This window comes from Equus caballus, chromosome 7 (assembly GCF_041296265.1).
Source record: "Equus caballus isolate H_3958 breed thoroughbred chromosome 7, TB-T2T, whole genome shotgun sequence".
NCBI lineage: Eukaryota > Metazoa > Chordata > Mammalia > Perissodactyla > Equidae > Equus > Equus caballus.
In genome coordinates, this window is record NC_091690.1 from 93,057,555 (window position 1) to 93,129,643 (window position 72,089).

At 39.2% G+C, this 72,089-nt stretch overlaps 1 protein-coding gene and 1 long non-coding RNA gene across 3 annotated transcripts in view; both read left to right on the forward strand.

Annotated features, from left to right (window-relative positions):
* Nucleotides 1-7,029: 7,029 nt before the first annotated feature.
* Nucleotides 7,030-45,280, forward strand: LOC138925057 (uncharacterized). Of its 2 annotated transcripts, XR_011440736.1 has the most exons (5): nt 7,030-7,190; nt 36,245-36,763; nt 39,835-39,982; nt 40,212-40,253; nt 42,470-45,280. It is a non-coding gene; the product is annotated as an uncharacterized lncRNA (long non-coding RNA). The 2 variants fall into 2 exon arrangements; XR_011440735.1 differs by lacking the exons at nt 7,030-7,190; nt 36,245-36,763 and adding an exon at nt 39,547-39,658.
* Nucleotides 45,281-69,448: 24,168 nt separating this feature from the next.
* LOC100070085 (spermatogenesis-associated protein 31D1) overlaps nt 69,449-72,089 on the forward strand; it is a 6,294-nt gene continuing 3,653 nt past the window's right edge. The window contains exons 1-4 of the mRNA XM_023646185.2: nt 69,449-69,678; nt 70,425-70,470; nt 71,050-71,110; nt 71,389-72,089. The exon at nt 71,389-72,089 is cut by the window's right edge and continues 3,653 nt beyond it. The gene's annotated coding sequence lies outside the window, so the exon portion shown is untranslated. The remainder of the gene's footprint in view (nt 69,679-70,424; nt 70,471-71,049; nt 71,111-71,388) is intronic.

The window sequence follows — 72,089 nt, forward strand, 5'->3', positions numbered from 1 at the left end:
CGCTCATTTTGATTACACAGGATAGAGTCGTACCTGCTGGAGTGGCAATTTTAATTTTAATATGCTTTAGGAATTTGTCAGTATGAAAATTATGTAACACTTTTGAAACACTGAGGAAAATTTTGCCATAACTTTCTTCTTTCAAGGGTAGACTGAAATTTTTTTCATGATCTCTGCTAACAAACTTAAGTCTCAACCAATGGTATAATATTTAATTTAAAAAACATTTTTCGTTGGTACAACATTCATGCTGCATTTTCAAGAGTACTATATTTAGTCAACAACTTCTGTTGTGTTCAGCTTATTTTTTAGTTTGGGTGTTCAATTAGTACTCTGGAGAAGGAATGTAGACTTTGAATGAGAATGAACATATCTGTAACCATCATCATTAATTTAAAGAATATATTTTCTATTTTTTCTACTTTGTCTAAGTTACTTTAAGATCTTTTCTATCAATGTCTTATATAACTCAGCTATTATATTACTATTTAAATTTCCCTATTTTCACTGGAATGTAGGGAAGTGAGTTATCTGAATGAAAGAAATATTCTATATAAAAATAATATATCACATGTAAGGGACCAAGTTTTAACATCTAGCACTAAGAAGTGTGCCTCTCATTCCACAGGCCTTAGCTTCCAATCACTTAACTTAGTTAAATGAATGCATGAGACCAGGTGCAGGTGACCTCTAAGCCTCCCCAAGATTAAAAATAAGGTAAATGACCACAACAACCTTTGAAAGTCAGATAGAACAGCACAAGCGAGCATAGATAAAAGTTACGGTATTTTTCAAAATGAGATTAACATCTAACAAAAGCCAGAAAGAGATCCACTCAGCAGTCAATGAGGACCAGAACCGAAGTCCTGCAGACGTCAGTATCACCTGAGCCATATACACTTTAATGAGCAAGCTGTCTAAATTAATTTAAAACCATTTGTATGTAAAATTAATCAAGGGCTCATTCATGTCTGAGTTATATGTTCAAACATTCATACTATACAGAATAATTTGTGATAGACCCTTAGAAGTATAAAAAGTGATTTGGCCCCTCTGGAAAGCTGGGAGCGAGGAGTGAGCGCCCGGGTGACGCCCGCTAAAGGCGAGCCGTGCCCACCGCTCCCGAGCCCGGAGGGCGCCTTGTCACTCACGGGGGAACAGGGAGGGGGCGCCCAGCGAGGGGACCGCGCACATGGGTCACCGGGCTGCGCTCTGGTCCCCGGCTGCACACCGGCCCAAGGCTGATCCTTTATCCCGCTTCTCCCGAGGATGGGGAGAGGCGGGGCGGGGTGAGGAGAGAAATCTGGTCTGCCAGTAATTGAATGCATGTACTAGGCAGTGAATACATGTACTAGGCGAGAAATGAAACCACATTCACTGGGAAAGACGACCAGGGCCTTCGAGTTGCAGGCAGGTGTCCCTCACCTGATTACACAGCTCAGAGAACAAGGCTTTAGACAGGGCGTTTAAAAATATTTTTCTAATTAGAAACGCCTAGCGATCCCCTAACTCAGGTGGCTGGATAGCGGGAGCGAGCGATGTCCAGCAGTAGACCCTGGTCCCATAATGCCCTTGCGAGCTTCTTAACCGGTGAATGGCTTAGGGGTCCGGGGCTGTAGAGACTCTGCCACTTTAACGTTTTGAAGATTTCTTATACCCCCCTGGCTTCAACCTCTCCACCCCCACCAGCAGGTGACAGAGGGCTGGCGCTGGTGGCCCGAGTCCACTCACCTGCCGGGGTCCTTTCCTCAGGTGAGGTTCTTCAGGGAGACGTAAACTGAAGAGATATTCAGCAAAATGTTAACAGTAGTTAACACGGATTGGTGGTGTTGGGAGGGGAAGTTATTTGTCATTGTATTTTCTGAATATTCCAAAATTTCCACAAAAGAATAGAAAACAGTGATCTGTAACTCAACTGCGGGGTCCTTTCCTTCAGGTGAAACCCATACAAGAGGAATAACTGAAGAATTAATCAGAATAATCACAGTACTTTCTTATGAAAAGAAAGCGTGTTTGTTAACCTATTATTTCCTGCTTTTAATGGGATTGAAATAGTAAGCATCCATGCAGCACAGAAATAATACATTTAGAACTCCGCATCACTACAGTAACTGAGCATGAATATATGCAAACTGGAAAGCATCCCTTGGTTAATAGTAGAAGTAACACATATATAGGCAGACATAATCAACTCTTATTTAAACCGTATGTCACTTGGTAACAAAAAACATATTTTGCCAGAACAGGACCCTGACTTTAAGGTTACAAAATAAGATTTCATTTTGCCCTTGCTAGAGTTTTCTAACAATAGCTTTTCAGTGCAGTCTGAAATTTAATCATGCTTTTTGTGCAATGACATGCGACTATTTTCTATTAAGAACATGTGTATAGTAAGGCATACCGTTCTCGTTTGTAGATACCGTTATGTTTGTATGACAAGTTCATATTTATTATCTCATGTGCTCATTACCGGAGTCAAGTGCACCCGCATTTCCATTATTCTTCTCTTTTATGACGAGGCGGGCTCACAGAGAGGTCATGTAACTTGTTCACGGTGTCTCAATCTCAGATAAAACGGAGCTTGTGTTCAAAGTCCATCTGTATCACTTCAAAATCTGTTGTGATAAAGATTCCTCTGAAACTAGGAGAAGGAAAAACTTTTGCCTCTACTCAAATTTTATTACTTTCTTCTAGACATATCAACATGAAGCAACGATCCTCATCAACTTAGGACAAAAAGATCAAAATAAACTTTGTTTAGACACACCCACGCACAGTTCTGTGTGTGTCTCTGTATTTTACATCCAAAAATAGTCCCAAATTTAATTGACCTGCTGTTCATTTTCTGTAGAAAAAAAAGTTATCTATTTTAGATGGAATAGATGTGTATCAGCAAACGATATCTTGGGAAATAAACCTGTATAAGATTTTGGAAACACTTTGGGGATGCAAGAATGATCTCTTGAATTCTGTAATGGTTCACCGTTATGTCAAATGTCTTCTCTTGCTGGGGAATTACAGGACCATAGCACTTCATTGCCCAAGACATTCCTTCTCCTCTGTCATAGGGAAATTTCAAAGCCAGAGATTGATTTTATGGCTTCAGAGAGTTGATATATGAAGTTTAAAGATCCAGCAGTGCAGAGAGCAAGCAAACTTAGCATAGAGCATTTCATAGTGATTTGTTACAGTTACTGTTGACACTCTTGCAGATACTGAATATCTAAGAGGAATCTTGGATATAAATAAATAATTTCAGTGGACTTTCACAGTCCAGCTTTGATTTTCTTCCTAGATTTCCTTCCTTCTCTTGTCTTTTAAACTTTAGTGTTTCCTGAGGTTCAGTCTTAAATGCACTTTCCCTTTTTTTTTTCAACCAAGATGAGCTTATTATCATTTTCATGATTTAGACCTCTACCAATATTAGACAATTCTCAAATATCTATTTCTTTCCTAGGAAGTTTTTGAGTACTTCAAAGGCAAACTTGATTACACTGACTCGTTTTCCTCATTTGTCCCATCCTCTTTCTTCAATTCCTGGAATCCTCATCTCCTAAATTACTCAATTTATAAACCTGAGAGTCACCCATTGTTCCTACTTCTTCCTCTCCTCTCATATCATCAAGATCTGCAGACTTTATCTCCTATATATTTATTTAATCCAAGCTCTCATCCCCGTCTTTATCCTCTCCAGAACCCCAGTTTCAGCACTCATGACCACTTGTCTCTCAGCTGAGCTCCCTCCTCCCAGGTGGGTTTTCTCTTAAATACATACCCCCTAGAGTAGTTTGTGTGAACTGCAAATCTCCCCGTTGGTTTAAAGAATGTTGGCAGTGGCCCCTACTCTTCTTTACAACACAAGCCTCTTCTCTTTCTGTTCTCATCTATGTTGCACTTGAACATATATGTACTCCTCCATTTAAAATATATATTCGAAATAAACTAAAGTGATTGTAAAGACACAGAAGTATAACTTGAGTTACTTTAATTCTGTCCCTCTATCTGACTCGTGGAGCTTTTATTACCCAGGCATGTTATACCTATGTGTTGTTCTTGAGGCTTGTTCGAACAGATACCAAGGTGTGTTTTCTATCTGCCCTGCGAGGGCTAAGCAGAGGGTGACGTGGGAGAACAGAGCCTTCAAACAGCCTTGAAGCCAAAGAAGGTGATTCAGAAGAGGCAACACCTGATTATATTCTTCAGCAAGACAAACAGATTTCCACACAATACTTCATTAGCTACATAACACTTTTCGTATATAGCCTTACTTAATCTTCACCAAAACTTTTTGGAGTAGGCATATTTATCTCAATTTTACTAAGGAAAAAACTAGGCTCAAGAATGTTCGTAAATTGCCTAAGGTCATACAGCCAGTAGGTAGCTGAGAGAGAGCTTGAAATCAGATCAACATTTTAAAAAGATGGATGAGAAAATTGCAAGTCAGTAACTAGCTCAAGGTCAATAGTGGTTGGGAAGATTTGATTTGATCTTCTGATTTCTAGTCCAATCCTTTCTAATTCTAACCCTGCCTATCACATTACCTCCAGCAACAAATGTCACCTTACTCTGTACAATTGATTTAAGTTACAGCACTGCCTAACCCATGTAAACATTTGGAGAGCAACACTAATCTTCTGACAACTTTTAAATAGATTAATGTTTATCAAGCACAGTAAGTGCCAAGCTTAGGAGCTGTAATACCTTCTATAAACAACAAGCTGCCTATTTTTCACTTTATTTTAAAATCTTGGTGCTGTTTGAATGCAGCTCATCTTAGAAAAATTCACGGTGTTGGCCTAGCACTATGGAGAATATTGATACACGCTATTTCACGTCTTCATCACTAGGGACATTCACACACTTCCCCCAGGCTTTTCTTTTGTTCTGTAACCTCCTGAAATAAAACCATGCATGTGTCATTGATTGTGACTTACTCCATAGGGTCAGACCAAAAAACTAAGAAGTCACAATCATGTCAACAGAGCCACATGTCTCATCAAATCAGATCACTTATACTTGCCTGGCATGCTACTGACTTCAAAGCTGAAACGTTAAGTAAAACCAAATCGATAGTCACCTGCCAAATACTTGCTGAATGACTACTTTTATGTGTAACAAATGTGAATTAAAGCTATGCCCACACACACACACACACACACTTTTGGGTACATATATGTATGTATATTACTTTAAAACATATAAAAACTAAGTATCTACTACATGTGCATAAGAGATATATATATGTGGATCAAGACAATATATATAATCCACATTATATATAATATCAAGATACATCTATATATTAAGATATATAGATGTATATATATAGCTTATATTATTGATGACAAGTAGTAGATACTTAGCGTTTCTCATCTGCCTCTCGGTGTTTATTATCCTCCATCTGGAAATAAAACATGATTTCGGGGGATTTCCCTTCCCAGTTCTTGTGATTTAAATGAGATAGGACCCACTGCCAAGTTTCTTGGGTAGTTGTGTGCCACAAATTGGACCAATCAGTGACTCTCTTGACAAAAAACTGGTATGAATTCTGAAAGAAATCACTCATCGGAACCCATACCACAGAAGATCGCATCAAATATGCCGTTTGAAGATTTTTCAGATAACAGTGGAAATTCCACTCCACTCTATTTTTGAGGCTTTTGTGGAATTTGAAAGGAATGGTAGCTGCCAGTCATTTCAATTTCCCTTCATCGGTAACAACTAAGTGTGACTTTGTTCCAGGTCAGACCTTAATTCCATTCACCTTACACAGATCCCAAAGTTTCATTCCCATAGTTTATGCTGCCCTGAAGTTTAGCTGCTACTCATTGGATCTGCAGTTTAAACCATAAATATTGAGATTCCTAGGAATTAGATGCAGCTACTAATTTTTTTCCTGCAATTAGTTAGGTTTGCAATTAGCCTGTGAATGACTTTTACTTATTGTTAGAGACAGTTCTGAATGAAAATTTTAGAACATTTTTATGTCTTGATAGATGTGCATGCTGAAAAAAAATGTGTTCATATAATTAGGTAGGTGAAGATGAAAGGGATGTATTTACAGCAATGATATTTAATGCTTCAAATCCTTTTGAAGTCACATGCTAAGAATCCCAAAGTGATCTATCATCAGAATTCTTCAAGTTGTCTATCAGTTGATGACTCAGTTAGATTTCCCTTCCAATTTTGCTAAAAGGTCATCACGTTTTCCTGGTCAAAGCTCTCCAATGGCTTCCCATGTTCTTACAGTGCCTGAAAGAGTCATATAAGACCTGGCTGTCTGTGGTCTCCTTGACCTCACCTCCTGTAAATCTGCCCTCACTCACTAAGCTTTAGTCATAATAAATTGTGTATGGATTGCTCCTCAAACATATCAGGCCCTGCTGCCACTGTAACTACTTGTCCACTGCCTGCCCCTCTCTCTGGAATGCTTGATCCTAATGTTCAAATGCCACCTTTTCCATGAGCACCCTTTCAATAACTCATGACTATCCTGTCTATTTGTTGCAACCCAGCCTCGCAACCTTCACACTCTCTGCTCTCTTATGCTGCTCTTCATTTAAATATCTTTATTATTTACTTGTCATTTTGCTGTTTGTTTTTGTCTATTTCTTACTAGAATGTGAGCTCCGTGAAACACTTTGCATGACTTTGGGTACATCACCTTTCTTCTCTGCCAATTCAGCCCATTTAGGAAAATGAATTCATCCAGCACAGCTGATGGGAACTTGTGTGTTAAGAGAATTAAACTTTTATCACAAGAAATAAAGAAATAAAGTTTTCCTTATTTATTTTTCTCTCCATCTGCTTGGCTAAGATCCAAGACGACGAAGAACTGAACAAGCTGCTACAGAACTTTCTATGTCTGGGGAGAATTTATCTAACACGTTACATTAACAGTTTTGGTCACATATTTGAGTTCAAAGTTTGATTTACTTGTTGCAAAAGTTCTAGCTTCTTTTCTGATAGGAGTGCATTTGATAAGTGCTGTTTCCTGTGGCTAAATTGTACCCAGGGATTTCAAGCTTTGATCACTTTCAAATGGCATGTACATGCACGCACATGAGCGTCTCTAAACAGAGAGACTGAGCTGGAGACTACAAGAGAAGCTTTATTCCAATTTCTGCTCTGCCGGAACTCTCGTCTAAGATCACTGACTCGCCTGGCAGTGGTGTTCAGGATTTTTAAAGGTACAGGAACGAAGGTGGCATTTTACCAGGCACTTCCTAGTCATAGAGGAAACAGAAACTTATGAATAATACATCTGTCCATTTTGTCAGTGTTCTTGTGTCTGACATGAAGTTAGTGTGGCCTGGAGAGAGTGAATTTGCCTTTTGCCTTTTTCTGGTATGATCACAGAGTGGCGTTTTCTGGTGTTGATCTGTGAGATTGTTTTTGTTCTACAGGAATACACCATGGTCTAGTTTGAGTGTCAGGTCAGCTCCTAGAGAAAGCAAAGACTGCTTTTTTTTCTCTTTTTCACTCTTGCAATCCAGACAATATAGTTTCAGTCAGTACATAATCAGAAACACAGAGATGTGGATATAGATATAGCTCACTTGTTTTTAACAATCTAAGAGAATCAGCCTTTCTTATATTTTCTCTTTTTTTTTTTTTTTTTGTGAGGAAGATTAGCCCTGAGCTAACTACTGCCAACCTCCTCTTTCTGCTGAGGAAGACTGGCCCTGAGCTAACATCCATGCCCATCTTCCTCTACTGTATGCATGGGATGCCTACCACAGCATGGTGTGCCAAGCGGTGCCATGTCAGCACCCGGGATCCAAACCGGCGAACCCCGGGCCGCCAAGAAGCAGAACGTGTGCAACTTAACCACTGTACCACTGGGCTGCCCCCGTATATTTTCTCTTTATTTCTTAAGAAAAACATCCTTAAAACATTTATAACATTAGCACTGAGATAATAATTTATTTAGCAAATTGGCTTCAAATAAAACATTAACATGTCAATTAGATTAGATCAAGACTTCTTGTTGAGTTCTCAGAAAACTGACCCGGAACAGAGTTTACCTGCTACCACTTTGTTGGAGAGTATAATTTCAAGAGTCCAGAAATGAGGGAAAAGAAAACTGAGGCAGGAAATGAGGGAGAGACAATGTAAGGAAGCCTGGAGACCACTTGGATCAAGCCCTCTGATGGCTCAGTCCCACAGATTGTCTTCAGATAAACCATACTACACACTTACCTCATGTCATCACTGTTCAGTGGATGTTCAGTTGCTGTTCCCCATAAGAGCTCTTGAAGAGTATATCACTATTGGGATGACTTTTATTGTTCCCATTTAAAAACTTCTTCACTCATAACCCAATAAACAACTACTCTAAGAATTAACATTTTGACATTATGGTGATAGGCAGTACCAAACTCACAAATGTACTTATATAGCAGTTTCTAGTCTGATAATATCAATAGAAAATAAATTTAAATTGTGTACCATGTTGAGTAAGATCAAACACTTCACATATGTATGCCGATTGAATTAGATGAAGAGGTTGCCTCTTCTTGATCTGTGCATTCTGTCATGCACATGAACTATTTTCACGTGTTTCAAAGTCTCCTGTATCTAGTCTTTATTTCGCCCTAAAAGTAGTGTTCCTGTATAGCTTCATTTCTTAAGTGCAAGTTGAGTGCAAACCATGAGCTCCAATAAGGTTAAAATTTGGTGAAATAAGCAGTACAGAGAAAAAAAATGTGCCATCCAAAGAATAAATTCCTCATACCTATCTTCCCTTAACAACCACCTACCACCAAGACTTCTCTTCCTCCTTAACAAGTGAAACAAGGCTTCATTCCATTGCACTACACGTAAAACTTTATTTTTTCCCATTTGTTGCCATTATTTATATAAATATTGGCTTTTATTTTTCAATTGCTATATTTTTGTGTGAAAAAATATGGCAACTTGGGTTGGGTTGTAATGCATCATAATTTTGTCAGTTATAATTGATGGATAATGTTTCTGTTTAAGAGATGTTTTACTACTGTCATTGTTTTCATGATCAAATTATCAAATTATAGTTCTAAGCAAGGGATATGTGTGCCGTATTTCAGGATGGTCTACTCAAGTGAATACAAGAATGCATCTACTGGATTTTGTTTCTCATCGGTAAAATGTTCACCTCAATGAGCATTGGCTGCCCTGGTTTTCTAAGCTGTTCATCTACGGAGCTGTACCCACAGATTTTCATGTTTTTCAGCAGCTGGGAAGCAAAGGACCAAGACATAAGGTGAAAGGTGTGAGCCGTGGTGGGCTAGTAAACAGGTTTTCCAAATCAGAGAAGAAAGGAAGGAAGGAAGGAAGAAAGAAAGAAGGAACAAAAGAGACAGAAAGAGACAGAGAAAGAAAGGAAAAAAAGAATGGAAAGAAAGAAAGAAGGCAAGAAAGAAAAAGAAGAAAACCCTGAAGTGCAGCTTTGGTAGCATTTGCCTTGATTGCATTATAAAAATTCTCCCACTAAAGCCAATTTCATTGATTTGACAACTGGCTGTCAGTGTTCCTGAATATTTAACTACGAGCTCCAGGAGCCCATAGGAGCTGGTTCAACAAGCCACTGGGTGTGAGGCACAGGCATGAGGTGAAGCACTGTTAGCCTGTTCAAACTTTATTTGGTGTTCTGTTGCAATCCTAATTGGATGTCCTGAAATTCGCTTCTGACTCCGACCACCCAGAGTCGTGTTGATGTCACAACGTTAGGACGCAGTCCTCCACAAGGCTGCCCTCACTTCAGACACCAGCTGCAAGTGGGGGCCCCAGGCCACCTGCTCTACTGACACACTGGCCACAAATTCAGAGTTTCCCACAAAACCCCTTAGGATGACAATTTCCTAGAGTGACTCACAGAACTCAGGAAAGTACTGTACTTTGTATTTATACTGCTCTAAAGGATACAAGTCAGGGGGAGCACACTATTGAAGACAAATGAAGAGATGCATAGGATGAGGATTGAGAGGGAACACAGGTCTTTTTTTTGCATCATATCACTCTGATCTAAACCTTTGTGATTATAGTACACCCACATGTATACTCCAGGATGCTCTCTCTATATTGAGGTCATCTGATTAGCAACCTTAATTCTATCTCCAACTTTAATTCTCCTTTGATGTGTAACGTAACATACTCACAGGTTCTGGGAATTATGAGGTGGACCTCTTTAGGAGGTCGGTATTCTGTCTGCCAAACTACTCTAATGTCTGTGGTAGCCTGGTTTGCAATCATTGTGTTTTTCCTGAAAAACTAGATTTACGGTCAGTTACACTCCACCATCAGTGCAAATGTAATAAGGGCAAAATCATCTCATTGATTCCCTGTCACTCCCACCTCACTACCAAGTTTGAACTTTTGGCTAACTTCTCTGCCTGGGAAGTGTCGTTGTGGTGGCAGCTCTATCTGCAGCCTTCTTCTAGGGGGAGCTGCCTGATGAGAAGCCCTGCAGAAGAAGCAGGGCAGGTGCTTTTCTCGCTGGCGATGGCCTCTTCTACTACGGCTGCCTGGGACAGCAGGGAACAGAGGACAGAAAGATGATCAATTTGAGTGACTGTTGTTCAAGAACCCCTAATTGCCTCCAAATAGCTGTTGTCCACATTCTGACAACCAAAAAGCCCCTATGTTTTAGCTGTGAATGTCAATGTAAATCCTAGACCTTTACATCTAGATGTGGCCATCGACTAGCTTTGGACAATGAGATAGAAGGACCAGTGTTGTGTGGAATTTCTATTGGTTTTGATTTAAAGGGATCCTCTTTGACTTCTCTCATTCCTCCTTACTGCTCTGTGGAATAAAAATGTAATGAATAGAGTCCCATCAACCATCTGCGGCCATGATGAGACCTTGGGAAAGCCAAAAAAAATTGATAGTGGTTCCTTGATACAGTGCAATTGACATAGCAGATCTGGAAGCCTACTACCAATGGTATACTAGTAAATGCTTACCCACCAATCCTTGAGCAAAAATGCCCTGATTTGTAGAGTTTTCTGATTTCGGTGGAGTAAATACTCTCACCATGGCTGATTTCAAGTTACCAGTATGACATATGTCATCAGTGAATGTGGAATTGGAAAGAGATGTGCATAACTGGCTCTTGCAAGCCAGTTCCAATAAAGGTTAATGTAAGGGAAATAAACTTCTATCTTGTGTAAGCCATTATTTTGGGGCTCTTTTCTATTCATAGCCAAAACACATCTCAGTGATATTTCTGGCTAGTAATGTATGAGGCTACAGCAGAGATGCTGAAGACCAAACAGGGCCATTCGGTTTCCTTCCTTATGGACTTCAAACTGAAGGCATGGAGAAAGGATCGTTGGTTTGCAGCTGGATTATAAGCAAAATGATGCACTAAGACATGCACTGGCAGAGTGGCTGTGTCATGTTAATATAGGACCTGTAATGAATGTCAGTGAACTCCTGCTGCTATGGGTACCAGAAGACATTCTTCTTAATAGTTTGTATGTACTCTTTGATATTTTCTTTTGTTGAGTCTTTTTGATCATATTTTTTGTTTATCTTTGAAATAATTATAAAAGGAGACAAAATTGCTTTCAATGAAATCTTTGCATTGTCAAACGCAATATACGGGCCCACTTAGGGATGATAGACATTCACTGCTATTTTTCCTTCTAATTAGGGATCACACTTTCCTCTTTCTTTGTGTTTTTCATAAGTTTTGTTGAAAACTAGTCATTTTAGATAATATAGCAGGTCTGGATTTTTTTTTTGCTCGTTTGTCTTTTACATGAGGTTGTCCTTGTTGCTTTGTTTCTATGTTTCCTTTCTTTGTTTGTAAGTAACCCACCCGGTCTATTCCTAATCTATCGAATTATTTCCCCTGCATCATGCGGTCACTGAGGTTTCTGGGGATTTGGGTTTTTTTTTAAGAGGTTGCCCCAGTGTCCGCCTAACCTCTTGTAAGCCAAGGACTGGTCAGAGATTGAGCTCAAACACCTTGACCCAGTAAAGATTCCATGCTACCCATGTGTCCATATGTGGGTTGAGTCCGTCCTAGAATTTACTTTCTACCAGGCTCCCTCGAGTCTCTCTTATGTGTATCTGCAGCACCCCAGTCAGCCAGGGTTTGGTACAGAACTTAGACTCGCTTCCCAGTTACCCATGGATGTGTGGTGAATTTATCAAGGCCCTGCCCCCACCTTATCGTCTCTCAAATCCAAGATCACTCTTTCAAACCTCTAAGTATGGGTCAATTTCAGAAAAGAAAAGCTGAGGAGGAATATCTTATAGTTAAAATAACTAAGTTAACAAATGCACAGAGGAAGGTCAGCCTGTGGTATGTGAGGCCTGGGTAGCGAACCCCTGGCAGGAAAACTTACCTGGAACAATGTTTTATAAAATTAAATCATTCCAGAAAACAGAAGACAACTTGCATTTCTGCCATGATTCACCAAGCCTAGCCACAAAATTCTACTGCCAAGAATTGTTTTTCTTCTAGAATCTCTTCTCTTATTGTAATAAATCACTTACTGCTTTCAACCAAGGTGCTTTTTTGTTCTCCTTGCAGAGAGTTCTTCAAATGAGAGAGAGACTTACTCAATAACAGTTTATCATGACATCGTCTCAAACATTTTACCTTAAATATGTCCTCGTTTCTTCCTGATAGGCCTTAAAAATACAAGTGCTTTCGATTATAATTAAATCCTGCTGCTGGTAAAAGTCTTAGATGACCTTGTGGTCCTATTTAAATAATTGCTAGAATCTTCCCTGCTGTAGCAGTTGGCTCTCTTTTTTAAAGGTTGGGGTTTTTTTTAGTATTATTTGTGAAGAATTGATCTTCCTGGTTTTATGTATATATGATGAAAAGAAAAATGTCAATAATTTATCATGTGAATAGAGCTATGGGATGGATGAGGAGCTCGGCCGCACTTGAGCATCTCCCAGCCCACTTCATTTTAGAGAAAGCTTTCCCAGACTCCAGCAGAAGGAGCATCTGCAGGCTGTAGCTGCGCTCATACTGATTTCTAGTCATTCTTATTCCCTATCAAATAGGTTCAATCACATTAACCATCTACTTATATAGCATTAATAATTTACATAATGACATTAGAATCTATTATTAATCTTAGGTAGTGCCGGCATGGTACGAAGTCATGTGGACCTGGAATGCAGTTTTTAGTTTATGGTTTCCAGTTGCTGGCTGAGTTATTGTTAGCTTTTTAAAAGGTCTCTAGTGACAAAGTGAAGCTGGAACGATTTCCATCTACTCTAACAAGACTTTGCATCTAAAAAGGGCTGTTAACTTCACAAAGTATTATTACACGCACTGCTTCATTTCATCTAAAAGCAGTCTTGTCAGGAAGGCATAGCAATTTCCTTAGATGAGTGGAGAACCTGAGACAGTTTTGGTGATGTCCCAAGGTCACACCGCTTGTGTCAGAATTGGATTGATCCCTAAAACTCAGAAAGAGGAAGGGGGATTGAATCAGCATTTATTGACTAGAATTGATCAGGCCCCGCACTATACACTAAAGACAACATTTATCTCACTCAAGAGAAAACCCCAGTGAGTGGGGAATCTCTTTCAAGGTGGTTTGACAAATGAAAATTGGAAGCTCTGGGGGATAAAGCAATTTACCCAAGTTCACATTCCTAACATCTGAGCTGGGATTAAAACTTAATTTCTGATTACCAGTTCCACACATGGCTATATTCCCCCGCCCCTCACTGAGAACCAATATTAACATTTTCATGACAAATATTAAGCATTTACTGTGCAGCACACATTGTATGAAGAACTTTTAAATTGGCTGGTGTTCCTCTCTGAAAGAAGTTTTACCCTACTGCAAGTAATAAGACTGCTTTTCCTCCCCCATTCCAATCTGATCCTTTCCCCAGGATTATTTTTAACTGAGCTAAAAATAAAGGAAGCCTCGTTTTCTCTGATCATGAATGAGAGTCTGGAACTGAAGGAAGGAAGTCTCTTACTCACAAAGAAAGATAACACCCGTAACAGCAACAAAAGCATTGTTTGTCATTGAATAGCAGAGAGGTGTCTCAGTGGCTTCCCGGCTTGGTGGCTCTGAATAGTCCAATCACGTCTCCATCATTCTAGCCTTGCGGATTTTACAGTTTTGAAGTGGTATCCCTCAGCACTAGAGTCAGAACACAACGTAGCATCACTCTGTTGAGACTGTGCAGAATGAAATATTCATTCTGCAGAAATGGAGATGAAATGATTATCTTAGTTTTTGCTTACTAACATAATAATAATGTTTCTAATTAGGGAAGTCACAGGAAAGTAGAGGAGGCCACATTTGTGTTAAGACTTCCCTGCTATGTATGCCAAATCAATTCACTTGCAATTTGCTAACGACGGGGTGAATTAACCAGTTGGGTGTTAAGTCCCTCGGGCCCCTGTCCCTTCAATTGGAGCCACAAACACCATTGGTAATTGATCATGGCAGAACAATTTCAGGCAGAGAAATATCCCCATAAAGGCAATACTTGGCTGCTCAATATTTTGACACCCAGCTTTTAAAGTCAAACCAGCTATGCGAATTTCACCAGCATTAACGTTACTTTTGCATACTCTTTTACTGGAAAAGCATTGGATAATATTCTCTGGCATCACTGTATTATTAATTCACTATCTAACTACAGATTAAGTCTATGCAATTTCCAAAGAAATGGGCTTGTTTGCTTTTTATATCTTACTGGATTCACACACTCTTGGGAAAATAATTTCAGCCTCAAGATAAAATAAAAGTCATGTTACATGAAATAGTAATTAATTTATAAAATTTCTGCAAATCTAATGTCATCCTCTAGAATTAGTCTTATGAAATGTAGGTATTCATATCTCAAATTAAATCACTTGAATAAGTGCCTTCTCACTTTTTTTTGGCTGGTCTTGCAGGAGAGGATAATCTTCTTGATGGAACTGCCAGGAACAGGAAGGATTTTTCTGTCTGATGTTGGCTTATAAAAGCATTCTGACTTACCAAACTTGAGAAAGCTTCAAAGGAGAACTGTAAGAACTTCTGTCTAGGGATCAAAAGAGCATAGATTCTGATGCAAATGACGTCTCTGTTGATGGTGTTTTGAAGAAAAATCATACATGCAAATATACAGTCATAAGACTTTGCTTCAAAAAGCAACTTGTTTAGAGCTTTGGTGGGGACAAAGTGAGCTGTGAACATTAGGCATCGATTTTCCATTCTTTTGGGTTGAGCGCTTCAGCTTCAACATAGAATATCTTCAAAACACAATTTAGTTTTGGGGCCAGCCTAGTGGCACAGTAGGTGGGTTCACGTGCTCTGCTTCTGTGGCCCAGGGTTCACAGATTTGGATCCCAGGCACAGACCTATGCACTGCTCATCAAGCCGTGCTGTGGTGGCATCCCATATACAAAATAGGGGAAGATTGGCCCAGATGTTAGCTCAGGGACAATTTTCCTTAAGCAAAAAGAGGAAGATTGGCAATGGATGTTATCTCAGGGTGAATCATCCTCATAAAAGAAAAACAAAAACCAAAAAAAAAAAAAATACAATTTCGTTTTAATAATTCATTGTAATACTAATGAGTGAGCAACTGAGGCTGGATTCACTGTAGTCCAAGCCTACCATCTGTGCTTAAAAAATGCTTTGAAATAGTTTGCTCAGATGAGTTCTTCAAAATGTATTTTAAAATTTCTTTTATCTTCCTATTGGCCATAGTATTTTTATGTGGGCTAAATTAGAAAAATATATTTGGAATTAATTTCAGATTAAAAAGTGCAAACATAAAAATAGTTCAAATAAAAAAGGTTTAAAATATTTTCCTTTTGTTTCCTTTTAAACAAATGCTATCAAATGTGCCAGAACTAAACTGCGTCAAAGAGTAGGGTGTATTGAAGCTTTCATAACTATCGAAAAGTCTTCGCTGGCCCTCTCATATTGAAACCTGTGTAAATGAAAAATATAGTCTTTAATGAAGGAATGGTTTAAGGACAGAAATCTATCGATTAATGGCTTTAAAAGTGTTAATTATTATTATTGTTGTTAAAATTATTAATAACAAATCGTCCAGTTAGAACTGATCCCTCCCACCGCCTTGCCTCTATTGCAAAGTGGCCTTTGAGTATTTAGGTGAAAGTGTAGCTTTCAGACCAGAGTCTTAGCTTCTTGAGGGAATGGGGATTTTCTTAGCACTTTTCAAATCTCCCAGAGCTTCACCCATGCCCAATGAATTATTACACCTCAAGGATATAAAAATGGATTGATTTTTCAGGTGTTAAGGAAATTAGTTAATTTGTGATATGGGTCATCTTCAAGGTCACTTTGCCTTATTTCCTACCTTTTACAGAAAATATTTTTCTAATATATGTATTTGTTTATTGGGCAAAATAAAAGCACAATCAGTATCGATCTATTTTATTTGATGCATCATATTGTATACCAGGGCATATGTCTATATCTATATCTACATCTAGATGTAATTAAACCTAATCACAACCTTATGAGGTACATCCTACTATCTTCTTTTGGTATGCTGAGTAAATTGTCAAATTTTTCATAGTTAATGAGAGAGAGTGTGCTGGAATTTAAATCTTTTCCTTATGATTAAGAGACTACACACTTAACCTGCATGCCTAAAAGAAAGGCTCTATGAAATATAGTTATGCTTATTTCATCTTAGTTTGCTCTTTTACAGATTTGTAAATTTGTAGATTAAAATTTATAATTTGGAAATTATAAATTTGTCAATCGGAATTTACAGCACTTTTAATTCAATGAAACATATTAGCACATTAAATTGTGAGTCAGCATGCATTTGCCATCTTACTCCAAGCATTTGTGGACATAGTAAATTCTCTCCATATCAATCTGAGACATTTTAGACAACAGGTCAAAATCCTTCCATGTTCCCTAAAATGTCTGAAAGCTCTTTTTTCTCTAGAACACCTTGCTCTCACTAAGTTCATTCTCAAAGACACGTATAACCAAAGCTGCTGTAATGTTGAAATTAGAAGTCTAATTACACAAAATGAAAGTGAGCATGCTTTTAACCATACTTTACTCAATGCAAGGTGTAACTTCTTGCTCCAGGAATTGACCTGTTTCATCTGCAACAAAAAAAAATTTTTTAAGCAAATAATGAGAGCATATCGTATGTAAAAGATGTGGCCAAAGAACTAGCTATTTGCTAAAATTAAATCACACATTTCTTTTAAAATAATATGCATTTAAAATTGTTTAACAAAAGAAGAGTGCATATATAGAAGTCAATCACTTCCCTGTTCCCCTACTTTTGGCATAAAGTTACGAATTTACTTAAAATAGTCAAAATTGCCAATTACAATAATGGTTGAGTTATATTCCTATCCTCTGAGACAACTGTTTAATTCTGAAAACCTTTTTTTTCATTTCAGTTTTTTTGTTTTTAAGAGTCTGGAAATGGAGTGATTAAAGTCAGCCAACAGTGCTGACAGCTAATAGGACACTTGAAAAAATCTAGGAACCAAAATAATTGGACTAATATAAAAAGGATATTCTAATTTTTTTCTAAAGCAGCCATCCATATGATCTTAATTTCTTCTCTAGAATTATCCATGTCAAGCAAACATAAAAAGTGTAATTCATACCAGCAAGGTATATTTTCTTGAAATTATGATGCACACAGCACCTAGGAAGAAATTTTCCTTTTGAAACTAATTACACACATTATGTTCTATTTTATTATTGTTGTGTTCTATTTTACAGCTTTACTTCTAAGTGCTCAGATTTAAAGATCTGCCATAAAAAATAAGATTATTTTACAGCAATTATTTGAATTATACCAAATCTGAAGATGTAACATTTTTCATATGATTTTACAAAATAGTGTCTGGATACTTTTAAAAAGCGTGTTTTTAAAAGCAGTTCTTTTCAGTTGCTGAAGCACTTGGGATTTATTGTCTCCTTTAATCTTCACAGCAATTTTGAAAGGAACGTGATATTCCCGTATTAGAGAAACTGAAATAGAAGTTGAAGAATGAACTACTTTGCCCGTGATGTTACTGAGAATCAGTCTTGAAATTCAGCCTCCAGTTTCTGGTTCTAAATTTGGTGCTTACACAGTTTTTTATTTGTAATAAAAATATTTAGAGTATCAAAATTGTCTGCTCATCTCTGACTAAGCACGGAAAGATAGTAAAATGCAGTTGTTAATAGCCTTCACTTTAATTAATTCATTTCTTTCTCTCAACAGAAGTTTTTAGTAGCACCAACTATATGTTCATATGGTGTATGGTAAGGAGTTGATGGCCCACCCATTCTCTTCTCCTAGGAGTTCTAAGAAATGTGGTAGAGGGTAGGACTGACCACACGCCCAGCTCCCAGTATTGGGCCCTGCTTGGCCTAAACCATCAGCAAATAAACCTAGGTCTGTGTCAATCAGTGCATGGTATTCCACAACGATAAGGGCTGGTTCGTCTGCAGGCACCTAAACAGATGAAAACTGGAATTTCTGTTTCAAGGTTAGAGAAGAGAAGCTTGCCCTCTGCTGATGTGGACAATAAGCTGTGGAACCAAGCGCAGAGCAAGCCCTAGAATACGATGACACTAATAAGACAGAGCAGAGAGAAAGAAACTGGGCCTTTACTGACATAATTGGATCAAAATGAAAATGACACTCACCCAGCCGCTGTAATTGCCACTTACATGAGCCAGCGAATTTCCTTTATTGTTTAAGCCAATTTGCACTTGGTTTTCTGGTTACTTACAGCTAAAAACATTCTAACTGATATTCGGTACATAGTATATAATTTTGTCATCAGTTTAAAAAAATGTTATTCTTGTTTATAAGGGCAAGTTAAAGCACCATTAAATTTGCAATCACAGAGTTTTCATGCAATAAAGATGGGATGTTTGTTGTTGTTTAACTGACTTTATTTAACTGTGTATCTCATTAGTGATTTTTCTTTAACTCTGTCCTTCAAGATGAGATAACCAGCTCCTTTTCTCAAGTTAGTTTGTGACAAATTCTCAAATGCCCCTTCTGTTGTGATTAAAGGATAGATACAGGCAGAAGCTCACTTTCTTTCTAATCTCTCACCCACCTCAACTGACACCATGCTTGTCTCAAGATGGTTGGCAGTCTGCAAGCTACTGTGGAAACTCAAGATCGTTGTTTGGAATCACAACCAAGCAACTGGTGGAGGCTGTTCAAATGCATCCTTGCTCCTATTTAGAAGAAAGACCATGAATGGTCCTTGCTGAGCTGGACCAAATGATCAGGTAAAGAGACAGTTGAGGTCATAACCCACCTTCCAAACAAGTTGAAGAGAGCTCAGGCAAAGGCACAGGATGACCATGTGCTGCCAGCCAGGTGGGGCTGATCCCCTGAAACTGGTAACAACAACACGGGACCTTCATATCTCAGAATTTCGGATACCGAGGAGGCAGATTGTAAAAATTGGACTGCAGCAGGCTTTCAAGAATCAGGTCCATGGAGGAAGATGCCGAATTCATGCCGTGATGCACATGTAAATTGAATTAAGGAAATGCAATCTGAATTTAGGTCAGGAAGGTAAACTGAACAAGTCAGGTTAAGAAAGTGGTATGGCAAATGCGTACACAGACCCAGGGGGCTAACCATGATCTCTGGAATGGAATCATTTTGTAAAATCTTCACCCTCACACCTGCCATCATGTTTCAGCTAGCCTAACTTCTATATAGGCATTCCATACCCTTCCACCAGCCCCTCCACCTGCTTTGTCTAAGGCGTCAGTCTAAAGCAAACTATCCACATCACGTCTTTTGTTTAAGGAGCTAGTTAGTTGGATGTTTGGTTGGATCTTGTTGCAGTGGCAGAGTACTGAAAAGAGAGAAAGGCTTCCTGCTTCCTACTCCAGGCATTCTGAGATATCCCTGGAGAGGTGAATGTTTGCTTTCCTAAGAATCAGTGACTAAAGCCTTTGCTTCATTTGGAAAAGCAAATGTCTCTGGGAAACGTAAATTTCAGGCAGTTCATTCGTTTACACTTTAGAGAGCAGAGTGCTCAGAGAGAAATTTCCCCTGGAGGGCAGGGAAGTAGTATGACACACCGCTTATACCTCGACGGTACCATGGGTGAAACACGTATTCTACTTTTATGGATGTGGAAAGTTCAGGAAGAGTTCAGGTCATATCGTGAACAATGATTTGTAACGAATTGGATGAATAATGATATTCACAACCTGTCTAGTGAGAGATAATAGCACACTTACCTAAAGGATGTGTATGTGAAACATGTTTAAAAGTAACTAATTGAAAATCAAATGAAACACACACTTGCTTTCAGGGATAATCTATTTCCAGAGAGTTAACATATTATCCAGTACCCGTAGGGATTGGTACAAGACTTCTCCTTCCTGCACAAGGAGCCTAGCAGTCATGTGTAATGTGCAAAAATTGGGAACTGCCTTAACACGTTTGCACATTTGTTGACATAGGGGAGTCATTTAATTAAAAATATGTTATTACTAAGAAGATTTTGTAACCAGCTGAAGTCGATTTGAAAATTCAAATATAATGCTGGTTCCTATAATTAATAAGCCCACATCTCCTCTATTGCCTGTTTGAATTTTAACATTTTGTGATTTAAAAAATAATCAGCTGAGTATTTTTTCTACTTTGCGCATTTTATTTCTTTATAATATAGCAGAGATGCTTTTAGTTTGTTACCTATAAGCACATCTCCACATAAGTAGATTATGAGAAATACAGGTAAAATTTTAAAGCTAGTTAAGCTATAGTCAATCACTATATTTTCTGTTTTTTATTGATTTTTTAATTTGTAGAAGGAAGTTAATTTGACTATTTCAACTTACAGATGTGTATATATCATTTTGGTATGATTTTAAAGAATTATTATAAGGGCTGGCTTGGCGGTGCAGCAGTTAAGTTCGCATGTTTCACTTCGGTGGCCAGGGTTCGCCAGTTCGGATCCCGGGTACGGACATGGCACGGATTGTCAAGCCATGCTGTGGCAGGCGTCCCACATATAAAGTAGACAAAGATGGGCACAGATGTTCGCTCAGGGCCAGCCTTCCTCAGCAAAAAGAGGAAGATTGGCAGCAGATGTTAGCTCAGGGCTCATCTTCCTCAAAAAAAAGTTATTATCACACTTAAATTCCTCAACGAGTTTTTACTGTGTTAGTCTTCTCAGGCTGCTGTAATAAAATACCATAGATTGGGGTGCTTAAGCAACAGAAATTAATTTTCTCACAGTTCTAGAGACTGGAAAGTCCAAGATCAAGTTGTTGGTAGAATTCGGTTTCTAGTGAGAGTTTTCTTCCTGGCTGGCATGCAAACTTGCCTTCTTTCTGTAAACTCACGTGGCAGAGAGAGTTCTGGTCTCTTTTTCTTTTCTTATAAGGACACCAATCCTACCAACTTAGCGTCTTATTTTTATTTAACCTTTATTACTTCCTTAAAGGCCGTCTTTCCAAATATAGTCTCATTGGGGATTAGGGCTTCAACTTACAAATTTTGGGGGAACCCAATTCAGTCCATAGCAGTCAACTTTCAACATCCGGGTAGCTTATGCTCCCAGTGTCTAATCACTGGTTTGATTTGAATACAAATTTTAAAATATTTCACTAAATGAATGAGTCGTAAGCAATGTCATCCACTCTCCATCTAAGTTATTGGGAATTTCAAACTTCTTCTAAAGAAAATATATTTAAATATATATCATAAATGTATATATGTTATATATGGCATTCTTTTATTAAGTAACTTGAAGTCCAGACCATATTTTGTGATTTTTGGAGGGTTGTAACAAAATGGTAGCAAAATGCTGACCTATTTTGTAACTGTGGGTACCAACTATCTTATAAGAAAATTGAAGTTTAGGACTATAAATCTGAATCTTTCTAAAATTTTCTCCCTGGTATGTAAATAAGTATGTATTAAATACCGTTTCTTCCCCTGCATACTAGTAGAATGTATCCCGCTATTATTGTCGATGTTGCATTTGCAGATTCCTCAGCAGACTGCTTGGTCCCTTCTCTCTTCATAGCCGCTGCTGTGCTCCAAGAACCTGTTCTCACCTTCTCAGCCACTTTTAATTGTTCTTTGCTCTATTATGCTGTCGTTCCCTCTAGGTAGTGATGAACCAACTGTCAAAATTTAGTTTGTAATTTTTTTTACTTAGAAGGCCTCTTGTATAGTCTGACAGTTGTGTTTCATATATGTCTATTTTTAAGAAATTAGAAACCGATATGAGACTTTCATCAAAATTATTTTTTAAAAAATTATAAGATGGAATTGTTGCTACCCCACTTTACAGCATTCACTTATCCTAGACTAACTTCCTATCACTCCCTATTAGCAGACTGTAATATGCAATTTATTTGTTTTCCTAGCTCAATGAGGATTTGGTTGGTTGTCATAAAATACTAGACTTCTTAAAGCAAATTAAAAAATGTCTACTACCATAATTATATATGAATGTGATTTTATTGCTTAAAATGTGTCTACTAGAAAATGATGCTTTTTTCAATAATAACCTACAATTTTTACTCCTGTGAAATATATTAACCCATTGAGTGGCACTGTCAAAAGGAGCGATGTCTCTAACTGTAGGGGGGGCATCTAACTGTCTAAGAGAAAGCATCTCTTTAGGTCTCAGTCCCAGAATCAGGATTGGGACTAGTCTGTATCTCAACATCTTTCTAACAGCCACAATTACACAATATGTAGGCACTATCAGTACAGTTCCATTTTCACATCTGAGTTTATGGGGCTATATTAATGAGAAAACAAGGAAAGTCAACAATAATTCTGTGTCAGAAGCAGCAAAGTAATTTAAAAGGCAGTGTGACCTACTGCAGGGTTACTTTCAAGGGGATTGTGCTGTTGGGCAACTCAGCTCTTTGTTTACAAGAGTCATGGGACATGTATTTACTAGAAAAATGCAAAATAGGAGAAAGTGAGGTCTGTGGCAGGTTTGATGACTTCTCAGGGCCCCGAGTCATACCTTATCCCATCCAGACAGGCTCAACTTGGTGTTTCTAATGATATAATAAGCATTATGAGATGTTTCAAACAAATGTCTTTTGTTACCTTGAGCATTATAGTATCACATTACCAAAAGGGCCATGAAGGTTATTTCATATTTTAAGCTCTAATTTTTTAAAGATTGGCACCTGAGCTAACATCTGTTCCCAATCTTCTTTTTTTTTCCTTGTTCTTCTCCTCTCCAAAGCCCCCCAGTATGTAGTTGTATATTCTAGTTGTGAGTGTCTCTGGTTGTGCTATGTGGGATGCCACCTCAGCATAGCTTGATGAGTGGTTCCATGTCCCTGCCCAGAATCCAAACTTGTGAAACCCTGGGCCACTGAAGTGAAGCGTGTGAACTTAACCACTTGGCCATGGCCCAGCCCTTATGCTCTTATTTTAAATAAATGTCCTCGAGACATTAAATAATTTAATATGTGATAACTGATTAAATCAGTGCCACAATAAGCATCCAGGTATGTTTACTCCAGGAGCAACTCAGGAGAAATTTCAGTGTATTTAAAACAATTTTGTTGATAAAATAAATTCCTCTTTGTATGACTATTTCCAATAAACCCTTGATGGCTCCTTATTATACAGTGTCACATCTAAACCTAATGACTTAGTCTGTATTTTCCCTACAGCACTTACCCTCCTTCTAGATATAGAGCACGCTGTATAATTCTGTTTTATTTACTTATTCAACAAAATAGACTACTATGTGTTTTCTGAGGATGCCTGGGTGGAACCCTCCAAAAGATGACCTCAATTTATCTTATCTATTTTTGGTTTCAACCTTTTTTTCTCCACCCAGGCAGTATATCCTGTGAACTTCTAGAACAACAACAGAAATCCATTCTCTACGCCCTTCATTCTTTTGAAAATGAGTGTTTTTGTCTATCTTCTTCTCATTAGATGAGATTTCCCTTCTCTGTTTATTAAATTCAAGCACTAACTTAAATGCTCATTATTTATTATTTCTTCACTTATTTAGGCCATCTGAATCATTATTTCCTTCCTTTGGTCTTCCTTAGTAACTTGTTCATGTAGTATTACAGCAAAAAATAAAAATAAGAAAAGAAAACGAAAATAGGTGGCATTTTAGAGCATTTGTCATATTCCAGGCACAGTTTTAAGCAAATCTAAACCCTTGAGCCTTGACCTTGAAGTGGGTGGTAGCTAGCCACAAGATAGGATTCAACTGCCAGGTTATAACCCACCGGATGGAGAAGCCTATGTGGCAAGGGACAACCACAGGAATGAGTCAATGAGCCATGTAGCAAGTTGATCTTCCAGGCCCAGTTAAGCCTTTTGGTGGCTCAGCCCTGTTCAGCATCTTGCTGTGACCGCACCAGAAATGCTGAACCAGAATCAACCAACTAGCTACTTTAGGATTCCCGAAGTCTCTTCTTTTCTTTAGACCTTCTTAATACTCGTCTAACTGGACTCTGCCCTCAGTTTGTCTTCTCTTATCATTTTCCCCTGCAGGTTCTATGCTTTATTTTCTATGAAGAAAGCCTGACTCTGTTGCAATTTCATCTAAAACTCCCCAGTGCTCTCCCATCAACTTTGGCTCTAGCTTCTGTCCTTGTCTCCCATAAGCATCTACTACAGTTTTTCCACACCACACTCTCCAGGCAACAGATAGGATAGGCCTTCAAAGGTGTCCATGCCCTAATTCTTTGGCCTTTGGAATATGTTACATTATTTGATAGAAGGGATTTTACAAATATATTTAAGGTTAAGGACTTTAAAATAGAGAGAGTATTGTGAATAACCCACGTGGGCTCAATTGAACTACACGTACCTTTAAAAACACAAAACTTTCCCTGGCTGGAGGCAGAGAGATGTGGAAAAAAGAAAAAGTTAAACAGATTCAAAATGTTACAGGGAACTGATCCTGTAGAGTGTGAGGCAGGGAGAGGACGGGAGGGCAAATGGAAAGAAAGCATGAGAAAGAATGTGAGCATCTTCTAGAAGCAGACTGGCCCTCTGGCTGACAACCAGCAAGGAAACAAGGACCTTTGTCCTGCCATAGCAAGAAACTTAATTTCACCATTAACTTGAATGAGCTTAGATGCAGATTTATCCCCAAAGCCTCCAGAAGGGATGCAGTTCTGTTGACTGCCTTGATTTCAGCATTGTGGAATTCTAGGCAGTGGTCATGCTGAGTTATGCTACATCCAGATTCTGGTCTACGGAACTGTGAGATAGTAAATTCATGTTGTTCTGACACACTAAATTTGTTTCAGCAGCAACAGGAAACTAATACAGTTCAGCCTCAGAAATCACATTGAGATTTCCAGAACCCACCTTCCCATTTCCAGCTCCCTCGCCTTCCTCAGTTCTCTCTCCTCTGCCTGCAAAGTTGCCCCTCTTCTTCTTCATATGAGAGACTCATTTTAATTTTTCTGCAGTAAATATATTCTATAATCTTCCTAATGGCAAGGTTGGGTGAGTTTTGCATCTGCTGGTGTCCTACCACGCTGGTAGCATCTCTGTGACTGCAGAGCAGTGTGATGGCTAATCCTGGAGCTCTGACGTTAAAGGGATGGGAAGTTCCAGCACTTACAAGTTGTGAGAAAAGTGTTAATTATGACAGAGGTTCTTCCCCTATCAAATTGAATTGATCTTTTACTGGATTCATGTCTAGGCTATAAGAATGCTCAGTGCAGAGACCAAGATTTGTTCTTTTGTGTGTCTCTAGGTTTAGATTTCGTGTCTGGAACACAGGAATCACTTACATCTGTTTACCAAACAAAGCTTGTATGTCTACCTGCTTGGCCATTTATAAAGAATATTTATGAAGTTATCTTAAGCCTCACTATGAACTCATCTAACATTATATTTAAAATATCTGTACATATGTATTTTATATACAAGAAAACCAAGGCATAAAGAGTTTAAGTGCTCAAGTTAATAGGTGAGCAAGCTGATTACACACTAGAAATCTTTACTCTGACATCTATCTTATACTCACTCTATCACAGCACTTTCTCTGCATGGAAACTCTCCCTCATATGACAGGTTTCCTCACTGCCTATAGACATCAGAGTGGATCTGAGACTTGCCAGCATTTGCTTCATGCATTTAAGTTATGCACCAAATAGTTCCCTATGGATATTTGGTTGGAGACACAAGAGGCACAGTGAACAGCCCTACGTTGATGCTTGAGCACACCGTACACCCCGAAAATTGTAGTGGATGACTTGGTTGGAATTAAGTACTCTACCATTATGAGTCTTCTTTTATCAAATGATTGTCCAGGGAATAGAAAGATTATTCATGAAGAACGAGAGCTTAGTGACCTTATACCGCGCTATCAAGTACCCAAAGAGCTGCTCACAAGGGAACCAGAAGGAATAAAAGTAATTAAAGAAGCTATTGATCAGTTGAAGTCATCTTCTTTATGGAATTTGAATATATTAGGTTAGCAATGAGGGTAGAATTTTTGCCTCTGTCTGGGCAACACCAGGCAAGATGCAATTGGCTTATTCAATTCCAAATGTTTTTGGCTCCTGGAAAGATTTTTCCTCCCCACCTGCTATATATCTGGATCTTGTCTATCCTTCAAAAACTAGTACAGATCCTTTCTCTCCCTTATAACCCTCCACTACTATAATGTGATATACCAGGTTGAACTATGTAAATGCAAATAATCATTTTTTATTTACAAAAATGACAATTTCATGTTTCAGCTTAACATACTTGCTTTGAGTCATCCAATATCTTCTTTACTCTTTTGAGATTGAAGAGATCTGAAAATGCTTTGGAAAGCTATTAAGTAGTCATACAGAAAGCTCTAACTTATAATACATACAGAAAGTTATCTACAGGTATGTATGTGTATATGTTTGCATACACATATATCGATACACACGGTCTACACAATCTAGTAAGAAACTCTATATATAAAAAAGAGAAGGGGCCAGCCCCAGTGACCTAGTGGTTCAGTTCTCAGGTGGGGACCTACACCACTGGTCTGCCAGTGACCGTGCTGAGGTGGCAGCTCATATACAAAAAGAGGAAGATTGGCAGTGGATGTTAGCTCAGGGCAAATCTCCCTCAGGAAAAAAAAAAGAATGCTAGTTTTTGAATGAAGATCATTGAATGCCTATTGAGTATTAAAATCTGTTTGAGGCTTTAGATACATTCTTTAATTTCAGCTGTAAGCTCTAAGTTAGGTAATATTAACATCAATTTTAGAGAACAGAATAGATTCAGAAAACTTAAATTGCTGGATCAAATCCGTACAGGATATAAGCAGTGGGGCTAATTTTCAGAGCCCATCCATCTGGCTCCAAACCCTCCCCAGTGTGATCTTCCAGGCTCTTTTTCCTTCTCCCTTGTTGCTAATGAGCTTGGCAACTTTGGAAGATGGAAGAACCACATAAGGGAAGAAACCTAGATTCCTAAAATATGCTAATGAAGAGTCTTCACTGTTTAGGAATGCACAACTTCAACCTTATGTAAATAAAAAATAAACTTCTATTGTATTAAACTATTAAGATTTAGGAGTTTCTCTCTTCCAGAGTCTAGTGTTATCCTAAATAAAACAAGTGCTTTTCATTATGCTCTAACTGGATTCAGTTTGTCACCTGAGCTAGAGTGTAACATTTCTGGGGAAGAACCCTTTTTCTAACATACTCTGTTTCTTTAAACTGTCTTGTATAGGGATGGAAAACTGGCTCAATCCTATGAACCAAAACATAAGGTTTAATAGTGACTCCTCAGAGTACTGGGTTAAGAAGGTTTCTGAGGCTGCATCTGTATCACAGATTGACCATTTCTGGCCTAGTGCATTTATTGCCTAAATTGAGTGCTTAGGACACACATACACAGAAATTAATCCCTTTGGTTTCCTGGAGAGCCTGAGAGGGCGGAGGCTTAGGTATCAATTCTGGTGAATCCCATAGGTCTTTGGTACTGCTCAGGCGGGTAGGCACCAAGGGTGGCCCCTGACATGGGTCCAGTTGTGTCAGTGATTCATAGGGAGTGGACCCCAGGCCTACAAATAGTGGCATAGAGTGCCAAGAGGTTAAAAACAAGTGAGAGATTTCCAGTTTCTTCTGCGACATGTAAAGATCTTGGGCATCATCACTCCCATTCTCACAACAACAAAAAAGTTGAATAAACTGAAAAACAACTCTTCTCTGATCCGTTAGAGAATTGATATCACAAGTTCAGCTGAAGAGACACGCGAATGCAGAGAACCACAGCTTCTTTTTTCAATTTTTCTGTAAAACTAAAACTGTTCTCCATTAAAAAAAAATGAGAAAACTAAAAAGTAACTTCCTGAACCTCCTTCAGTAGTAAATGGAGGACTATGATTCATAACGTAGTTTCTGATCCAGGTTTGCCCATTAAAGAGCGATGTTTCTCATACAGCATGAGACGAAACACAGGTGCAATATGATCTCCATGTTATTGGCATAGATTAGATGTATACAATGGAAAAAAGAGAGAAGATACTTGTAACAGTTAAAATTTTTGAGAACTTTACTGTTCAAGGCACTGTATAAATCACTTTTCTTGGATTATCTCAATTAATTACCTGAATCTTCACAACAACCTTCGAAGGTATGTGTTACTACTCTGCCTATTTTACATTGAGGAAACTAAGGTTGGGAAAACTCAAGTAACTTCACTAAGGTGACAGAGCAGCCACCTTGGAGAAATAAGATTCAACCCCCTAGACTCTCACCAGAGCATACTGTCTTAATACCAGGCTATACTTTACCCTTGATCTAATCTGCAAAGAAGAAAATGAAATGAACATTGAGCTTTGCTGATAATTATAGGAAATTATTTCATTATACACGATTGTAACTCATTGTTGAAAATCAAGCTCTTTCAAAAGACGTATTTCAGGCATGTATTAGAGAATTTGCCTTCCATTTAGTTGACTACATTAATACAATCAAAAATGATTCACTAAATGTGTACAAGAGCTTTAAAGACTCATGTGTTTTCATCCTACATTTCCTTTCTCTTACGGGAAAAAATTGATTACATCTTGCTGCACATGGCACAAGGTCACTGCTCTGCAACGTTGTAATTTAAAATGATGTCATTGTGACCTTTCTTATTATTCTAAGGAATTAAGAGTAGGCAAATGTAATCAATTACGACAATTTTGCTCAAATGATTTATTTTGGTATTTATTCAATTAATTAGGGATGCACATTTTTTAATGCATTGTTTTCAACATGTTTAACTTTGGATTTTCTAGTTATGGAACTATCTCAGAGCTATCCATTCTCTCATTTGTGTTTTTAGAACGATGAATATCATTTTGTGTTCCCCAGGTATCCAATTTGTATTTCTAGAACAATGGATATCATTCTGTGTTTCCCTGAAATAAAGTGATATTCTAACATTGAATAGCTCCACTCAGAACTAATACCCTTGAGAATCTCTGATATCACCACCCCATGTTAGTCCTTTTATCAGCCCTGGGCTCCTCTCTTGCCTCACAAGGCAGCTTCTCTGCCTCCCTTCAGCCCCACTGCTGCTCCCCATGAGCTGAATCCTTTTAGAGTCCACCAGTGTCTCACCATCTTGCTAATACAAAAAAAAGCACATGTTGTCAAGATTTCATTCTGTCTTCTGATAGGCTTCCTTTGAAATTGTTACTTCATTTATTGGAAGGTAAAGAAAGAAAGAAATACAAACAGAACAACAAAGCACAAAATTCAAACATTCTTTTTTATTCTTTATTATTCTTTAATCCTTTATTATTCTTTCTCTAGGAGAATTAGCCATGTTCTTGTTTAGGTCTGTTTATTCTAAACAGGCACACCTGAAGCTCGATACCATACGTTGTCAAGAAACGGCATAGAAAAAGATAGCAAAAGAAACTCAATTTTCTTCCCTGCTGGATATAGCTCAGTTTTGCATGCACTATCCTATGCAAATAAGCACAGGAATGTTGGCTTATGGGATCTGAGAAGAACCTTTGAAAAACAAGCCAGGAGAGTCCTCGAGGCCAGTTTCATGGCCGAAATGCGAGAGACCCAGAATGGGCAAGAAATTATGTACTCATGTAGGGCAGAAAGAAAGAGTGACAATAATGTAACTTGTGGAGGGTCAGTGGCATTGTGGGAAATTCTGCAGAGGGGTGAGTGAGCCAGTTGGAGACGGACGGTCTCAGCAGAGATGTGAGAGCAGCATGAGAGCCCATCTGTGCAGGGAAACATCTCTTGGGTGAGGGGTGAAGGGAGGGATGCCAAAGAAAAGTAAATCCTCCTGCTCCTGCCAAAGAAAAGGAGGATTCCGCAGCTTTGTGATCTCTGGGACTTCAGAAGCAGCTGGACGCGGTCATACAAAGTGATTAAGAACAGGGTTTTTACTGGGATTTCAGGCCCGGCTCTTCGGTGACTGGCTGCTGAGTATCTCAGTTTAGGTTAATTTCGTATCCTCTCTAAATTTCACTTTTCTTACTGATAAAATGAGGATAATAATATTCACATTGTAGAAACTGTGATATGACTAAATTAAATTAACTAATATTTAGAAGTTACCTAATTATAATCAGCTTAGGGGAAGTGATTATTTAGCATTAGGCTGTTTATTTATTTTGTGATTCCTATTAACCAGGGATGTGCCAGGAGAATGTGGCTATAAGAAAGCCACCGTGGCCATGGCTAGTAGAGCACAAATCGTAGAACATGGGTATCAGAACAAAAAGATTCTTACCTGTTCATCATATGGCACCTCATTGGTTCTTACATCTGAGATATTTGCTAGTATACCGATGGTTAACTTTTTGTTTGTTTAGCATACGTGTTCCAAGCACAGCCTGTTAGGCCTTAACAGTGCCTCATTTCCATCATCTCTTTGTTCAAATCTCGCCTTGTCCACGAAGCCTACCATGACCACTATAGTGGACACTGTTGGCATTCCACGCACATGCTCACTGATTCCTCTTCTCATTTTGTGTGTACTATTCCAGACATTGTGTGCTTTTCCTCTTAGCATCTGCACCTGGACACTCTCTGAGACTCCCCTGGGCTACCCTGGGCTACAGAAGCCACTGTGCAGGGACTCAGAAGTGCCTGGGACTTGACTTCTCTCCTCCTGAGTGCTGTTGGCCAGTGACCGACTGGTGCAGAATTATAAAATCCCAGCTCCTTCCTTTGAATGGGACAAACATTGAGGCAAAATTTGTATTCCTGAGCTCCCTTTTAGGACCATGTTAAAGCCTGGACTTGGTCTTGAATTGTATCTGAATAGGATTTCTTCTCTTTCCTTGTCCTGCTCGCCCCATTTTCTAACCAGTTTCTTAGATACTAACCATCATCTCCACATCTGCTTCTGTGTAACCTGGCCAAAGACAAATATCTTCATTAATAGTGTAAAATACGTGCCACCATATTCCTGGTACCCTTTACTGGTTAATTTTTAAATTAAATTTTTAATTTTGAAAAATTTGTAGATTTTCATACGATTGTAAAAAATAATATTGAGAGAATCCGTGTACCCTTTACTTATTTTCCTGTATTAAATGGCAACATCTTGCAAAACTAGTACAATGCCACATCTAGGTTACTGACATTGAAGCTGTCAAGATTCAGAATATTTCCAAGACTATGATACTCTCTCATGTTAATCTCTTACAGCCGTGCCCACTTCCCTCCTGCCTCCACCTCCATCTTGACCTATGGTAACCATTAATCAATTCTTATCTTTATAATTTTGTCATTTTAAGAATACTATATAAACAAAATCAGACAGTACATAACCTTTTAGATTTTCTTTTTATTTTCACTTAGCGTAATTCCGGTTGTTGCATGTGCCAACAGGTCACCCCTGTTTGTTGCTGAGTAGTATTGCAGGGTTATTCCTGGCATAGAGCTCCCAGTTTGTTCACCATTCACTCACTGAAGGACATTCAGGTTACTTATACTTTTTGGCTATTACTAATAAAGCTACTCTAAATATTCATGACTAGCTTTTTGTGTAAACAAAAATCTTTATTTCACTGGGATAAATGCCCAGGAGTGCAATTGCTGGATTGGATGGTAGCTGCATATTGAGTTTTTAGAGAAACTGTCCAAGTGCAGCCAGAGGGGCTGTAAGTTTCACATCCTCACTAGCCATGTCTAAGTGACCCTCTTACTCCTCACCCTCATCAGCATTTAACATCCCTATCTTTTATGTTAGACATTCTGATAGGTATATAGAAATATCTCATTTTGCGCTTTTCATTTGCACTTTCTTAATGGCTGTGACTTTAAACGTTTTATTTATGTGCTTATTTGCAATGTTTGGTGAGATGTCACATCATTACTTTTGCCAACTTTCCAATTTTCTTTTCTTTTTTATTAACTATTAAGGTTTGAGAGTCTTTAAATATTCTAGTTCCAATTTTTTTCAGATATGTGGCTTGCAAATATTTTCTCCCAATCTATAGCATGTCTTTTCGTCTTCTTAACAAGGCTTCGTGAAGCAAAAGTTTTAAAGTGTGATGAAAGTCAATTTATCCATTCTTTATTTTATGCATCATGCTTTTGGTATCAAGTCTAAGAACTCTTTTCTTAACCCTAAAACCTAAAGATATTTTCCCAGGTTTTTTTTTCCTGAAAGTGATCCATTTTGAGTTTTTTTATTTCATAAGATATAAGACTTAGTTAAGGGGTTTTTTTCTTTTGCCTATGGGTGGGCAAATGTTCCAGTACCATCGCGAAAAAGGCTATTTTTCATCTCTTTCAATCTTTTTGAACCTTTTTCAAAAATCAGTTGGACATGTTTGTTTGTCTTTATTTCTCAGTTCTCTATTCTGTTCCATTGATCTGTGTGTTTATCCTCTGCTAATAGCACACAGTCTTGATTATAGTAGCTATATAATAAGTCTTGAAATCAGATAGACTGATTCCCACCACTTTATTCTTCACTTTAAAAGTGGTTTTAGCTATTCTAGGGAGTGTGTCTTTGCATAGAAATTGTAGAGTAAGCTTGTGTATATCTACAAAAAAAATAATAACCTTGCTGAGATGTTACTAGGAATGTTACTAAACCTGTATGTCAATTTGGGGTAACTGACATCTTTATTATGTTGTCTATTCCAATCCATGAATGTATGTCTATTTATTTAGATATTGTTTGATTTCTTTTCATCAGTGTTTCATAGTTTTCAGCATGTAAATCTCATAGATTTTGTTAGATTTGTACCTATTTCATTTTTTGAGTGATTGTAAATGATATTACATTTGTATTGTCTATGTACACATGTTCATTGCTAGTATCTAAAAATACAATGGATTTTGATTTTTGTATGTTTATCTTTTGTATACCGCAAAATTGCTGACTTCATTATTTCTTGCATTTTCTTTTATTATAGATTACTTGGGATATTCTACATAGGCAATCATGTCATTTGAAAAGAAGGGCAGTTCTATTTCTTCCTTTCCAATGTGTAGGCTTTGATTTCCTTTTCTTGCCTCATATATTGCTAGAATTTCCATCATAGTATTGAATCAGAGCAGAGTGAACCTGCGTCATGGCCTGCCTTCTGATCTTGGGGGAAAAGCATTCAGTGTAATCATTACCCACAAGGTTAGCCTCCGATTTTCAGATATGCTCTTCATCAGGTTGAGTAACTCCCACTCCATTCGTATAGTTCTGGGAATTTACTCATGGAGCCATGGTGAATTTTGTCAAATTATTGTCTGCATTGATCGACATAATTCTGTGAACTCTCTTCTTTAGCTTGTTGCTATGTTGGATTGCATTGATTGATTTTTGAATATTAAACACCCCTGAATCTCTGTAATAAATTGCACTTGGTCGTCGTGTATAATTCTCTTCATATATCACTGAACTGTGTTTGTTAATATTTTGTGAAGTAGTTTTGTGTCTATAGTCATGAGTGATATTGGTTCATAGTTTTCTTTCTTTGTACTGTTTTCATCTGGCTTTGTTATCAGGGTAATACCAGCTTCATAAAATGAACTAGCAATTGTTCCTATCTATTCTGTTTTCTGGAAGAGATTGTGAAGAATTTATGCTAATTCTTCTATAAATGTTTGGAAGAACATATGCTTATTATGTCACAGTTCTGCAGCTCAGAATTCCAGGGGAAGTTCAGCTGTTTACTTTGCCCTCATTCTCACAAGGACAAAATCTATACATTGGCTGTCCTGGGCTCTTACCTGGAGGCTCCAAGACAGAATCCACTTCCAAGATTATTTGGGTTGTTAGCAACATTCATTTCCTTGCACGGTGGGCTGAGGTTCCTGTTTTCTTGCTGGCTGTCTTCCAGGAGCCTCTCTCAGCTCTGTAAACTGCTTGTACTCCTTGTCATATTGTCTCCTCTGTGTTCAGATCAGCTAGGGCACATGCAATGAGTCCTTCTTGCACTTCTAATCTTTCTAATTTATGCCTTCTGCTGCGTCTCTTCAACCTCAGCTGAAGAAAGTTCTGCTTTTAAAGGCTCATGGGATTACATTAGCCTCACCGGGCTAATCCACGATATTTTCTCTATTTTAAGGTCTATAACCTTAATTATATCCACAAAGTCCCTTTTGCCACATAAGATCACATGTTCACAGGTTCCAGGGAATTAGTATATGGATGTCTTTGGGGAGCCATTCGGTCTACTGCGGGGATGTTAGAAATTTTCCTATAAAGGAGATGCTTAACATTTAAAGTGCCATTTACTACAGAAGGACCATGGACCCAACAACAGCTTGAAGAGGCTGTGAACAATTTTACAGCTTAAAAACAAATATGGTGTTTGGCAGAATGTGATAGGGAGCAGCATCCATGGCCTATCAGTGGCGTAGAGTAAAAAGCTGGGAGCCACAATTCTTTCCCAGCATCTCATTAGTTTCAGAAGCAGAAATTTGCAGCCCCTGTTACTCTTCTTTGCTGAATGCAACCTGCTCATGAATGTGCAACCTCCTCATGAATAAAGCTCTTTCTTATTCAAAATTCAGGCATTAAGTTGAAATAGTTTGTTACAGTGTGTGTGTGCACCCGCATGTTTGTGTGGATCATATTTTGCACTGCATAATATATTCCTTTCTTTTTCCAGAAGTTTTGCTTTGGCATACCTAAGATTTCTCTGTGTTTATTCACTACTGTTGACAGAGGAAACCAAAGCAGCTGTCAGTCTTACCCACAGCCTCCTTTGCGAACACAAGTCTACAGAACAGCCAGCAGACAACACATGTCTAATTCATTCTGTTTCTTGCGGCTTTTGTTCGTGGAATCTCTCTTTTTTTGATCCCCATCTGTGCTCAGAAATTGGCATTTTATAAATTTTATATTCCCTTTTCTTTCCTCCTTTACCAATGACTGTTAGCGTCGATTAAGTATACTTTCAGTGAACGAGGAAAAAAAGAATATTAAATTTATGGATAGATGTTCTTGGTTTTCACTCTTTCAACTGAATCATCAGCTTTCATTTTTGCTGTACTGATCTTGACTATTATTTGACTGAAAATAGACAGGTTCCTTTTCTAGTATCTGTTTCACTCTGTTAATGGCAGTTAGTCTCACATTTACAGTGTCTAAGCCTTTGAGAGGTCTCATTCTTCTACTATTTTATAATGGAGTCATGTACTCTATTCATTTATTCACTCCTTACTAAATAATAATTTAACGACTATCTATTATGTTTCGGAAGTAATTCTAAGATCTGAGGATATAGCAGAAAACAAAACAGACACAAATTCCTACTTTCATGGGCCTCATAGTTTAGTGGCTTTGCAGAGCATCTCCCGAGAACCCTGGTGGCCGTGCCTTGCTCAGTTCCCAGGGAGGATCTTACACGGACCACATCAGTGGTGCCCGCCGGAGGCAGGAGAGGTTGGAGTCTTAGGAAGTGCAGGTCACCAATAAAATAAATAAATGACATCCAGGTGATTCATTTATTTGTGTTTACTATGTACAAGTCTCTGTTCTAGTTGCTTAAAATATCTCAATGAATACAATAACGATACCAGTTTCATAAAGTTTACAGTCTAATTGGATGATAAAGACAATATAAAATACCAAAATGCTTAAAAATAAATTATGTCTTATAATAGAAGTTGTTTTAGAAAAATTACAGATCAGGGTGAGAGAGAGTGGGGCGTTAGGGGAGCACATTTTACAGTAGGAAGTATGGTGGTTCTAGATATAGTTTAAAGTGAAAGCTTGCTCCTAAAAATAAAAGTGAGATAAATAGGTTTAATTAACTTCTTTCTGAGAAGCGTACTTAGTAAGCACCTCATAACTTCAAAAGTCTCTAAATGTTATTTATCTATTTATTAATTTTAATATTTTTTTTAAGGAAGATTAGCCCTGAGCTAACATCCACCACCAAACCTCCTCTTTTTGCTGAGGAAGACTGGCCCTGAGCTAACATCAATGCCCATCTTCGTCCACTTTATATGTGGGATGCCTACCGCAACATGGCTGGACAAACGGTGCATAGATTTGCACCCAGGATCTGAACCGGTGAACCGCAGGTCGCTGAAGGGTAACATGCGAACTTAACTGCTGCGCCACTGGACTGGCCCCTCTAAGCGCTATTTTTTAAACAAATATTTGGAGAGAATCTTCAATTGCCACGCACTTTTCTAGAAACTCTGGGAGACGTGAAGAAGAATGAAAAACTGCTCTTGAGCTTAAGGAGCTGCAGTTGAGCAAGAAACCGACTCTTGCGAGTGCAAAAAATCAACATATGAGAAGTGTGTTAAAATAAATAATTACAAATTATTGGAGGATTTATGATAAAATGGTATCACTTTAGATTGGAACATTGGGTAAAATTCCATGGATGAGATTGCCTTTGGGACACATCTAAAAGGTAAGATTTTAATAGGTGTATATAGAGTTCTGCTTTTTTAAATATCTAAGCATATGGTAAAGAAGATTAATCACATAAATCAAAAGCCAAAAACTAACACTGACTCAAAGTATGTAAAACTGTATTCTTCATTTGCTACTATCCCACCATACCTCTATTAGCTTCTCCTTGTAACCAGCTTGAATAATGCCACTTATGTCTATCTAGTGTCCTCATTAGAAATATGAGCATCTTATTAAATTCCTTGTCTTCCCTCACCCTTACTTATACCTCTCATAAGCTTCTCTATCTTGAATTCATGCCCTGGTCATTCATTCAGTAAATTTGAGTACTATCTATGTGTTAGGACTTGAGCTGGGGGCTGGGAATCCAAGAGAGAGCAATACAAAGGTGAGGCCTTCATCCTCCAACCCTAGGGGTGCTGTCTTAATCTAGGCCCTCATCAAAGCTTTGCCAGTAACATTGGCTTATCAGATGTCCCTTCTTCCACTCTCTTTTACGGTAATATATCCTTCTGGTGTCAGAGTAATAGTGACCTATATAAAACATATATGTAAAAAGTACATGTGTGTGATGTTTTATCAGGAATTCTTAGTTGAAGATGAAAGAAGTTCAACTCAATCTTAAAATTTCAGGTTTATTTCTGTATTAGGTATCGCTGAATTTAGTCATTACTCAGTCTCTTTCTAACTTTTGACAAATAAAAATGGCAAGCAATAGGATATATTGGAGTATATGAGGAAGCCATTTGGTATAAACCTAATTCGGCCTGACTTTGTTTTTTCCAAAAGGGCCTGACTGTGGCTATTGAGCACCATTGCATATCTGCTTAGACATTTCCTATGGCCAGAACAAAGGCCCTTGAGATAAAGGTGCAACTTCCCCCCACATTAGCATTTCCTTAGGGATAAGCATCTTTCCTTAGGCTAGGAACTGATTGCTGCACTCACCTCTGACCACCCAGCTCACCTGTGACCACTCAGCTGGAGACAACAGACTGCCACCCTGCTGTGTTCACTGAGACAGAAGACCTACCTGCTGTTTCCATCAATCGCTGTGCCGACAGAGCAGTCTCGCAACTACTGTAAAAGGGACATTTCAATCCTATGTGAAACATCCTCTCTGGGGGTATATAACCAGTCTGTGCACCCCACTTCTTTGGTGCCCTTTCTTCCTTCGGGAAGAAAGGCCCCGGGTTATAATCCTCAGATTTAAGCTCAGAATAAACTCACCCAAATTTTCATTTATAGATTGGTTATGGATTATATTCGTCGACACTTTAGACTCTGTTCATTTATCCCTCTAGCAAATTCTCTCTGAACAAACCTGAATCACTTTTACTCATCCCTCATCCAATCACTGTTGTCATGAAGGTGAAATATTCTGGCTGACAGGCGTAGTTCACATGCCCACTCTGGAGCAAAAAGCCAGAGATCCCCTCTTCACCTGAAGCATGCTGACAGTAAGTAGGGGAGAGGGTCTCCAAAGGATACTGTAGTGCAGTTGTTGGAAGAACAAGAAGGTAGAGTGGGAGGGAGGGGACAATTGCTGAGTGAGCAACATCTACTAAGTCTACTTAAAAATCAGCATGAGTCATCATTGCCCAGACCCTTAGGTTGGTACACAGTCTGTTTACAAGGTTACCCCAATCCACCTTCTCAGCTTCTTACTTGCCATGTCTCTGTTGAGCAACCTTTTGCTTTAATGGTACCAAATTGCTATCATTCCCGAAATTTTCTGTCAACTCTCCCACTTCCACATCTCTGCCATTGTTACTCTCTCTGACTAGAATATTCCACCCTTCCTCCTACAGCACTTTCACTATCCATGGAGAAAATTTCCCTCATCCTGTAAGACATTCCTTTCAAAGACGCTTCCCTGTCTCTCTCCCAAGCAAAATTAATTTGCCACCTCTTTTCTGACCATAGTCTCACCTCATATTGCATTCATTCTGGCCCTAATTTTTTCTGGTGAATTTTTATTTATTTTCCTTTCTACCTTTTCGGCTATCAGTTGCCAACTATCCATTTAAATTAAAATGTTTGCCTTATTCATCCCTACATTTCTAATGCCTCACATGATGCCTCACATGATGATTATATTAGATATTGGTAAATTTGTGTTGAATTAGAAACAGGGTAAAATAAGAGATATAAATTTAACCTTAATTTAAAAAGCTAAAATATTGGGACTTACTTTCACATATTTTCTCAACATAAGACTGGGCTGAGTATTTCAAGAAAAAAGTAAATCCCCAAGAGATGGCCTATTACAGACTCATGCTGACAATGAAATTCACTTATGGTTCCCTAGGTTGTATCTATTGTTTCCTAATGAATAAATACAATGTGTTTTACTGTTCTTGTGACAGGGTTGTCAGGGGTGATGAAAAGGACTTTATTCAAATAGCTTCTCAATAAATGGAAGGAGATTCCCCTGAAGGCCTTTAAGGCGGGCCTGGAAACACAGCGCTATTTGGCCAGGTAGGCAGTTGTGATGCATCTGCTCACTGACCCCAGAAAGCTATTAAAAAAGGAGCAAAGGAGACCAAAACCCCAAGCTTCCCTTTGTAAACTCTGTTTATGTAAGAGGAGAAAGTCTGTGCTAGATTGATTCCTGCTTGCGATGAGGAGTGGAAGATCCAAGGAGTAGCTGAAGTTGAGAGACCCCTTGTGGACAGTGGGCAGTGAGAAGAGGGCTTCCGAGTTGCCGTAACTTACAGAGGGTTGTCAGGTGTCTTTTTATATCATTTATTACACGTCAGTGTTTGATGTTCAGTGTTCTATGTTCTATTTCTTTCCTGATTTTAGGAACTCAGAGACACGGAGCAGTAACCAAATGTCACACTCTGAGTGGGAGTAAAGCTGTCATATGGCACCTCTGACTCCCAGACAGGCCTGTATATTAACCCATAATTTATACCCTGCCTACTTCCCAGAAGGATTTATAGCAGCTTTCAACAACATGCATATACACAACATAACACGAATATCGTGTTGTAGGAGAGGATTTTGCCCATCCATTGTCATTGGCCTGGTTTATCCTAACCTCTCTTCTCTGGGGTCTTTCAGGCTGCTGGTGAAAGATTACAGACTCATCCTTCAATGAGTTCTATAGCTTGGAGGAAACGGAGGAAATGCCAGATGGTTAGAGTTTATGCACAGGATACATACCCTTGCCTTCACTGAATTTTGCCTCAAGAGTCATAGTAACCAGCTGGTAAGGTCAATTTTCAGTCAATGAAATACTGTCTTCTCTTTCTTCCTAAAAATACTGCCTGCGGTACATGTGTCTGCATTTGTATGCTCTATAATTTAATTGTAATTAAAGAAAACTACATTTGAATACAATTAAAAGGCTGTACAATACAATGCAAAGAGAAGACACTGGGCCTCGGTGTCTCCAGGAGCACTACAGGGAATGATGACTCTAGCCGTTTACTTCCCAGAGTGAAAGTCCTGAGAGCGTGACTTCAGCAGACACCGCCCGGGTAAGCTGAGCGCGGCTCTGCTCTCTCCATGGTGTTCCTCAGCTTCACCTGTCTCTCTGATCACTAAGGCCAGTGTGATCTTATTTTATGCACATCATTCACTTACTCTTGGGAAATGTATGCTTTCTTCTGTCTCTTCCACCTTCCAGCTGTTTTTCTCAGTAGTTTGAAAAAAAAACTTTTTTGAGAACTGTCTATAATTTTATGTCAATATGTTATATTTCTTTTACTTTTAGGGTAATCTCCTCTAAAGCTTTGAGCCCGTTACCAACCTTCCCTGGCGCCCCTTACAGCAGTCCCTGGGCTGTCTTCTTGTCTGGACTCGGGTCTCATACCTTCCCTCCTTCATGGCTTTCAGCCCTCCGCTCTCCTCCCTACTTGAATTCTTTCTTCTTTTTTCATCTTCCACTTATTATCTCCAAGTGAAATGTCTTATTTATTTCAGCCTGTGATTTGAAAGTCCATAAGCTTGGAAGTAACATAGATATATCTTTCTATTGAAGATACCTTCCCCAAAATTAATATTTGGGGGCTCCCCAAGTAAGAGGTTGCCCTTCTAAAAAATAAAGAGCACAGTCAGAAGGAACAAATCCTGATATAGGTCATTTTCTTAGTAGCCTAGGAAAGATTCTGCTTAACAAAGACTGGAAGGCATAATGGATTTGCTTGCCATACCATCCATAAGTTTCATTTATGGCAGGAAACGTGATCATGGGTTTAGGAACCAGAGTCCTTAGTAAAATTCTCAGCTTCATGGCTTACTCACTGAGAACTTGAGCAAGTTATTTAACTTTTCTCAGCTTTATTGTTCTTCAATGTTAAAACTAGCTAAGAACCTATCTCCCAGATTTCTTCAAGAAACGTAATTTCATACCTTCAAAGATCTAAAAGTGACCAGGAAGACACAGACTTTTAGGTACATTTCCCCTCTTTTGACAACCCTAATTTTTTGGTATTATTCTTCTCAACAGAATTCATTGATCCATCATAGATATGTATTTCTAATATTAGCACTCATCCTTGCCTAAAAGTAAGTTTTACTTAGTAGGTGCTCCACGATTGTGGTGAGAGTGGAAGGACCTCATAAGACTGTGTCTCTAGGCAAGCCAATATTTGCCAGGTGAAAAATCACTTAGTTACAGCTGCTGTTTTGGAAGGATTTAATACAGGGACATAAATAAATAAATTTCAGAGAGCCAGGTGCTTTTCTGTTAAAATGAGGATAGACACAATTCACTCACTTGCTCACCAGTCTCTGGTGTACTGACTCTAACGCCAAGTATCTATAGGCACTTGGGATACAGCTCCCAGCAGGACTAAGATGCCGCCCTCACAGAACTCATGCTCTAGTCTGGTTTTAGGAATCAGGAACCGGCCAGTATAGGTCTAGAGGATGCCTATCAAAGTCTCTAAAGACTGTAAAGCTTTAATACCAACTGAAAGGGTAGAAACTATTTTTTGTTAGTCATTAAATCAATTCCAACTCTAAGCCACCCAGTGTACATTAGAACAGAACCCTGTCCAGTCTTTTTGCTCCATCCTCTCCAAAATATGCCTCTTTGGCATATTGATTAATTTGGGCTTGTTATTTTTTAAGAAACAATAAGCATAGGAGAAATTCTGAACACCAAGTAGAAGTTACCCTTTTGTAAGAGAAATTTGCATTTATAAGGGAAATCTCTACAATCATGCACCACGTAATGACTTTTCAGTCAATGATGGGACCACATGTACAACAGTGGTCCCATAAGATTGGTGCCATATCCCCTAATGTGTGTAGTAGGCTATACCATCTAGATTAAGTACATCTGTGAGGTTCACACAACAATGAAATCACCTAATGACATATTTCTCAGAACGTATCCTTGTCATTAGGCAACACCTCACTGTGTTTGTAAGGGTGTCACCCTCTTTGTACCAGGAAGAGAAGGATGACTAAATCTCTAGAAACTTATCAATGGAGAAGGCAGTGACTTAAATCTGCATACCAACCATACCCTTGTTTATTGTGCTTTGCATGGTAACCTCCCATACATAATTGGCTCCTGCCCCCTGCAGCATCTTTTGTCTTAAGCTGGAAGTAATATTTAAGTGGTGGCTTGGGTCATTTTAGGGAGTAGTTCCGTTTTCCTGGGTATCTCCCATGTACGCAGGAGGTAAACAAATTGCTAAACATCTGTTTGTAACATCTCCTGTTAATCTGTCTTTTATTACAGGGGATTTCAGCCAAGAAGCTAGAAGAGTAGAGGGAAAATTATTTTTCCTCCCCTACACAATTAAAATCTAAAAGGCACAGTGCTCACAGGAGAAGAGATGAAGCACGAGCATCAAAGGCACAGGCCCTGGGAAGCACAGTTATCACGTGTTCACATACATATTTTTTAAATTTGCAAAAGGAAAATACTGTAAGCAAAACCGGTTACTATCACTGCCTCCTCAACTCCAACTTCTCCTATATCACATTCCTGTCATGTCAAGTGGCCTTAGACCAGCAATTTTAGAGTCCAGCTGAGGGACAGTTGCATGAGAGATATTTGTAGTTTCCATTTAGTGGATATAATTCTGGGCCTACAGTCATATCTGTGTGTAGATGTGTTTTGATTAGTCATCTTGGTGTAGAAATGGCTTCTGGGACTGTTCTCACCCTTGACCTGGCACTCACCTGGCAAACTGACATGAAGGTGTGGGGCCAAAGGTCATGCTGCATAGTGAACATATTCCTAAATGCTTAGCACTGGAAGTAAGTGAATAATATAGTAGAGATGAGGTTTGAAGCTCAGATAACCAGAACTTACTTTTTGAAAATTTATAGCTCATATGTGAAAAAAACTTGATCGAAATATTTCCAAATTTGGAAACAGTCCTGAAAGTTTTCTTGGTGTTACAAAATTTATGCTGTGAAGCTTGAGAAATTTTTTATGCAAAGAATAATGAAATTATATTTCAATGAACAATGTGACAGAAAACATGACCACTTTTTCAGAGGGGAGAAGTTGGAAGCAGCTAGAAAGGGGTTAGAGTCAGGGGCTGTGAGCAGGGAAAACAGCAAGTTGAGAAGTTGTACTCACACCTTTTGCAGCAGGCAGAGCTGTAATTTTAAAGTGAAAGGTTTCCATGGCCACTGCTGGGCAATTTGCATTAGCATTGTATATTGCTGGCATTTTAAGTTAAAATTACTGCCTTGGTTCAACTCGCACTGTACTTACTAAAAGATTCTGCTACCTTACCATTGAGAGCTACTAGTCCCCCAAAATTGGCTTAGATATTTTGGTAGAACAATTTTTACCTTTTCTTCTTCTTTTTCTTAAATTTTCCACCACTTCTGCCTCATGTATGAGTTTTTCAGTCTTTCTCAGAAAGAATACTCCAGCAGTGGGGATAGTGTTCATTTTCAAAAGGGTTTACGGTGTTCAATGACATAGAAGGTCACTTGCCATGTTTATGGCTGTCCCTGGGAACTCCCATAAGGTCGGAGAAATTGTATCTACCTATCAAGAGTCTTATAATTTCTATAAATAAAATTATGTATCCATCTTTATGTATTACTGCATTACCCCAGATATGGCTGGCTGAATACCTAGCCAAATTGTTAGGATACGTTTGGGATGGCATGCTTTAAAATATAAGTCATGTGGGCATATATATATTCTTTTCAGAGTACTAGCATTCCTATACAGTAGTATGAAATCTATACACCTGTGTGTGTGTGTGTCTGTGTGTGTGTATTTAGAGAACAGTGTGACACATCATTTTGAAAAGTCAATGAGGTGAACTGAGAAATATACATTCAACTTTTTTCCCCCCAAATGAAGGACTACATGTGTTTATTAATTTTCTAGTTGGTTGCTTTTATTTTTTCCTGTGGATAGAGATAAGAATATATATCTAACAAAAGTGCATCATGAACTCAAAAAACCTTAGATCCCTATCAGCAAAAATATTTTTTAAGAAGATACATTTGAAAGAATCTGATATTGGGGTGGAGATATGCGCTATCAAGGGCAAAAGAGATAGAGCAAATTTTTGCAACCCAGAGAGAGAGGCTGTCATTGTCCTTAGGAGATAAAACCGAAGCCAAACAAGTGGGCTCTGGGACTGTGGACTGGAAGTGGTATTTTCTAGCTTGTTTGGGTGAACGATAGTCCAGAAAGAGCAATGTCTGGTTAATAATAAGAAGAGACTCCTCAGTAGCAGTTTGCCAAACACCAGAACCAAAGATGATTTCCAACATGATTTAATCCCTATTTTGCTAAGAAAACAGTTAAGAAGGGTCACTGTAGCAAATTCGCCATTAATTTAAACTCTGATTTGGAAAAGGGAAGTGAAGTTACAAGCTGGACCAATGGCAGGTCAGGTTTGAATCAATTATTGCGCTCCCAGGAGAAAGGTTTTATCTTTTAAAATCCAAATGTTAGAAAAATGGCATTCAAATCTACACCAGTGTACGTTAATAGATTGTTAAAGAAAGAGAGTGAATATATACCTCTGAATTGTCACTAATTTCCTCAAAGTAGGAATTTATATTTTAAATTTTTTAAATTTTCTTCTTTCCTCCTCCTTTCTTCCTTTCTTGGTCTCTCTGTCTCTCTCTCTGACTCTCTGTTTATGGAAAATCACTGATGGAGTTCAGGGCAGGCTACCCCAGAATGTACCACTTTGGCATGTGGATTATTTCAAGCTGAAGACAATCAAGGCTCAACAGACTCAAGAACAGCTTTTACTTGTCTCTTAACTGCCTAAAATAATTTAGATAAGGAGCCTGTACCAGGAAGAGAGCCATTAGCGGAGATAACTTCTTATATCAGAAAGACTTATGCGCATGACATGGCAACCGTTTGTTTACCAAATATTTGCTCTTCCCATCTTCCTGTGAATCGTATTCCTTCCCTTTGAAGCCTCAGACCCCTCTTCCCTTCTCCTTAACTCAGAATGACTTATAGGTTTCAATTATCTGACTGTCTGAGAGCCTGTCACATCTTTGTGGGGCGCTTGTATGTACAGAATTAAATTTGTTTTTCTCCTGTCAATCTGTCTGATGTCAATTTAATTACGAGGCAAGCCAAAGAACCTAGAAAGAAAGATGGAAAAAGTTTTCCTCCTGTATATCACCAAAAAAAGAAGAAAAGCAGCTGCCTTCTCTCTCATCATCCAGTAGAGAACCAGGCCACTTCTCTTCACCACTGTCCTGATTCTACGAGAAATTCTCTGGTATGGAGAAAACCATCTGGGAAAACCTACTCACCACAGTAAAGGAATGGAGGGCTCTCTTTGTAATCTTGTAATTCCATTCACTAGAGAGTGATGTTTTTATGTTTGTGAAATAGATAGTGGTATATGTGTTTTTACTTCTAGAAAGTGAAAAATAAAATGAGTCAGCCTCTTAAATGTCTCTCTTATTAATCCCTATATTTTTCTATAATCCAAATATTCAGAAAGACATTTTCTGGTTTTACCCTGGAAAGTCCAGCAACCTGAATGCAAAATCTATTATATGTGAATCTCTGGCTCAAAAGTCTTCATTGGTGTCCTGCTGTCTCCTAGATTAAATGTAAACTACTTATCATAGAAGCCAGATGTGAAAACTGCACACAGATTCAGAAATCCACTAATTCAGAATGAATGGGATAAGGACAGAGAGAAACAAATTTAAGAAGATTCTATCCTGAGTGTTCACCAGAAGTCATTTACCTGGATGTCCCCAATTCCGCCAGACTGTTTGGCTCATCTACTTTTTCATTTCTTAATACAATTATCTTCAAGGCTTTTTTGTTTATATGCTGGGGCACGGAACAATGTTTCTAACATATCAGGAAATTTTGGAGGGGTGTATATTTTCCTCTAATTTCTCACTTCTGATACAGTCTTGTTACATGATACTTGCTTTGAGTTTGGCTTCCTTTTTTTTTTAAACTGTTTTTGGAGAGGGTTTTAATTTTTTTTTTTAAAGATTGGCACCTGAGCTAACAACTGTTGCCAATCTTCTTTTTTATGTTTTTATTCTTCTCCCCAAAGCCCCCCAGTACATAGTTGTATATTCTGGCTGTAAGTGGCTCTGGCTGTGCTATGCGGGATGCTGCCTCAGCATGGCTTGATGAGCGGTGCCATGTCCGTGCCCAGGATCCGAACCGGCGAAACCCTGGGCTGCCGAAGCAGAGTGCGTGAACTTAACCACTTGGCCACGGGGCCGGCCCCTGAGTTTGGCTTCTTAAGCATCTATCTCTTGTCCATTCGAAGTTTGTGTGCTAGGCAGAAGGTTATATGAAAAGTTTGAGTCAATGAAAGAGGAAATTATTATATATCATAGCCTCCACCCAAACAAAATTTAGTTTTAACAATCCTTATTTCTTATGAGTCCCTCAGCCTTCTCTCCCTGTAGAGACACCGCGTCCAGTCCTGTAACTCGACCCCGTTCTCTGCTTCCCTTGACTCTTGAGCCTTTTCTGACTCAAATCCATATCCGTGTCCATTAAAGCAGGGTGACTACCTCTCTGTGCTGCTTAAGCTTTTGTCAAGACCATTGCCTGGACATATCATCTAAGGAAACTTTCATTAGCTACCTGCTTCCAACTGAATCCTTGAAAGTTATGATAGTACCAGAAATTTCAAATTCAGCCAATGCTGTCCATGTATTTTTAAATACATCTTAGTCAATTGGAAAGAAAAATAGCATTCCCACAAATACTACTTAATTATAAAAATAAATACATTTGCCATTCCACATAGATTCTGAATATATCTCCTGGCCCTCTTCTCTCAATCTGTCTTTGCTTAGAAGGCAACTGGCCTAATATTAGCATGTGAGAACTTCCTTTTAAATAAGATCCATAGTGATCATAAAGAAAAAAAAGTGTGAACAACTTGGAGAGACAGAGAAGGCAGTAGAAAATTAGAAGAGAGATGTATTTTTGCTTATCTCTCTTAAAGGCGAATTAATTCCAGTGGCAATTACAAGGATTGTCGTGATGGCAGGTGCTAGCAATTAAACCATAAACTCATGATTTGGAAGTAGCCTATGGCATGTGCTAAGCAGAGAGGCATAAAGCAGAGCCTCCAAAATTTCTGCTTTAGTGCAATCTTGAGTTAATAAGCTTTCTTATAAGGTAAATCAATCAAGGGCACACACATCGGTAGTTTGTCCATATCATTCACTTTCCTGCTGGCCATAAAAATGTTAGTCTCCTTTTCAAGGTAATACCACTGAATCTTTTTTCCACTTCGCATATATTTAACAGTATTGCTAAATATCAAGTTTTATTGAACTTTCTCTGGCTGAGTGTCTTTACCAACAGTATTTGCAGGAATAAAATCAAGAAATACAAAACAACATTAAGCTTTGGAGGGGCCAAGATAGAAGCAGCAAGGTCAAGAGATTGTATGACTTCCTTGCTGTGCGCCTTAAGCAGGTCAAGTTTTGAATTTGCTTTACCATCAACAAAATAGAGAACATGCCATACTGCCCACAATATATTTTATATAGCAAACATTCACTGATTATTGAATCTATGTGAGGTATGACTCTAGGTTCTGGGGACATAATGGTGAAAAAGACACAGAAAATACCCAGCCCCCCTGCCAAGAGCACATTTTAGAGGCAAAACCAGCTGGTAAAATAAATGAATGAATGCATGATAAGGAGAATCACTATGAAGAAAACAATGGCAATGCAAACAGATGGAGAATGTTATTTCATGTTCAGAGATCACAAAAGTGGTTCATCCCTGAGGAAGTGGCCTGTGAATAGAATCTTAAAAGAAGTGAGTGTAAAATGTAATTATAGGCAGAAAAGAGCTTAGAACATTGTTAATGCACAAATACACATATGTGTATATACTTGCACACCTACATAACAGATGTACTCACTGTACATATATATACATACACACACATATACACAGATACCACTTTCCTACTATTTAGCTAAAAAGAAGTGATAGGTGTCAGCTTTCATAGAGTGACAATTCCCGCTGTGACAGCCCAAAATATAGTCCCAGAAGTCATATCAGGGCTTTGGTTGGACTAGCTTTGTTTTTTGGCTGCCAGAACATATCAAAGACTATAAAAAATAGAAAATTAGAGCCACTATCTCTGACATTCTGTCCAATTATGTGACAGAAAAAAAAACAATTACTATGAGAGGATGGAAATTGTCTTTTTCTTTCATGCCAACTTGGCTAGATGGCTGGAAGTGACAGGTTGTGGCGGAGCTTCCCTGGGGAGGAAAATGTTTGTCTGTGTTAGAGATTTCTGTCCTGGGTGTAAGTTTGAGCAATGGAGGCCTGCCAGTCATTTATTCACCAACCAGTTCCTATAAAATCAGTTTAATGTCTGTGCTGCTTCTCAAGAAATTCATTAAAAAAAAAAAACCCAACAACTATGGACTATTTTTCTGATATATTCCAAAATAGATGCTCAATAAATATTTGATGAATGAGCAACCAAAGATCAGTTTTCATAGTAGTTATCTTGCTGAATATATAGGGGCACATCTATAGGGGAACACTTCCAAGTTATTTTCAAAAAGCTCACTACAGCTGCTGATAGAAGATGCGATCCAAGTATTTGATTTGTCAGAAAGTCCAAGCAAGGAAACTGGTCAAGTGTAGCCTGTGAAAACACACACTCAGGATATGACGCCCCATTGAGTTCACAGTTCTGTGCATCTAAGCAAGTTCAGGCAAGCCCCCATTGATCAGCAGCCTCCTGTCCTTCTTCTGGGATTAATGTGGGGCACTTTATCTAGATCCCTGAGTTCACAAACCCCTGACAGTGGTGAAACTAACAAATTGGCTTTGACACAAAGTGTAATGTCATCCCTTATTCATTGAAAATCTTTTCCCATTTCGTGGCATTTGACACATACATTTTTTGCCATTTCTCTTCTCACCAAATAGGAAATTAATTTAGAAAGATATTTTCAACTCTATTGTTTGTGCTCCGGTCATGGAATTTATTTTTTTTTGCATTTGAACTATAATTTTAAAATGAACTACTGTAAAATAATTATCCCTTCAATAATTTTAATATAAAACTATGTTTATGTTAACATAACAAATAAAATCATTCAGGTTTTCATCCTGCTTCACTGTGGGGAATCTCGTTTTGCTACTCATTTATTTCTTCCCACGATACCTATTTAAGTATATATCAGATTCATTAGGAAGATGCTCTCGTCTCTCACAAACTGGTCCTGTACGGAGTCTTCAGCTCCAAATGGTGCTGCCCACTCTCTCCACAGGCCTCTGCTCTTTTCAACACACTTGCCTCCTGACGTTGCGGGACATGCATCTTCCCTCAGACTGTCACTGTTCTCTTTGCTGCTTTGTTTCAGTGTGGTCACAGACCTTTTCTTTAATCACCCACAAGAACAGTGGAGACCAGATGGTGAATTGTGATGAGAACCACAGGTATAGAAATGATCAATGAGAAGTACAACCCAAGAGTAATAGGAGTGATTTATAATTTCAAAAAATGCCCACAGTTTCAGTCCCATTCCAGTGGGGTTCCTGTTGAATTCAGAGCTGTTTCATCATGAAAAGTGTTGGCTTATCCCTGCCTCTTCATAGCTTTTTCACTGGACATTATCAATCTCTTACTTGTTAGAGATATGAAAGATAAGAAATAGTATAATACGGTCACACATCGTCTAATGGTTAGGATACGTTCTGAGAAATGCGTCCTTCGGCAATTTCATCCTTGTGTGAACATCACAGGGCGCACTTCACAAACCCAGATGGTATAGCCTACTACACCTCTAGGCTATATGATACTAATCTCATGGGGCCACTGTTGTATATACAGTCCATCATTGACTGAAATGTTGTTACGTGGTGCATGACTGTAGATGTTTTAATTTTGCAAAAGTTCAAATTATGACTTTATTTATTTATTTATTTTTGAGGAAGACCAGCCCGGAGCTAACATCCACCATCGATTCTCCTCTTTTTGCTGAGGAAGATTGGCCATGAGCTAGCATCTGTACCAGTCTTCCACTATTTTATCTGTGGGATGCCTGCCACAGCATGACTTGATGAGCGATGCATAGGTCTGTCCCTGGGATCCAAACTGGTGAACCCCGGGCCAATGAAGCAGAGCACATGAACTTAACCACTGCACCACAGCACTGGCCCCTAGGCACTGTTTTTTTGAAGAAGCCTTTTACCAAACTAAGGAAGTTCCATTCTATTCCCATAGTGTTGATAGTTTTTATCATGAGTTAATGCTGAATTTTGTCAAGTGGTTTCTCTGTATCCACTGACAAAGTCACAGCTAGTAAATGATAAAGCCAGAATTAGAACTGAAGCATTCTAGTTACAGGGCTCACAATCTTAATGGCTGTGATATATATACACACAAATATACATATGTATAGTTATGTGTTTCTGTGCCTGAAATGGCCCAAATAGTACACAGGCAAGACCTGTTGACTGGAGACATAAAATAACTTTATTCAAATTGGGACATTCAAAGAAAGAAGGAGCTGTCTGAGAATTTGGCCCCCTGTCCCTGAGGTCAGAGAGAAGCTAAGAAACCCAAGAGAAGCTAAGAAAACACAACAGAAAAAGTACTGCAAGAACTTCTCAAGTGAATAGACAATTGGAAGATACAATAAGCAATTTCTTTCCTTTTCTGCATTTAAATGAGTAAATAAATATAAAAAGGTACCATCTATGCATGATTTACTAGCATAAAATTGCTAGTGTGATCCAGTTCTTCCGTCTGTCACTACAGCTGTGAGTGATCCAAGAATGTTCCTGTAATTTCTTTCTCCAGCCTCTTCGCATCATTTGGTTACAATCAGTCAATAAGTGGCCAGACTGACTTCAGTGAGCAACACTGAAACAGACAATGAAATGAACAAGAATCAGTTAACTGCTCAGTGGCTGATGAAATGAACAATGACACTTAAGCTAATATCCTGATGTCCCGCTGCTGATAAAAGATGGAACAATTTTCTCTATAGCTCTTAAAGAGGATGACAGCAAATAATACATCCTCAGCTTCTTAGAAATGAATACACATTATGAATTTCAGATAATTCTACCTGTGGATGCCCTGAGTACATAGGCTAAATGTACTGGTCATTCTCAAGTGTGTTCTAAGCTGACATTTCCTTCATTCTAAGCCGTGGGGCAACATTCAGTTTCAGTAGCCTTCAAATGGGCAAGGTTCTCATCATCAGAAAGTAGTCTAAGGCATAACAGGATCTGGTCACTGCAATAGCTCTCTTGATATATCGCTTGTTTATGAACGACAAACAATATGTTAGAAGCAGTTCTTATTTTTGAAAAAGAAATCAATTTCAGACATGTGAGTTACTTTGTGATGGGGAAAGCTCACTTTATCCTCCTAAATATCCATGTTAAATATGATAGGTAAAACATATTAAGTGAGATGATTGATGCAGAGAAAATGTAATTGCAACATTAAGTTTTTAAGAAAGCAATGCACATTTATGTCTAAAACTTCATTCCAAAATGATAGTTTTTATCTAGTGATAGATCCACATTAGAATAAGTACCTGTTCGGTTTTTACACAAACAGAATGTTGGATTTATTGCATTTAGGAGCCATGCAATTAGCAGCAGATATTGATCAACAGCAGGCAGAACAATAATCAATTCAATAATAATTGAGATAATTTGAAAAAGCTATGTTATAGATACCTTAATGTGTGAAAATTAACCAAATTAAATACAAAGTATGAATATTTGAATAAATTATTCTGTTTAAAATACAATTATAAGTAATCATAAGTGTTGAGAGTTCAGGAATTTAAAATCTCTGACAGAAAAATCTGATTCCTTAAGTAATTATGTACCTGGATTTTAAGACTTTATCTTATAATAAGCAAAAATACTGTTTCACATTTGTAAACAAATGTTAACAGCCCGCATTAAGAATCGAGGTTTAGAAAGTTGTCATTTTTTAAAAACCAAGAAATATTTTGTCTTCATAATAATTATTACCCTACTACCTAGAGTAATAGTTTTACATAGCATGATCTATAAGTAGTTTTTAATAATTCTAAATAAAGAAAGAATAAAAAAAGAAAAAAGAACAGGGGCCGGCCTGGTGTGTAGCGGTTAATTTCGCACGTTCCACTTTGGTGGTCCGGGGTTTGCCAGTTCCGATCCCAGGTGCGGACATGGCACCACATGGCAAGCCATGCTGTGGCAGGTGTCCCATGTATAAAGTAGAGGAAGATGAGCACAGATGCTAGCTCAGGGCGAGTCTTCCTCAGCAAAAAGAGGAGGATTGGTAGCAGATGTTAGCTCAGGGCTAATCTTCCTCAAGAAAAAAAAAACAACTGACTAATGACATCCTGAAATGTTTGATTCATCTCACTTCACCCCCACCAAATATTGCTGGATAAGAATCGGATATTGGCTCTAAAGGTTGAGTACCTGTACTCAGATTCTAACCTGACCTTACGGTCCCTAGAGCACAATTTTAAAACTGTATGTATTTTAACTGCTGCAATGTTTCATATGTCATCATAATACAGTCCTAAGTTATAAATGGCACCAGGTAAGAACAGTCCAAAATATGAACAAAGTTTTTTTCTCATTAATAACAACGTTACGTATTCTGTTGGCCCATATTTGCAAATCACTGTCTCTTAAGAGTCATCTCCCTTGTAATCCAACTTTTTCTCATTGATTTAACCAACCAATCCTGTCTTTTCTCAGTGCTACCTACTCGAGAATTTTTAAATATCAGTACAATCCAAGCATCACCTCCAGGCTAACTCGTTGGAATGGAACAGGGTAGCACAATTATTGCCACCTCCATCTTTGCTACATTTGGGATCATAGCAGGGTAATAGCATATCTATGTGACTGAGTATAATATTTAGAGAATTCATAGGGGCAACATTGCTATTTCGTCTCAAATTACCAATCGGCACCTGGTCTGTGCCAGCACTGTGCTGCGTGTCAAAAGCAAAGAGACTTCAAAGAACATTTAGCATTCCAGGGAAAACAAATATCATTAATCTTTGTACAAAGCAACGTGCCCAAAATTACAGTCTCAATGTCAGAAAAATGTATTCAAATACTAAGAAGGCCTAAGGACCACTGAGTGGATGTCATTTAAGCTGACTCTCTGGGATTCATAGTATTTTACTAGAAAGAAGGAGAGTGTTAGGGATAAGGTGGTATCATTGAGTACGGTATTTCCATAAAAGATGTAGCAAATACAAAGGTAAAGAGGTGGGAATGCATTGTTTGCATGGTCTGTTCATAGACATACAACCATTACTACACAGTGACAACCAGAATACTGTCATCAGTCAACAGACACTTTTATCCATGGTGTCTATGTAACTCAGTTGGATTTTTCATTTGCTTTCACACATTTGAAACCGCTCTATTTACTAAGCAGATGCTCTGCACAGTTGCCTTGACAACTGCACTTTTATAACCATTGAGCCATTACGACAAAAGTTCCTAAGCAAAGTGAAAAATTGCTATTCTTTTCAAAACATTGTTCAACTAATTAATCATAGCAATGTGATATTGCTGTGCAGTTTTAGCCACCTTCAATAATTAATGTGGTCTTTGTTTGTTTAATTGATGTCAATTATCTTAACTAAAGTCAAGAGCATCGCTGAGGCTTCTAATGTTAGGGATCGAGTGAACTACATTTCCAGGGTTACATAGTTTTCTGCATTGTATGGCCAAGAAACACTCTCCTGACCTTTCTGAACATTGATCTGCGCAGTAGACCATGATCAAAAGATAACACAGTCAGAAAACGAATCATTGAGGCACTTTAACCAGAGCAGATAAGTGTTTCATCAAGTAATTCCAAATTTCTAGTAAGGTAAAGATGACGACTAACATGAACCCGTAAGACAAAAGAAAAATAAAGCTGAGCTAAACCTCATTAAGATGGTGAAAATCTTTCTGCTGCTCAGAGAGTGGAACAGGTGGTTAGCTCACACTTTTCCACTTTATCTTCATGTTTCTTCCTGACGTGATGATCAGAGGTTTCCTTCCTTTAAGTAGATATTTACATGAGTGAATTTGGCACGTAAAGACAACGAGCCTGGAGAATGCCAACAGAAGAGAGTGGGGTAATGGCAAAAGGGTCGACGGTCTTGACAGCTGCCGTCTGTGGAGAGTATAGATGCTCACCATCCCAGTACTGATGCCACCTCTGCCCTCAGTTCAGGGAACTAAATGCATTTTCATGGTTTGCAGTTATCCTGTATTTCAGATTTTTGTAGGAAGACTTGTGTTCTAGTCTTTGCCTTAAAATTTAGCAATGATGTAAATTTTGTGAAAAAATCTCACTCTGTCTTATTTCCTCCTTTTAAAATTTAATTAGTAACAACTTGCCTCCCTACTGAAACTGGTTTATTATAGGAATCCAGAAATACGATAGACTTTGAAATTGTTTAGTTGTATTTTATGTCAAAAATATATATGCCAGTTTTTATTATGTATATGAAAGTCTTATTTTTTCTAGAAAGAGTTCTTCTTGGATTTTGAGGAATCCCAATGAAGAAACATGCAGACAAGTAAGACAGGAATCAAGTTAGCTGTTACCAAAATTGGGATAGAGAACCCAACTTGGACTTGAGTACAAAATGTGCATTTTGTAGTGTCTCTACTGAGTTAGAATCATTCTCCCATAGACAAACAGAACACCCGAAGAGTCTTCAGCCCCTCTGGAAGTGAAAGGCATCAGAGAGTGGGCTCAGCTCCTGGACAAGTGGAGAATGGGCTCAGGCTAAAGAAGGGCAGATCCCAAAGAGAGACCCAAAGAAAGGATAAAGCATATGTTTGCAATGAAAATTTTCTAAATGTTGTCTCAGGTAAGAAGAGTGAATGGGCAGAGAAAAGATAAAGATAAAAGTCCCCCCCCAAGATTTCCAAAGGGTGGAAATCTCTTTTATGAAACAAGGTAGGGATGCAAGAGAACAGAAGAAATTTTACCCCCTAGATCCCTTACATTTTGTCATTTCTTATACTTTTAATTTTAACCCCCCCACTTCAGGTGAACTAGGGCTGTAGCAGGCCCCCACAGGAGAGCAGACAAGCGATGGACTAATGTAGTCCTATTTTGACCTTTATGAAGCAGTCTGCTAAAACTAGCTGCTGTCCATGCCCCTCTGGAATACTCTCAAGAAGTCTACATCCAGAAGGCTCTGAAGTCGGTTAGAATAGTGAAACAACTCCAAAGTGAGGTCACATCTTTCATTCCCATAAACCACTAAAATATTTTTTAATCTTGCTTTAAACCACATCCAGGACTAAGAAGAAACTGTGGTGCAGCTCACTTTTTTATTCACTCATTTGTGCAACTGTGCATTGAATAATATATTGCTGAATAAATAACATGGACACCTATTATATATCAGCTCCTCTTATTGGTTCTATTTATATATCAATAAATAAAATAGACACGTGCACACAAATCCTGTCCTTGAATAGTTTCATTGTAATAAAATAGGCAGACAATAATATAATACATAAGATAGTATATATAGTTATTACCACTATGGCAAAAAGAGTGAAAGAAAAGAGAGTAAGTGGTTCTGGAACATGGGGGTGGGTGGGGGTTACCTGGTTAAGTTTGGAGATCAGAGTAGGCGTTATAGAAAAGGTGATACCAGTGACTTAAAGGAGGTGAAGGAGTGGACTAGCATTCCAGGTGGAAAGGAAAAAAATGAGGGGTCTCAATATGATTTATCTTCGATTATTGAGGAATACATTTAAGGCCTTGTAAAACGTTAACCGAGAAGGCATTTGTTCAAATACAGACATATGAAATGCCTAACGTCATCGTATTCTTAAAAATCAATGTTCTGGTGTGTGGTATTGTTTTAGTGACTCTAGTTTACAAACTGCCTTTAGCAGCAGAACCCCTTCTTCATGTGAATCCCATGTGGCACCCTAGGATATGCAGCAGCTACACGCAGGCTTCTGTGTTAAAGTGGGGATGGGAGGCCTCCCTCACAATTGGAGATCACGCAAAGAACACAGTGTGATTTTTCAAAATATTAAGCATCAATTACAAATAACATGGATTTACATATGTAAATGCAGAAGTGTTTTTTATAACACATAAAGTGAAAAAAAATTGTACAGAACAATTTGTAGAGTAAGACCTTCTTTAAAAAAAGCATAGTGTATTATGTGGGTGTGTACACAGGGAAAAAAATCAGGAAGAATAGCCATCAACAATGGTTACCTCAGGGAAGTGAGCCACAGAATGAAAAACAAAAATATCTATACTGTTGTGGCTAGTTACAATGAATTTGTTTTATTTTGTACTTAATATGTATTATTAAAAGAAAGAAATCACTACTCAATATTGTCACGCGATAACTTGAAAATAGATATTTACTCAAATTCTTTTCAATTTAAGTCAAACTCAAATAGTGAAAGCAACAGGATCATTAGATACCACTGTGGAATTCTATGCAGACCCCAGGCATGAGTTTCACCTGCCAAAATAACCCCATCTGCACAGTGTTATCCATCACTCAGACTCAGTATAGAGACTGTTAGAGCAGATGGTGGTTCCTAAGATCAATCATAATCCACCATTCATGGGAGGAAGCCTCTCTCTAAGAATTATGCGGACACTTTCAATTTGTACTGCACATGCCACCCAACATCTGCCAGATAACAATTCTCTTCTCTGCCAATTTAGGATGAAGTTACTAACCACAACTTTGTTCCCTAATAGAATAGTTGTGTTAAATACACGTAAGGCAGGGGTGACTCAGTTATTGGACAGGTTTTCCAACTGTATTTTCAATGACAATTTCACCTTAAAATCACACGCTTTCTATGAAACAGGAGTTAGAGAGACAAAACCTTCATCCTCCCTGAATAGAAGTGCAGAAGGGTGGAAAAAAGACTGTTTATTCCACATCTTCAAACCACAGAATATTAGGAAAATAAAAACCAGAAAAGACAGGGAAACTGGTATCTGTGACTTCCAATAATGTAATACTTTAGTAATGTCAAAGGCACTGTGATAGTTCATTTTATGTGTCAACTTGACTGGGCCATGGGGTGCCCAGATATCTGCTTAAATATTGTTCTAATCTGTCTGAGGGTGTTTCTGGATAAGATTAACATTTGATTTGGTAGACTTAGTAAAGAAGATTGCTTGCCAATGTGGGTGAGCATCATCTACTTTGTTGAAGTCCTGAACAGAACAAAATGCTACGTGGGGCAGAATTCTTTTTCTCTGCCTGCCTATCTTTGAGCTGGGACATCAATCTTCTGCTTTCGGACTCAGACTCGAGCTGGAACTACACCGTCAGCAATCCTGGGTCTCCAGCTTGCCTACTGCACATGTTGGGACTTCTCAGCTTCCATAATCACGTGAGCCAATTCCTTATTTTATACATGTATATAAATTTCTATGTATTTCCTATTGGTTCTGTTTCTCTGAATAACCCTGACTAATACAGGCATTTTTCTAAAATAAAAAATGCTTATAATTAGAAGCTATAAAATTTTCTTCTCATTCTCCACTCTGTAAGCCACTGACCTAGACTGGGAAAGAGACTTGCTGAGCCCTCTCTCCGGCCTCCTCACTGAGCGTTCTGCAGTTCCTAAGAACCATTTTAGTCCACTGATGAAGACAAGATATGGCTCCTCCTTTATAACCTGCCATAACCTTTGTAGACTTTGCAGGAAACGATAAATATTTATCAGGATATAGCACAATAAGCCCAACATCCATAGAAGAGCCACATTTATAAGAGAAACTCTCTTACCATTGCTCCAGTCGTTGTGGTGGTTGTTGTTCACTATCTTCTCTCCTATCCCCCACAAGAATCTGCTCCTGATTTAGTCTTTTTAACCTCTTTAGGATGTCAACAACAGTTCTTGGTTAAATTTCTATATAGGCAGATTAAAACCTAAACTAACGGGAAATAACACTGCGTATGGAATGTCAAGTTTGCATCACTCTAAGTAGAAGATAGTCATGATAAGAGAGTCTCTAGAAAATAAGTTACCAGAAAAATAGGTTTCCATTTCTTCTTATACTTGAAGCTGGTCTTGAAAAGGGAGACAGATAATTAAACAAGACTTTTACTGGTTCTTTGAGAAGATATGCAAAATTGACAAACGCTTAGCCTGACTCTCTAAGAAAAAAAGAGAGAAGACTCAAATAAATAAAATTAGAAATGAAAGAGGAGAAATTACAACAGATACCACAGAAATATAAAGGATTATAAGAGAATACCATGAAAAACTATATAGCAACAAAGTGGACAATCTAGAAGAAACAGATAAATTCTAAGACTCATACAACTTCCCAAAACTGAATCAAGAAGAAACAGAGAATCTGAATAGCCCGATCACAAGTAAAGAGATTGAAACAGGTAGCTTAGTGGGAAACTACTTCCCCTGACAAGGTTACCCACTCAAAGCTAACAGCCAACATCACAATTAATAGTAAAACACGGTATATTTTTCCTCAAGACTGACTTGATTTCTACTATTTCTACTTCTCCTTTTCCTTTAATGCATGGATCCTGCTAAACCTTATAAATCCATTACAACATAAAGTGGGGAATGAATAAAGAGCTCACCTGAGGGATGTTCACTCTCTGTGGCTCCTGGGCGAGTACAGAGGGCTGTGGTTCAGCTGAGGGGACAGAAAGAAGACAGGGGTCCTGAGATTTAGCTGTCTTACAGCTCTTAGATTCACCTCCTCAAATCTCAGCACCCCAGTTGGGGATCATCCTCCCCATAGGCACAGGGCCCTCTGGGCCTTGAAAAGGCACAAGAAGGATCATGGACAGGCAGCAACACCTGTCTTTGTGTGATTCTGAAATGACCACGGAGCTGAAATCTGCAGTTTTTTACTGAGTGAACATAAACTTTACTCGATTGATTTAACAATAACGCATGCGTCCTTCTGAATAACAGAAAGAAATAAGAACAACCGATTAGTTGAATTAAAGTACGCCAAACGACAAGACACTATTCCTTCATTAAAGTTAACTTAGCAGAAAAATGCTCAGTATGCATCATTTATCTATTTTTCTCAGTAATATTATTTAACCCCTGGTATACACAATCCATGGAAAGCCTAGTAAAAGAGACGGGGTGATTTAAGGCAGGAATTTTTAATTGTTCATTTCAGCTGGGAAGTATTTCTCAAAAGGCCCTTCTGATAGATGCTTTTGGTAACTTACCTGTGAGAGAGTGAACTGTCACAAACTGCGTTTCCCTGGACAAGTCACAGAAATTTTCAGGCCCAATGTCTTTAAATCTTTCAAAAGAGTTAGAAGTAGGTGACCTTGGAAAACTCTTCACAGATCATCATTCTTGGATCCTGTGACATCAGGATAACGTCACTAATGTCACATGTGGTGGTGGACATGTGTGACAGCAGCGCATCTGTAAATAGCGGGGGCCATTTAAGGGGACTGGAGACAGAACTTCCTCCCTCTGCCTGGTTGTCCCTTCCCCCCAGACCTTGCCCTCACGGCTCTCCAACAAAGCAGCCTTTCCTGAGCAGCCTGCCCCTGGGCCACCCCAGCTCACCTGTACTTCCCAGGGACGGCCCAAATGCCCCACTGTCACACAGTGTGGTGGCTCCTGAAGGTGGCATCATCAAGTCTGGTTCATCCTGGGCAGGAGGATCAAGACCTGCTTCTGATCTTGCAAATCCAGCATCTGCTCCTTTCTGGGCTCTTGTCTCTGCTCTGAAGCTCTGGAGAGAGGTCTAAGGTCAGAGGGGCGCTCTCTTCCAGGTAAGACTCCCTCACAGAGGCCCCCTGCTTCCCACCTCACAAGGGCTGGTTTGTTTCAAGGGAACTGGGACATGGATCTGAGAAATAAATTCATTTTAGGGGCAAAAAGCCTGACTCTTGGAATTCATTATAACATTAGACTTCAAGGACAGAAAGCCTGACAATGCAGAGGGGGCCAGGCACCTCTGTCTGACCCAAGGGACCTGAGGAGACACTAGAAATCCCAGGATACATGTGACACACGGTGGGATTCCATCCACATCCTTTCCTTTACATCCCTGGGGACGCAGGGACATGCCATGTTCCTAAGTGCTGTGAAGGCTGTAATGCCATCATTGTGTGTGTGACATCAGACAAAGCCTGAGACTGAAGCGAAGCACACCTGCCCTCGAATCCAAATTCCCTGGCTGGGAGCTCCTGACTCGAGCACATCGGGCCACCGACCCGAGCCTCGGTTTCTGGTGAAGTGGTTGTCAGGGTACATTAAACTATCCAGTAAAAAAACAAAGCGTCCTCTAACTATAACAGCAGTTGTCACTTACTTAAGGCTTCCTACCTGGCACTTGTCTAAAATAGTGATCTATGTTTCCAAACGTCGCCGTGAAACAATCATTATTAATATTTATAGATGAGAACCCTGACTCTCGCCCAGGTTCCTTCTGTCGCCCCTGCTTACAGGTGACAGAGCCGGCACTGACCGGGCCTGTAGTGCTCCAGAGCTCGGGCTCCACCGCACACCCACGGTCACCGTCCGCCTGATAAACGCACTCCTCCCTCCCGCACCCACCGCCGCCGACACGGGCTTCTCTCCGGTCGGGCTGCAGGCGGGCTGGTCACACGATCCTCGGGCACCCCGCACCGCCCCGAACACCTGCGCCCCGGGAGCCCGAGGGCCAGGGTCTCCCCCATCGGCCTTACCCGCTCTGACGGCCCGCCCGGGTTTATACACCGCCGCGGGAGGGGGACGGGGTCCCAGACACTTCCTGCTCCCATCCCCAAGCACAGGCACACCCTTCCCAGCTAGTCCCTCGCCCTAGGTGCGCACCCTGCATTTTCCGAGCACACCCCAAAGTTCCCCAACGGTTCTCTGGGGTCCTGAGAAGACGAACGAGGAGGCTACGGCTGCACATGCGCAGAAGGAGCGTGGCGTCCCCTTCCCAGAGTCCAGGCGGTGAACCTCACCTATTTAAAACTACATTTCCCATAGGCCTCCGCGTCTACATTTCGAGTCTCTCTTGGCCTTGGCGGGAGGATGGTGTTCTTAAATCACTCCTGCCCAGGGTCCTCTGAGCCCGAAGAGGTTAAGGGTTAAGCCTGAACTCTGCTGTCAAATGCAAAGGGTAGTCAGCTATTGGCTCCCGATTAAAATAGCATTTTTTTTCATAAGTCATTTGGAGGTAATTGGGGAAATTTGAATACGGATTGGATATGGAAAATATTAAAATATTACTTAGATGGTGTGAAAAAAATTTGGAGTTATGTAGGAAAATTGACTTTGTAAAAAGAAAAAGACATGACGACTGAAGTAGTTAAATTATATAGCTGTAAAATTATAATTTTACAATTTTTCAACCTGGGACCTCCACCCTGTTCCTTTACAGCCACCGGACCCACCAACCCCTGAGCTCCATCCTGGCGCGCCTGGGGCCCAGTGTGCAGATTCTACTGAGGGTCTGCACAGGTGCTCCAGGGATGGATGTTTATAGGAAATCTGTTGGGTTTTATACATTAACATTGCTTCTTGCTGAATTCTCTTATTGTTTCATAAATTTTTGTGTTAAATATCTTGGATTTCCATGCACACAACGACAAGTTTGCTTGCTTTTTGCTGACGTTTATAATTCTTTGTCATTCTTTAGAAAATTACAGATAAAAGCACAAGAATGCTGGTTAAACTATATTAAATCAATCATAATAGACTTTAACATAAAGATCACGAAGGAGAGAAAGTGGTCACAACATATGTCATTTAACAAACATTTATTGAAAACTGACTGTACAATCGACATGATTCTAGGTGCTGGGATAGCAACATCAAATAAAAGAGAGTAAATTCCCTACCCCCATGGAGTTTATGATCAGGGTTGTTGTGGGGCCTATTAGTCAGGGTCCCCTCAAGAAATAGGTGTCAGTTGTCAAGAAACCATGGGACACTTGAGGAGAGTGTAATAAATAGGGCTCTAAAAATGTGGGTAGGGTTAGTGAAGCATCCTGTAACTAGTGTTGGTAGAGAGTTATTATCACCCCCAGGGCTGTAGTGAGAGTAGGTAACATTATCAGAACTTAGCACAAAAGGCCACCCTTATGAGAGCTGTGGTCTTAGGAAGAGAAACATTGTGAATGCCCATTACATGGCTCAGCACGGAGAGCCAAAGGAATAAATACCCAACACCTCACTTGTTCTCTTCCCTCTGATATCCTATCCTCTGTTAAGCATTTATAAACTCCATTCAATACCTATTCTTAGAATTCCATCCACATATGTCTCTTCTAGACCTTTTTGTCACCAATTTTCCAGTCTTATTCTTGTTTAGCCCCCTACTACCTGTCAACTCACTGAGCTACTGGACATAAATCAGTATAAATTGAAACTCAAGTACATGTCAGTTCTTCACAAAGTGAACTAAATATACCTCCTTAAACTCGACCCACTGGGAAGATTTTTTTCACCACACGTTTCAGAACCACCCCTAAGTGAGACTGTAATTGTAGCAGCCATAATTTCCAATGATGCCACCATACACTGTAAACCCAGTTTGAAGGAGAGTTGATGGGTATGTGGCCACAGGTCTCCCTTGGGGACTTTTGGGGAATGTTTAATTGTATATTCTTGTGACCAAGTTATGAGGAATTTTGTCAAAGGGACCCAGCCTTCCCTTTAGTCAAAGCCTCCTGTCTATAAAGTAGAATCTATCAAGGATTTAGAAAGAGAATCTGAATCCCTGTTGTGGTGATTTGTGTTCGTTTTCTGCCCACAAGATCCAGAATTTCACATGTATATAGATATATATCTCAAGAAGCAGCTTAGTAGAATACCCATCTATTTCATTTCAATGAACTTCATGATCAAAGAGCCACCACCACCGATCCCTTCATGTCACCACAAAAGATGGCTGCACATGAGAAACACTCTAAGAGTTTTAAAAAACATTTGTCAGTATCCCATTAGAGAAAATACATATTTCATTGGTATGAAATGCAACATGGGCTGCTCCTGAGTCCACAGGGAGTATACTCATATTGATTAATTTGAGCCTATCCAAACATAATTCATCCTTCCTAATCTAATATGGTAAGGATCCACCCCCTTATGTGCTACCTAGTTTCTGCTTTATTGGGCAAGATCTTGAGTTCCTTTTGTGTTTTTGGTTTTTTAATTTCTGGATTTGTTGCAATTTTACTCTGAACATAGCTGGTTTATTATTCCCATTATAGGCCTGGAGCCAGTAAGGAAGTTCGGACAGGGCCTGAGGATAGTGTGTATCTCCTTCAGGGGTAACTTATACTAGGATCACCCCTTAGGATTTGGAGAGAGAGAGAAGTGAGAGAGACACTGTCAGAATTCAGTTACTCTTCACTTCTTTTTCTAAGCTCCTCGAAGCAGTGACTTTTAGTATACCTTAAAGGCCTTAAAATTGCAGAGAGTGTGGCAGGTACAACAAACTTGAACTGTCTAATAAGCCTCAAAGCTGTGCAGAGGCAAGTGTACACCTGCCAGGCAAAGTGCACAGAGTATAGAATATCTGTTCTGACCAAGTAGTAGTATGTGTTTGACCATATCCTTCTCCTCTGATAATAACTTTGGGCTTCCTAGATGCTCGGTAAATCCATGTAAGTGAAGGAATACAATTTCTTCACCTTAATCTTGACCTCACACTGAGTCCATCCTAGCAGTAACTGGGGGAGGTGTACTTACCTGGCATTCACCCTCATATGGGTAGTGATCATTTTATAAAATATTGAGGAACATAATGTCCCTCTTGAAGATATTCTTGTATTCAAACCTTATCTGAGTGAGTAATTGAGGCAATCTATTAAGAGCCCCAGTATATTAGATCACTTTTCAAACTGTTCAGACACCTCCATCTGGGAACTGTTTCTCTCTATGCCTGTCAATATTAGATTAGTTCTATCTTTTTAGGGTTTCATGCAAAAAGAATCATACAGTGTATTTTGGTGTGGCTTTTTTTCACTCAGGATAATGATTTTGAGATTCATCCTATAGTTGAATACCAGCAATGAAGGAACAGCCTCACACAGGGAGAAACAACTGCTTATGAAATCAAGGTAGACTCATTGTGCCCAATGAATTCAGCTATATCTGAATCCAAATACATGTAATCATTCCAATTTCCAGGTTCCTAGACTTTCCCAGTAAATGTCCCAAATCTCATCTAATACACCTCCTCAAATTGTGGATGTAATAGTTACTGTAATTTTTTGAAGAAATAATGTCCAAAACTTCCCAAAGTTGATGAAACAATGTTAATTTACACATGCAAGAAGCTTACTGAACTCCAAGGAGGATAAATACAAAGATATAGTTTTTCCTAGACACATCATAGTCAAACTGTTGGAAGCTACACACAAAGAGAAAATCTTAAAAGAAGAAAGAGAAAAACAACTGAACATGTACAGGAGAGCATCAACATAAATAATATCTAACTGCTCATCAGAGAAAATAGACCCTAGAAGGCAGAGAAATGGCATATTCAAAATACTGAAAGAAAAAATGGTAATGAAGAATTCTTTATCCAGCAAGACTATCCACTAATTATAAAGGTAAAATAAGGACATTCTTGGGGCTGGCCCCGTGGCCGAGTGGTTAAGTTCGCGCACTCCGCTGCAGGCGGCCCAGTGTTTCGTTGGTTCGAATCCTGGGCGCGGACATGGCACTGCTCATCAGACCACGCTGAGGCAGCGTCCCACATGCCACAACTAGAAGAACCCACAACGAAGAATACACAACTATGTACCGGGGGGCGTTGGGGAGAAAAAAGGAAAAAATAAAATCTTTAAAAAAAAAAAAAGTTTAAAAAAAAAATAAGGACATTCTTAAATTTAAAAAGACTGGAAGAATTTCTTGATATCAGAACTGAATTGTGAGAAATACTAAAGGAAATTCTTTGGGCTGGAAGAAAATGACATCAGACAGTACCTCGAATCAGCTGGAAGAAATTAAGAGAGCCAGAAGTAATACATTTCTGGGTTTTGAAAAAAAGAATCTATAAATATATTTTCTCATTTCCTCTGTTAAATTCTTTAGAAGACATGAGATTGTACAAAGAAATAATTGTAACATTGTAGTATTGGTTTTGTAACATATATAGATATAATATATATAAAAATAATAGCACAAGAGGGGAAAGTAATAGAGTTACATTGGAGGAAACATTCTATATTTCATAGGAATTAAGTTAATATTCATTTGAAATAGACCATAGTCAGTTAAAATGCATATTAAATATAGCATAAATAAAATGCATATAAAATAGCTCAAAAACAGTAAAAAATATTCAATAGAGGAATTAAAATGATATAGTGAAAGATTTATTTAGCACAAAAGTTAATAAAGGAAGGACAGAGAACAAAAAAGCCTGAAGACATAGAAAACAAATAGCAAAATGGCAAATGTAACTCTGATCCTATCAATAACTGCACTAAATGTGAATGGTCTAAAAAAACCTATTAGAAGACAGAGATTGGGAAAATGAATAATAAAGCAAGATCCAACTATATGTGATCTACAAAAGACACACTTAGATTCAAAGACAAACAGAAGTTGAAACTAGAAGGATGGAAAAGACAAATCATACAAATAGTTACCAAAAGATTGCTAGAGGGTTGTATTAATACTGGACAGTGTAGATTTTAAAACAAGAAATATTATTAGAAGCAAAGAGGGACATATCCAAATGACAAAATGTCAATACATCAGAAAGATATAAAAATTATCAATGCTTACAAATGTAACAGCAGAGCTTCAAGATACGTGAAGTAAAACTTGACAGAAATGAAAGGAGAAAGAGACAATTCAACAACAATACTTGGAAATTTCAACTGCCTCCTGTCCATAATGGATTAAAAAGAGGAAAGACAATCAGCAACGTTATAAAAGACTTGAACAGCACTATCAACCAGATTAAATTAAGTGACGTGTATAGATCACTGCACTCAATGACTACAAAATACACATTCTTTTCAATAGCACATGGAACATGCTCCAGGATAGACCGTGTACTCAGCCATAAAATAAATTCAACAGATTTAGCAAGAATGAAATAATATAAAATATGTTCTCCAACCACAATGGAATGTGAGCTATCAAGAATGGAATATATCTGGGATATCCACAAACATTTGGAACTTAAATGACACCCATCTGAATAACACATGAGTCAAAGAATAAATTGGGAACAAAATTTGAAAGTGCTTTGAAGTGAACGAAAATTTAAAAAATAGAATATCAAAGTCTATGGGATGTGCCTAAAGCAGTACTTAGAGAGAAATTTATAGTATTAAACACCTATAGTGGAAGAGAGGAAAGTCTCAAATCAATAATTTAAGTTCCTACCCTAAGAAAGGAAAGAAAGGAAAATAAACCAAACTGAAAACAAACAAAAGAAAGGAAATACAAAGGATTAGAACACGTGTCCGTGAAATACAAAACACAAAAATCAATAAAACCAGAAATTGGCTGTTTACCAGATAAAGTTGACAATCGCTTAGCTAGCATCCCCAAGGAAGAGAGAAGATAGAATTTACCAAAATTAGAAATTATAAAGGGCCACCCACAGAGAAATTAAAGGATTATAAGAGAATATTATGAACAACTTTATGCCACAAATTAGACAATTTATAAGATATTGGCAAATTCTTAGATCCAAATTTCCAAAACTGACTCAAAGAGAAATAGAAAATCTCCATAGATCTGTAACAAACAAGAAAATTAAATTAGTAATTAAAACCCTTTCAGGGAGGAAAAGCCCAGATTTGGATGACTCAACTGGTGAATTCCATTGACTATTAATGGAGAAAATAATCCCAATCTCCCACCATCTATTTCAGAAACTATAGAAGGAGAGAGCTGGTCTCACATCATTCTATTAGGCCAGAGTTACCTTGATTTCAATGGCAAGTGAAGACATCACATGCAAAGACAAGACCACTATCCCTCATGAATGTAAATGAAAAATCCTTAACGATGTGTTAGTGAGTGATGTCACCAAGATGGGGAGTAGGAGATGGCAGCCTCTGTCCTCCCAGAAAGATCAACAATTACACTGCGACCTACCCATGGTCAAAAAGAGTTCTGGGAGAGCTCTAAAGCCCTCTTAAGAAACTTTAGCAACATAGCAGAACAAAAAATGTGAGAATAACCACACATAAAGAGAAAGAAGAACAGCTTCATCTTGCCTGCATCACCCCGTCCTTTAAGCTGGCATTACTCAGTGCTAAGAGGGAACTCCTCAGCTAGAAAGAGCTCTCCTTTCAGGGAAAGAGAGAGCAGAGTGAACGACCAGCGTCCCAGCCTTTCAGGGCACACATGAAGTACCCACTTTGGTTTCCCCCCACCCAGAGACTGGCAAAGCAGAGAGATATAGAGATGGCTAGGGACAGGGAAGAAGAGCAGGGTTTACCAATATCGGGCACACAGCAGTAAAGACCACAGTTGTGTGACCTGTTCTATAGATAACCCCAACGTGGAAGGGCAAGGGGAACAGTGCACTAAGAGAGATACACAGCTCTGTGGGAGCAGGGGAGGAGCAGTCTCTGAACACGTTCCGGGAAAGGGGTCACCTTCCATGCCAAGATGAACTTTGCATGAATAAAGATTTAAGTGAGGACAGACTGAGAAGAGTGAAGAGGGGAATGGGGTGTCGACCAAATTTCATCCACCTGCAATTTTACCTACTCAAATTTTATCTACCACGGCAAGAAGTTAGTATCTAATATTTTAAAATTACTTTTAAATACAAGTATTCGCGTATTAGTTATATAAATGGAGGTAAACACAAGAACAGCTATGACAGAAATGGCTAAAGTGGTTTCCATGGCGAATGGAACTGGGGGGATAGGAAGGATTGGGGTTGTGAGGTGGGGGAGGGCCTGCCGTGGTTCTTTATAAAGCCTTCAGTACTATTTGGTTTTAAAGGCACAGGTATGGATTCCTTAGATAAATATTAATTTTTAAGTGAGCCTTAAAGAATGAGTAAGGTTTCTCCAAGGAGAGGGAGGAGGTGGGGATTTATAGCAGAGGACCCAACATTAACAGAGAGAGGCGGCAGGAGAGCAGAGGGAAGAGCAGGTAACCCATTAGGATGACTGTGGAACACACCTCCCTGTGTGGGGACACATGAGCTGGTGCTTGACTGCAGAAGGCCTTGGATAGAAGGGCGCGTGCGCGCGCAAACACACACACACACACACACACACAGGCACTCATGTGGTTGTTGGCAGGAAGGCAATAAAGGTTATTGGGCAAAGGGGTGATATGCTCAGAACTGAGCTTTACGTACAGCAGTGGTTCTCACCTTGGAGATTAACTTCCCTAATGGCCTCCCAGCTCCATTTTAGAAGCCTTGAAAATGGTACTCCATTTTGTCATTGTCATCCACCACAGTCACGCACCACGTAACAATATTAACGATGTTTCGGTCACTGATGGACCACATATATGACAGTGGTCCCATACGGGTAGCACCACATAGCCTAGGTGTGTAGTAGGCTCTACCACCTAGGTTTGTGTAAGTACACTGTGTGATGTTCACACAACAGTGAAAGTGCCTAATGATGCATTTCTCAAAACATATCCCTTTCATTAAGTGATGTATGCCTGTACTGATTTTAGTCTTGTGAGTGTTGAATAATGAATTACTCATTTCAATTATTTGAGTCAGCCCCACTGGCTGAAGATGGTAAACGCTGACTGAAGCAAAAAACTAAAATTTGTTATTCAACATTCACAAAACCAAATGAGTAAAGAAGAACTTTAAGTTCTATATCAGGGTTCATGTAAGGCAAAAACACTCTAAAGGAAAGATGGATTTGAGGACATATATGATTCTGAGTGTAAATGTCTGGGTACAAGCAAAAGTTCCAGGGAGCATTTCAGACTTTCGAGGCAGTGGAATTGGTGAAACCAAAGTCAAGCTCTCCAAACAGTAAAGGGGGCCCAGGTAATATCTGGAGTACAGGTGGAACAAGCAGAAAATTCCATTAATGTAATTGTATGATATGATGAACGGACAGAGTTGGAAAATAGGATGGCAGGGTAGGGCAGAGGGACCTGGAGGGCCCAGGCTGGATGGAGAGATCAGCTGGGCTGGTGGGGGGAAGGGGCCATGGGCACACCCTCTTCATGTCCCCTCCCCCACCCTCTGAAACCCTTTGTGACTCTTCAGTGCTCTGTGATGCAGGCCTGGGATTATAGGCAAGCGCGGACACTCTCAGAGCTCAGTTGCCTCAGGCAGCCTTGCGATTCAGAAAATGGAGTTCAGTCAATGGAATGTTCTCTCATTTCTGAATAGCCATATTGAGTTGTTTTTGAGCATCTGCTCAACATTCTTAGATAGTGACCACAACCTCACCATCGTGTGTGGGTTGTGGTTGCTTCTTCTGTTCCTGTGCTTCCTGGTGGGGATTCCATCTTTACCAACCTTCTGGAAAACCAAAATCTACCAAAAGGTAAGGATCCCTGGGCAAGCCACCAACAGGGATTTTTTATTGTTGTTTCCATTTCTAGTCCCACATTTTTAAATGAGTTGGTCCAGAGAGACTCCTAAGATGGCAAGTCTGAATAGAGGATAGAACATCATCCTTCTAGGGGAATAGGCCAGGCAGGACTAGGGGTTCAGCTGGGACTGTTTCCCATTCAAAACTCACAGACCATCTGAGTGTGGTGGAGGATTCCTGGATAAAATCCCATCAGTGATTTCACGGCCCTGCATTAGGTTATTTAGAGAGTTTGGGATCTGTGTAGGAGAACACTGTTCCCAACACTGGATCATGAGTCACATTCCCATGTCGGGCGTCATTCGACCAAACCGTCCTTTGTATTGGGCAGATCAGGAGAGCAGGGCTGAGCCTCTGAGCAGACACTGGAGTGTGAGCTCTGTCCCAGGATACAGGGTCCTATCTGAGGAAGCACAGATGTGACTGTGGGCCTCAGAGTCTGTGCCCTCCTTGAGCAGAGGACTTCTGACTGAGAAGATCAAGTGTGGACTCTAGCCAAAAATCCTCCTTCGAGTTTTTCAAAGAAGGAAAATTTGAAAGTATCTTATTGCCTTTAGAAATTCAGAAAGGGAAAGAACACAAAGTGCTAGTAATAAAAATAGAGAGTGACATTAATCTTGGATGAATAGCTGAGTTTCCTAGAGAGAGGGGCAAGCCAACTAAGTCCTCGCTCCTCATTCTTTTCTTTTTGTTCTCAGCGTCAGGGCAGAGCCAAGAGGAGAAGAAGAGGGGGAACATCAAGTGGTAAGGTTCCACCTATCCCACCTGAGCTCTCCAAGGGTGACCCTTCCTGTCCTCTCCATGAGGTCCCAGGTCCATGGTTTCTGAGGATGTCAGTCGCTAGATAGAGTCCCTCTCAGAAAATAGAGGCCTCAGAGGAAAGGCCCATGGGAAGGTAGTCAGAACCCGAGACATTTCTCAGATTCCTGCTCTGCCCAGCTCTGGGCATGAAGCAGTGATGGGCCTGGACAATGGGTGTTGCCCAGTGGGTGGCCGTGGGAACTTCTGTCTCCTTACCTTGTGAAACTACGTTGACTTCCTGGATGATCAGACTCCTCGAGGTAACCATTGACCTATGTTCCTCACATGGTGGTTTTGAACATCCCGTGGGATAATGTATGTGACAGTACTTTATAAATGAAGCAACAAACACATGTGAACCTTATTAATATTATCATTGACTGTTTGATCACATCTACTGATTCTTGGAGCTTTCGGAGTTAATATCCCGTTAATATCCCAAGGGTCTCCCATAAAGGGACTCCTGTGTAACACCTATGATTCTACCTTTATTACACGTAATTCACTCTTCTGGTTTCCCAGGTTGGAGAAATTACCAGAGGGAAACAGAGGAGAAAAGGAGGCTAATTTCTATTCTGAAAAGGTGACTAGTCTTTTCTTTCGTGATCCCTCTTTAACATGTTCTCTGCAATTCCAGGGATTCAGTACAGCCTGCAGTAGTCATGGGAGAGGTTTGCCATAGGAATGGGTATGTGAATGAAGGCCTTGGGGTGAGGTCTGCTGAGGGTATGGTGAAGTCATAGATGTGGGGCATTGTGAAGGGGCAGCAGGCTTCAGGTGGCCCCTCCCCTGACAGGCCAGCAGGTCCTCCTTTCCTTGTTCTGGTCCTGGCTACAGTTTTGTACTTCCTGTCTCCCGCAGCCCCCTGGGCCGGCCTCACGATACCACCCGCTTTCGTCAACTATTATGCCCAGACCCCTCCTGTGAGGTGTGTAATAGCACAACTGCTGAGATCAATCGGCTGCTGTTCCTGGAAGACCTGGAAGATGATGCTGCCTCTGTGTCCTCTATGGCTTCCACAGCTTCTGGGACTGAGTCATCATTCACTTTGTCCTCTGCCTTCTCAGAAAAGTCCCTCCAGGAGACCTAACACCATCCCCTCCACCTGACCCTTCCCCACCGCCCCGCTCCGTTCTCTCACCTAACCCAATGACACCCTTAGCTGACTTTCTTTCACCCTCACCACCGGGTCACTCTATGCCACCAGAGCCTTTTCCTCCCTTGGAGTCCAAATTCCCAGCAGACCATTCCCCACCCCAACCCCTTGCCCTTCCCCCTCTCCCACCACATGACACCCAGGCAATGGATCCTATTCTCCAACCAGAGGCCACTCTGTCTCTGAATACGATCTTCTCTCTTGACCGCACCCTTTCCCAAGATATTAACCCCTTACCAAATTTGTCCCAGATAATCAATCCCATTGATTCACTGGCTTGTCATCACGCACCACCAAGCCTGTCTGTCTCACCACCGACAGATCACCCTTTAACTGTGACTCAATCTAAATCGGTTTCCATCTTATTGAAGTCTGTTCCAGAGAACTCATCTCCAGATAGCCCTGG